At 44.3% G+C, this 72,089-nt stretch overlaps 1 protein-coding gene across 1 annotated transcript; it reads right to left on the minus strand.

The window, feature by feature from the left end:
• Nucleotides 1–20,241: 20,241 nt before the first annotated feature.
• Nucleotides 20,242–32,389, minus strand: FAM110C (family with sequence similarity 110 member C). Its single transcript, XM_033143013.1, has 2 exons — nucleotides 30,762–32,389; nucleotides 20,242–20,668 (listed from the first exon to the last, which is right to left on the minus strand). Exon 1 carries the CDS (start codon nucleotides 31,869–31,871, stop codon nucleotides 30,786–30,788), a length of 1,086 nt encoding a protein of 361 aa, XP_032998904.1. The 5' UTR covers nucleotides 31,872–32,389; the 3' UTR covers nucleotides 20,242–20,668; nucleotides 30,762–30,785.
• Between the last annotated feature and the right edge of the window lie 39,700 nt (nucleotides 32,390–72,089).

Consider the following 72,089-nt stretch of genomic DNA (forward strand, 5'->3'; position numbering starts at 1 on the left):
CCCCTTTGGGTTTGCTTCACCATTGGTTGTGTGAGGCAGAAGATGACATAGAGTCATCTGAATAGAAAGAAATCCAGCAGGAAGGCTTTACACTGTTTGGTGTGAATCCTACTTTATGATCCTGATTGGTTCTGGCAGGATGGAAAACAAAAACCGTATCAAATCTTTTTTTTCTTGACAGGATAGACTGGCTTCCGATTGTGTGTGTGTGTGTGTGTGTGTGTGTGTGTGTGTGTGTTTGCGTGTGTGTGTGTGACAATACATTTCATGTGCACCAATCTCCTTGCTCCACCAAGAGACCCACCGGGCCGCCTCAGGTGTAACAATGACCTATTTAAATTGCAGCATTAAAATGGATGAGGGCGCTTTTCTTTTTTATCTCCCCAGGTTTTTGACTTCTAAAAGAAGCGCAAGGAACATGCTAATTCCAGCAATGTTTGATCAAATTTTGGCAGTGATGAGGATTTAAAGGAGAAACCGAGCACTTCCAAACCACTGACAGAGCAACGCTTTAATGTTTTGACCTTCACAATGTATTAAAAAGCGGGGGGGGGGGGGGAGTGAATGACTAAAGGTGCTACAGTCCTTTTTGATTTAATTGAAACAGCAGGGGAAGGGCCTGGTCTCTCCCCCCCCCCCAAATAATAATACTCTGCTTATCAGCAAGCACTCTGAAAACACGAAACACACTAAGGGTTATAACTGGAGCATATTGGGAAAAGAGAGCAGAGGTGAGGAGATAGCCAACACATATTACACTTTAAATGGCACCCAAAACCTAACCAGTTATAGCGAGGATTTTGAATAATGCCTTTTGAATAGCATTCATTTCGAGAGTAGCAACTGTTGACCTTTCTGCAAGTGAAATAGGAGCCTGTGTCCATTGACGTGGATAGGAAAAGAAAAAAGTCTGCAGCCTTGAAACTGGGGTGTGTGTGTGTGTGTGTGTGTGTGAAGGGAAATGCCCACCACATCAAGGGTCTTTGGTGATGGTGACACTGTGGGCTTCCTTTTTCATAGACTCATATAGGGTAGTTGTAGACTTGGAAGGGACCCTGAGGTAAGGTTACCAATTTTCTTTCAATGAATCCGGGGACACTTTTCAACTTCAATGGATTTTGTCAGGGGACTGATTTGTAAATCCTGTGGCACCACTGACCATCATTCAAGGCAGCCCAGGGTGTCATGGCACACTGGTTGAAAACCACTGACTTAAAGTCTTCCCTGTTGTGCTCAGACATTTTTGTTTACCCTCTGTTCAAGTTGAAGGAGGCAGTTGTTGGGAAGATAATGCCAACCCTCAACAGGTACCCTTTGGGCATTCCTTCCCCCATCAGCCAGTCTAGGAGTTGCAGAATACCCCCCCCCCCCACCTCCATGCAAGTCTACGGAGAGAGGATTTCTGTTTAAAGGTAATCTGCTGCAGTCCCCCTTAAATTGTCTTCACTAATATGCAGTTAGGTTTCAGAAACAGATCTTTCCCAGAATGATCTAGAGATACTTGAGATTGGATTTGGGACAATCTGCAGGCACAGCAGATGCTTCTCCCCCTGAGCTATAGCCCTCCCCCAAATAGGAACATCAAGCTTTCTCATCAACACAGGTGAACTCTGTGTGTAGACTGGAGCTACCACACCACCTCCCAGGTGCAGAGCTTGGGCAGGGCTTCCGAGAAACAACAGAAGACAACATACGACTTGTGGGCATTTGATATAGTGCAAGAGAGTCTTCCAGTCCTGCCAATGTCCCAGGCAGGTGCACATAAGGAAAAGTAGATATCTCAAAGAAGGCATCTTGTTATTATTTTCAAACAGTGCACTTGGCTTTGTGGGTTTATATCTTTATATCAGTTGCTCGAGGCCCGTGCAAGGCTACCGTTTTAATGTCTCCACAGCTGCTGGCAACCTAGGAAGACGTTTCTGAAATGTGATTGCACTTTTCAGGTGGGTTGAGAGAGAAAGAATAAGCAACCAACAGCAAGGCAACCCGAGGCACACAGTAATTCTTTTGAAATGTTCTGCCAATTATTTTGAATTGCTTAATACAAAATTCCTCCTATTGACTGGAAGAGTCTAGTCTGTACAAGCTAAACCACTGGTAGGATATGTGATTTTTTTTTAATGCCTGGGAAATTATACCACTTACTGTTCTTTATTGTATGCATACACAAGCAGGTAGATTAGACATAGATGTGCTTCCCAAATGATGCTTTACATTGTTGTGGGATGGAGCTGTCTAGCAGAATATCAGCATTTCTAGACTTTTGGTGAGTCAAGATGAATAGGAGGAGTCGTGATTACCAATTCACATGCATCTTATTTTAACTTGTGGCATGTTTTGTACGTTTTTATTTTCTCACAAAGAATCAATCCGCTTCGCCATTGGAAAAAGGGCTGAAATAACACATGCACTGAATAATCTGAAATGTACGTTGAATCTAAGTTATGGCACTGGTGCTACATATTTAACTGATAGTAGAATCATAGAACTTGGCGAGATCACTGGTATACTTACTTTATTGCCAACCTATGCCATATGACTGTGTTCGTTTCATGCATAAGAAATTGGACTATTTGATAGTCACAGCAGATAGCTATCTTATGTCAAAAATACAGTCTAGCACTTCAGGGGCAAAATTATCATCCCTTCTCCAATTGTAATGTGCATGTGGGTTTTGGAAATGTCAGCAAAAGAGCATTGGTTTCATTAAAATTATAGCCTTGGGCTAATTTATATTTCTTGCTTATATTTTACATGTCATCACCTTGGCTCCAGAAATTAAATAAGCAGTTATGCTTTGCTCTTGCGATAACCCAGTCATCATTTTAAACTATTTATAGGTCACTTTCTCAATCTGCTCACTTCCTCTGGGGCCTTCAGTGTTTGAAACAATTAAAGACGTTTGGGGTGCCAGGACAGCTTTGTACTAGATGGCCAAGAAAATTCTCTCCTGGGAGGCTTGGTGGATGGTGTGCTGATGCCTCTATTTGCAATTCACACAAATTTGAGTCTTTTTTTGCTAGATCTTGTGTGTATGTTTTACTGGAGACTGGATTGTCCGTATCTCTAGCATAACTGCCTCAATTGTAAGGTTACGATTTGTGCATCATCAAAAAAGAGGGGGCATATTAGCATAAGATTTGCATGTGCTGATTTATATGTATTGATGCAAATCTAGAAATAACTGCTATACTTTATTTTATTTTATTTACAATAATTTTTTTTCAATTATATCAAATTACAGCCAATTAAGCACCTACACACAAATTACATAAATCAGTGCTCTGCCGGGCTCCGACTCCCCTCCCTCTCGTCAGCAGGTTTTCTAGTCCATTCTCATCGCGCAGTTTTTACCACTTCAATCTATTGAACTATGTCAAAGGTTTATTCCCATCCTACTAGTGTTTTCAAACTTCCTCGATTCAATCTTAAATAATCCACAAATTTACTCCAATCTCTTTGAAACCTTGAGTCATCCTGGTTTCTGAACCTGCCGGTCAGTTTTGCAAGTTCAGCATATTCCACCATCTTCGTCTGCCACTCATCAATCGTTGGTAATTCCTGTAATTTCCACTTTTGGGCAAGAAGAATTCTTGCAGCAGTTGTTGCATACATGAGCAATCTTTGATCCTTCTTAACTATCTCTTCTCCCATCAAACCCAACAAAAAGGCCTCAGGCTTTTTGGGAAAGGTATATTTAAACATCTTCTTTAGTTCGTTATATATTGACTCCCAAAACGCCTTAAGCTTATTGCATGTCCACCACTGCTATACTTTAAGCAGAATTTCTTTGTATTTGACCAGAGAAGAGCAGACTGTGACTGCTTGGTCTGTTGGCAGGCAACGTCAAGACTCTTGACCTCCCTTCGGACGGATCTTTATTTTTAAACTCGACTTGGACCAGGCAGGCCTTTGCACTTTCATATAGAAGACAGTGCTCATCCTAGCATAGGGTTTGCCTCATCTGATGAACTAACAGGACTGTTTTCTGGCAACTTCACACATTGCATTGCTTATGGATAAGCTTAAAGTATTTTACATAGAATCATAGAGTGACATAGATGACCATCCAACTTCTGCTTAAAATCCTCCAAGGAAGGAGAGTCCACAATCTCCCAAGGGCAGAAGAAGAAGAAGAAGAAAGAAGAAGAAGAGGAGGAGGAGGAGGAGAAGTTTGGATTTGATATCCTGGTTTTCACTACCCGAAGGAGTCTCAAAGCGGCTAACATTCTCCTTTCCCTTCCTCCCCCACAAGAAACACTCTGTGAGGTGAGTGGGGCTGAGAGACTTCAAAGAAGTGTGACTAGCCCAAGGTCACCCAGCAGCTGCATGTGGAGGAGTGGAGACACGAACCCGGTTCCCCAGATTACGAGTCTACCACTCTTAACCACTACACCACACTGGCTTTCTGTTCCACTTCAAACAGTTCTTAACTGTCAGAAAGTTCTTCCTGATGTTTAGTTGGAATCTCCTTTCTTGCAACTTGAAGACGTTGGTATGGGTCCTACCCTCCGGAGCAGGAGAAAACAGGCTTGCTTCATCCTCCATGTGACAGCCCTTGATATATTTGAAGAAGGCTGTCAAATCTCCTCTCACTCTCCTCTTTATCAGGCTAAACATAGCCAATTCCCTCAACCATTCCTCATAAGGCTTGGTTTCCAGACCCTTGATCATCTTGGCTTCCCTCCTCTGCACACGTTCCGGTTTATCAATATTCTTCCTAAATTCTGGTGCCCAGGCATCTACAGCAAACACTCGGAAGCACATTTGTGAGAAACAGTTGTGTATGAAAATACGCCTGTATTGTAGAAATTTAAAGCGCTGCAAAGCTGCAGCTCTCTAGCAAAACCAGATTTGCTCCTGCAAAATGTTGGAAAGAGTTCTTGCTAAATGGCTTCTTGAATCTCTTGACCAGAGCCTGAAGCATCTATAAACATTTCTGCTAGTGACATCAGGATGCTGTCTTTGCCAAAGGCCTTTATCAGGGGTTGCAAAGAAGTCATCATGAGTTAACCTGCAGGTGTGAAGAAATTCTTTGGATTCCACCCCCACCCCGCTGAGTTTGTTGGTGGGAAGCATCCCTCTTTCTTTTGAGTCTTTCATACAATCATAGATTTGCAGAGTTGGACGAAACCCCGGGGGTCATCTAGTCCAACCCCCTGCAATGCAGGAATCTTAACTAAAACATCATTGACTGGTGGCCATCCAACCACTGCTTAAAAACCTCCAATGAAGGAGGTTTCTGAGTTATTAAATCATCAAAGCATTTGTTCCATTAAGTCAGCTCATCTACAGCTTTTTTAAAACTTTATGCAGAACGCGTCTTATCTGATGTTTCCTTGTAAGGATGGAGCCGCTAGCATGCCTCAAGTAAGCGGTATTCAAAAAAAAAAAAATGAATATACTGCTTACAATGCTTGGCCTCAAAAAGTCACTGCACATAAGAGAAGAAAGAGATATTCTTCCAGGAAACTACATTCTTCAGAGGGTGATTAATATTCCATAGCTCAGTTTATTTCTGCCAGGCTGTGCTTTAGTGGGAAGTCCCAGAATGTCCCGCTTTTCCTTAGGATGTCCCTATTTTCATCCGCGAAACGTTGGAGGGTATGCCAATGCATATTCCTAAAACTAAGCAAGGGCTACAGATCTTGCTACAGATCTTTGTAACCTGCTACGGGAGGCTTTTTTATTTTTTATTTTTTGCTGAAGAGTAGAACAAAAATGCTATAAATAATTAGACATTAATTAATTTTTTAAAATTGCAGTCTATACGATTAATCTTGTTCTCATTCTTTGGGTGTGTATTTTTTTTTAATGTCTTGATGTAATTATATTTCCCACTTCCTCCGTTATCTGCTGTCGTGGTCCTTTCCTCCCCACCACCTCCTGAAAGATTTGTTGCTGTGTTGCACAGAGCTCACCCTTGGGATCCATCCCTATGCCTTTGAAGATGTCCTGTTTCTATTTATCAGACTCTCTGCAGTGTTGTCCCCGGAGATTACATTCCACTCTGTCTTTTGACTTCCTTCCCTGATGAAATTCAGGGACTGTTACTTGTCTCTTTTTATGATCTCACTATTAGTAAATCTGACTCAATAAAATGTGTTTCATCGGTGCTCATAAATTCCCATCCCCTTTTGCTATGCCCTCTGTGCTTCTCACAGCAACCAGAAGCATTTTAAAATGCAATATGGCAACTCGTCCGTTTTCAGCGAAACCTTTAAATTAATGTTTGCCGAACTTACAATAACTAAAGTACGCAGTGCAGTGGTGCTATGCAAGTGGGATGTTGGAGCTGAAGTCCAGGTCCACTCATCAGAATGAGCAGAAGCCCATTATATACAACCAAGTTGGATTGCCACATTTTGAAGGAATCGAAGAAGAAGAAGAAGAAGAAGAAGAAGAAGAAGAAGAAGAAGAAGAAGAAGAGTAGTTTGGATTTGATATCCCGCTTTTCACTACCCGAAGGAGTCTCAAAGCTGCTAACATTCTCCTCCCTTTTCCTCCCCCACAACAAACACTCTGTGAGGAGAGTGGGGCTGAGAGACTTCAAAGAAGTGTGACTAGCCCAAGGTCACCCAGCAGCTGCATGTGGAGGAGCGGAGACGCGAACCCGGTTCCCCAGATTACGAGACTACCGCTCTTAACCACTACACCACACTGGCTTACCATATTACCATCTCAAGAGATGGGGGCATCTAAGATCATTTGATGTCGGTGAAATACTGATTACCATTTAAAGACACACACCCCAAGAGAATGTTAAGTCTAAAATGACCTACTGCTCCACTGAGAGCATAACTTCAATTGAATGCATCTTTTACAACTATGCTGAGAAAAATACATATTGTTGCACACCAAATTTCTTACCCAGGGTTTGGTTTCCTTGGAGTGAGGGACAGTGGAGGTTATGGCTTATTAACACATAGATGCAACCTGAGCCTATGATGGTGGGGTTCACAGTCTTAGCACCCTAAAACGGTCTTGCTTTTCCCATAGCCAAAGCCTTGGATTCAAACAGAACTCAAACATAGCTGTCAAACATTGTTCTGACTCTCCAGCTTGCTGCTTTAACTTCTAGGTCACATCACTGCAAAACTCTACTCCAAACTCTGGCTTTGTCTGTTGAGGGAGGGGGCCCCACCTGGCCCCACCCATTTGCCATACCCCTTAATCCCCCTTCACCTCACCAGGAAGCCAATTGGGCTATTTCCGGGAATTAGAAGGCTTGATTAGATTTTCACACTTTCTGGATCCAGGGATTAGAGGTGCCTGTCATACAGTTTAACACTCCAGGCTCAATACTATGTATGCTTTCAATCTATTCCCCAAACTGTGGGCAGTTATCCTTCCTACAAAGGTAGGAAATCCCAGTTAATACTGCCTCCCAGCATCCTGTGCTCCTATTTGCTCCCTCAGTCAAGGTTTGGGGTAGGACCATACTTTCTGGGAAATTGTGGTACTCCAGAAATTTTGATGATTTAAATCCAAATATCCTCAGTGTGTGGGTTAGGCTCATATTGGAGTTTGTGGCAATTTCAAATATAAATTATCCTAATAAATAAGACAAATAATATATTTTCTTTTTATGTATTCTTACATTTCCGTAGGGTGAGCCGTGCTCAGTATTGATGGTTTTAAGTGTTAGAAAAATATCACAGATATTCGGATAAGAGAATGAAACATTTTTTAGTCAGAAGGTGGGTGTTGATGTGAAGACTCCAGACCTCCCAAAGAGAGAGATCTGACATAATGTATTACAATTCCTCAAGTGCTGTTTTGTAAATATGTAGGCGCCAATAGGTATCATGACTGAACTGAGGGCTGGGGGACGTGTTGCAGTGTGTAGTAAACAGACAGTTAATTGTTAAAAGGTTGTGGGGGGGATAAGGAGTAGATCAACGTAAATAGTAATAATAATAACAAGAACAGAATGGGGAAAGAAATCACCCCATTGGCCATGGTTGCAGTGGAACGTCCTATCAGCAAGCAACATTATCAAGAGCTGCACCTTCTGCTTCTTTTCATAGCTTTTAGAGAAGTAGCATTAAAGAAAAATGTGTGCTAAATTAACAGAGGGAGTTGTTTTGGGACTACAACTCCCATAATCCCTAGCTAACAGGACCAGGGATGATGGGAATTGTAGTCTCAAAACATCTGGAGGGCCGAGTTTGCCTATGCCTGGCGCAAAATGCACATTGAACACATTTTAAAATAGAAATTCACAACGCAGAAAGGTACAGAGGAAGGTTTTCCATTTAGGAAGGAATGGATTGAACTCTTATAATGGTGCCCCCAATGAGGGCCCTTATCTCTGCCCCCTTTTCCCTTACCTATTGGGGCACAGTAGGAGCGGTGAGAGTTTGTGGTAGAACCCACAGCAGAGCTTCCTACAGGTGAAACTTAAAAAATTAGAATATCGTTGAAAAGTCCATTTATGTAAGCAATTGTTTTCATTAGCTACTGGAGTTTAATATATGAGATAGACTCATGACATGCAAAGCGAGTTATGTCAAGCTTTTATTTGTTATAATTGTGGTGATTATGGCGTCCAGCTGATGGAAATCCCAAAGTTGAGATTTTTAATTTGGGGTTCTCATCAGCTGTACGCCATAATCATCACAATTATAACAAATAAAGGCTTGACATATCTCGCTTTGCATGTCGTGAGTCTACCTCATATATTAGTTTCACCTTTTAAGTTGAATTACGGAAAGAAATGAACCTTTCCACGATATTTTAATTTTTTCGAGTTTCACCTGTACATGCAGCCTCAAGCATGTGCACAGCATCCAGGCACAGTAAAAGCTATGGGAACTATATCCCACATGCTTTTCGGCTTATTTGGAATTGATGCTGCCATGAGCATTCTCTAGAATAACAGGAACCACGCATAACTTGTAAAAATGTCACGAGTGTAGCTACTTTCCTCTGCCATATCCTGGGGTATGCAATTAATATGCAAAATACAAGAATTTTGGGTCCCAAAATGTGTTCCTTTTATCCACAAGCCATGATTGCATGCCAGATGGGATAAGCTGGCCAGTAAAAGAAACAATGTGTTATTTTAAGAAACAGCCATATTTAGTCCTGCAATAAGTGGCTGCAATTCCCAGTGGGAACTACATTTCTTTTCCTCTGGATGACAGATCTGGATTACGTTTCAAGTCCTTTTGTAATTACTTCTGAGTAATTTGGACAGTGTGTGCAGCCCCTGTGCGTATCCTGCTCAGTGGGAGATGATTAACCTCTTTTCTTCTTTTCTGATGGAAAGAGGATGAAACGAGTTCAAAAGAACGATTCCCCCTCCATTCTGTTCATAAATTCATTATAAAGGAAGTCTCAGGCTTGAGCTGAGACATTGGTGGAGGAATGAATAATGTTCTCTGCTGCAGCATTTAAACTTTAAAAAATAAAAGCTGGATTCAGTCAAATGCCGCAGACAATTACACAGGGACCAAGAGTACCAATGGCTATTAGATGGGTTGGCTACACTGAACAAGGGCAATTTAAATCTTAAAGCCTCCCAGAAGAAGGTAAGGCAGAGAAGAGAAACAGATGGTAGTTCTTATTAAGAGCTGATGGTTGCGAGCCATTGTTGCCTATAGCACGAATACTCATTCCACGATTGTCTGAGGTCCATTAACATTTTCTTCATTGCCTCCATAGCACTCTTGATGCCACATCCACATTCACTGCAAATTTTCCAGCACATTGTCTGTTGCAACATTGTGGGATCGGTTTCAGTTGATTTGGCACCGTTGACACAGACAAGGCGCATGCGATGACTCCACCACCAACATGCTCCCTCATCCGTTATTCCTCTTGGCATACTAAAGATTGCTTAGGGGTATCACCAGGTGGAGTCACTGCCAGTCAACGTTGCTGACATCGATGGGTGGAGAATGTTGATGGGCGGGTGGATCAATGGCCTGACATGCTATGTTACGGTAGATCACCCTCGTTGTTGATAAACTTGGTTAGCTGCAGTTCAATTTTAGTATTAATTTCATAGGTTGGAACACTCTGAAAGGCTACATCACACTTTATAGTTTTTAGAGTACACCTAAAAATAATAATGTAAAGATGATATGAGTGCTCACTAGAAGGACAGATCCTGAAGTTGAGGCTCCAGTACTTTGGCCACCTCATGAGAAGAGAAGACTCCCTAGAAAAGACCCTGATGTTGGGAAAGATGGAAGGCACAAGGAGAAGGGGACGACAGAGGATGAGATGGTTGGACAGTGTTCTCAAAGCTACTAACATGAGTTTGGCCAAACTGCGAGAGGCAGTGAAGGATAGGCGTGCCTGGCGTGCTCTGGTCCATGGGGTAACGAAGAGTTGGACATGACTGAATGACTGAACAACAACAAAGATTTGTGTTCATTCATCAGATTGTCTGCTGCAGCTCTCTGGCAAAGTGTACACTCAGTGATATGTCCAGTGATGATGATGATTATTATTATTATTAACCTTTTGAAAAATGACGTTCACAAACATTTCAACCATGTACATGTGACTTGAAATGAGTAACTGCTCTGCTTGAATTAGCTTGTAAGCTCTGTTGCGTAATGAAAACTTATGAGTAACTCTGATATGGTGGGTGATGGCAAGGAGAAGGTGATGAATGTCAGCAACCCTATAGGTTGGCAACAAATAATCACAGAATAAAATGAGGCTGAATGGACAAAATTAGGTGGCACCATTTCCCTCAGCCTGCCAAGTCTCTCACCGCTTAGGTATATAGGGAACTCACTGTTCAAGCTACCTGCCACTCCCTGACGTTTACTTCCAGATTAATAACTCCATGTCAGAACAATAAAACAACTTCAGTGGAGTGGATTAATCATTCACCAAGCCCTGCATTTGGTCTCCAGCAGCAGCCATAAGTTCATAACAGAAGAAGAAGAAGAGTTTGGATTTGATATCCCGCTTTATCACTACCCTAAGGAGTCTCAAAGCGGCTAACATTCTCCTTTCCCTTCCTCCCCCACAACAAACACTCTGTGAGGTGAGTGGGGCTGAGAGACTTCAGAGAAGTGTGACTGGCCCAAGGTCACCCAGCAGCTGCATGTGGAGGAGCGGAGACACGAACCCGGTTCCCCAGATTAGAAGTCTACCACTCCTAACCACTACACCACACTGGCTCTAACAGAGTATTTTATTCCCTATCATTTAACACTGACCTTCCTTCATTTTAAACTTGAGATACATTAGCTTGAACTCGTTTTTGTTGACCTGTCAACCCTACTAGCCCATGTGACACCAAAGACTGACCTTCAGGAAAAATGCAGTTGATAAATGCCGGTGCTTTTTATCTTGGGGTTCCAGGTCAACCCCAGACAGATAACGACGACCCATTTCACATTGCCGACAGAATAAAGACTGAAATGCATTCTGTGGCTTGCTGTTACAAATGGAAGCAAAAAGAGCTGCTTCTGTTCTGTCAAACAGAAACTGTTGGATGCAACAGCTGTTGCCTTCATGCTCTGCTTGTGGGTTTCCAAGAAACATCTGGATGACCACTCTTTGAAGCGTGATACTAGACCACATGTAATTTTGGTCTAATCCAATAGGACTCCTCCTTTGTTTCAAACCCTAAACCCTTCATAGGATCTGCATAATGAAGGAAGACATGGCTTCACCTGGAGCATCCCCCCCCCCCAGAGAGTCTATGCAATAATCTGCAGCCAGCTCCTGCTGGTTGGAAGCTTGCAAGTTGTGTGCACAGTTTTCTTAATATATATATTTTAACGCACTCTTGCCCACTTGAAGATTTATTCCCTCTCCCTGCCACCAGGGTTAGGGGCAGGCTAACCACAAGACTTCAGGTTGTTCATGTTAATCTTGCAACCCTAATGACAATGCGCTCGCAAATGTGCACATGAGCATGCCCCCACACATAGCAACAGTATAAACACAATCCCCCCCGAAAAACCCAAATTTGGTTCTGTGTGTGTATGCATAAAATTTACAAATAATATATGCAGAATTTAAAAATAACAACAACACAGCAACATATGAACATAAATACCAGTCAGAACCTTATTCCTTTTTCTTCCCAGATAAATTTGTACAAGCCTTTAGTAGCCAATATTCACATCTTCACATCTGGGTTCCTGTAATGCCTGTTTGGATTACGGGTCATTAATTTTCACCCAGTGCTTTCATGGCAAATGCCAGCATCTAGTCATAAAGTTGGACTTTGTACTTACTCCCTGATAAAATTACATCCATGTGCACTCAACCTTTTTCACAGCGAAGGAACTAGTTGTGGATAAATATATGGCAGTTATAATAAAAATGTGTGCAACTGTCATGAATCTAAGCTGATTGTCTTCCGTTATTCCATACAGTAAAAAGTAAGGGGATGGTTTGTGACCTTGCAGCCTCGTCTTTCATTTTTTAGTTTTCAAGCCTTTGAGAAGACTTGTGTCCTAAAGATAAATGTTAGTATTACATTTTTAGTATTATATTTTTATCCCATCTTTCCTCCAATGATCTCAAGGTGGTGTACATGGTTGTCCCTTTCCCCATTTTATCCTTACAACAACCCTCATCTCGCTTCAGGCAGAGGGAACCAGTGTCTGTCCACAGACAGCTTTCCGGGTCATGTGGCCAGCATGACTAAACTGCTTCTGGTGCAAAAGAACACCGTGATGGAAACCAGAGTGCACGGAAATGCCGTTTACCTTCCCGTTGTAGCGGTACCTATTTATCTACTTGCACTGGCGTGCTTTTGAACTGCTAGGTTGGCAGGAGCTGGGAAAGAGCAATGGGAGCTCACCCCATCGTGGGGATTTGAACCGCTGACCTTCTGATCGGCAAACCCAAGCGGCTCGGTGGTTTTGACCACAGCGTCACCCGCGTCCTTCCCATACAGTAGAGCCGGCTAAGACATGGTGACTGGCCCAAGGTTGCCCACAAACGTCATGGCTGAGTTGAGATTCACCCTGGTCCTGGTTCAATGTTCTAACCACTACACCACACTGTCAAACTATACCAAGCAAAATCCCCATAACAAAACAGGCACTTTCTACTCTGACCTCTTCTCATCTTCTTATCCCCCCAGGAGGAAATTACTTGCACAATGCATGCACTGTGAATTTGTCACCTCTGCACTAACTAACCAAATGAGGAATGGGCTTCACAACAAATGAGGATGTCATGAGGAGAAAGGAGGTGAGTCAACAGTTCAGGGCTACAGTTTACATGATAAACGTTAGTGAAGGAGCTTTGCTAATTAGTCTGTTTGCTCTTATCTCAAACCTTCCCACTGACTTCCCTCTGCAAACTCTGTCTGCACACTCTCCCAGCTTCTTTCTAATCCTCCATGAAATTTACTATTCTCTACCAACTTGTAGTTTCTCCTGACACCTTTTTATCCCTTACTCATCCTTGTTTGCTATCAAAGCTGCTTAGGAGATTACAAGTGCAGATAGGAATGTTTTCTCTTTGCTGCATGCAGTGGATCTTGAAGGCATGCACTGTCAGGAGTATACATGCTGGAACTCACCATGAAGTTGTTATGGTAAGTTGCCGGGGGACTCAGGGCAGCCCTGAACAGAGGACGGTTTGACAACAGCCGTGTTCACTGCCTGTGGAGGTGCCAAAAACTATGGCAAGCTCCCTAGCTGGTTTGGGGTTCTGGTGCAGGCCAAATGAATGCACCCTTGGCTCCCTCATTCTCTTAAGATTCAGGCGGATGGCTAGAACAGCTTGGAAGGGCCCTCGCACAATGTGTGTGTGTGTGTGTGTGTGTGTGTGCAACAGTAGGAGCCTGGCTGGAAAGCTTAAAGTCCGCGGCTACTACAAGGGAGAGGGACTGAAGAAAAGAAGATACGAATTGGCCTTGCCGCGTAGTGTGACCAATCGCAGCTAGGAGCTAGGTGGACTCATCGATCTGAAGAAAAGTGTAGACTCCCACATGCTGGTCAGCTTCCATTTTGACTTGAAATGTTCGTTTTGGGCTTCTCTGAAGTATGTAAAGGCAAGAATCAGGCAGGGAGAATGCAGGCCTGCAACAGCGCCCAGCTGAGAGGTGTCGGAACTGCGCTCTGGTTTGCCCTGGCTAAAAAAAAGCTCTGCATCTGTTAAAAATCACCAAGTCTTTCAATGCGCCTAGTTGGGAGCAGGGGCTAGGGACATAGGAAGCAGCTTTATATAGCATTAGGTCATTGGTCTGCCTTGCTCAGTATTGTCTATGCTGATTGGCTGCAGTTCTCCAGATAGGAGTCATTCCATACCTAACAGGTGCTGAATTGAGACCTTGTGCCTGCCAGGCATGTGCCCCACAGACCTATGGTTCCACTCCGTACATTCATTCTACAAACCATTTTGGTGAACAGCTGTGCAATGTGGTTTAAGCAATTAAATGGAGTTTATCACGGGAGTATGAGCTTTGTAGGAAGAAGAAGAAGAAGAGTTTGGATTTGATATCCCGTTTTTCACTACCCGAAGGAGTCTCAAAGCGGCTAACATTCTCCTTTCCCTTCCTCCCCCACAACAAACAATCTGTGAGGTGAGTGGGGCTGAGAGACTTCAAAGAAGTGTGACTAGCCCAAGGTCACCCAGCAGCTGCATGTGGAGGAGTGGCGACGCGAACCCGGTTCCCCAGATAACGAGTCTACCGCTCTTAACCACTACACCACACTGGCTCTCAAGGAAGCTGTGGTCAATTACATCTCCCCGGTGAATATGCCTGGATGATATCTGTGTTTTCCATACATGGATCAAATTGCCTACTTACATTATTACTTGCACGCAGAAAACCGTCTCCCATGAATATGCAGAAAAAAACATACTGTGTAAAGCTGCCCATATTCTCATAGAGTTTAAAGAGGAAGGAAGCCCTCTCCATCATTAGCTTGTCACATAAATAAAGAACTGCACAACACACTGTGAAGTGGATTACATTTGTGGATTAGCAGCCTTAACAGTATAGCTTTTATCCTTGTTTAATGACCTCTTGCCATGTTAGCAGCCTTTTGTGTGGATCAGGAACCAACCGTGATGTCAATGAAGTGATGATGCAACTTTTTATAATGGAAAAATATATTTGTTTCACAAAGCAAAAAGTAAAACAACAACACACACCTTTTAGGTTTCCCCTAAGCACTGAGGAGATTTGAAAGAAATGCATATTTTCCAAATTCATTATATACATTATATACACCCACAATGAGACAAATGATACTATCAGAACATCTAAAGGGGGGGGGGAGAGACTTCAGATATTGAAGTCAGAATATCTCTATCTAGTGACTCACTAGTACATTTTCCTTAGATACATACTATTACTTACATACATTTTTAAATTAGAAATTAAAGTGCTAGCTTAGTTCCCCAGCACTGGAATAAATTACAGCAGGATACATTTCATCTTTGCTCCCATGCAGACATATTTACACATACAGACTTCCTATTTAACAAGATTCCCAATCATTTCAATGGCAGGAGAGGATCTGCATACATAAAGTAATTTATGTGCAGAGCAGTTCCCTGCATTGAAATGTATGTGGACCAGATAGGAGCTTCTGCATTAAGACCAGATCAAAGACTTGAGGCAGTGGGGTGCATCATTAACAGAAACCCCCTCGCCCAGTGCCTCTGATGACAGAAGACGCACAAAATTGCTCACTAGGTGCTTATTTCACTTTCTGTAACAAGGTTAGCTTTTCTTTGGTGCAATATGGCAAGCATTTGGAAGAGCTTATTTGCTTCATCAAGAAGAGGTGAAGACATCAAGAAGAGGTGAAGACATCAAGAAGAGGTGGCAAGAATACACAGAGGAATTATACCAGAAAGATATGGAGGTCTCATACACCCCAGGAAATGTGGTTGCTGACCTTGAGCCAGACATCCTGGAGAGTGAAGTCAAATGGGCCTTAGAAAGCCTCGCTAACAACAAAGCCAGTGGAAGTGATGATATTCCAGCTGAACTATTTAAAATTTTAAAAGAGGATGCTGTTAAGGTGCTGCACTCAATATGCCAGCAAGTTTGGAAAACTCAGCAGTGGCCAGAGGATTGGAGAAGATCAGTCTACATCCCAATCCCAAAGAAGGGCAATGCCAAAGAATGCTCCAACTACCGCACAATTGCACTCATTTCACACGCTAGCAAGGTTATGCTTAAAATTCTACAAGGCAGGCTTAAGCAGTATGTGGACCGAGAACTCCCAGAAGTGCAAGCTGGATTTCGAAGGGGCAGAGGAACCAGAGACCAAATTGCAAACATGCGCTGGATTATGGAGAAAGCCAGAGAGTTCCAGAAAAACATCTACTTCTGCTTCATTGATTATGCAAAAGCATTTGACTGTGTCGACCACAGCAAACTATGGCAAGTTCTTAAAGAAATGGGAGTGCCGGATCACCTCATTTGCCTCCTGAGAAATCTCTATGTGGGACAAGAAGCTACAGTTAGAACTGGATATGGAACAACTGATTGGTTCAAAATTGGGAAAGGAGTACGACAAGGCTGTATATTGTCTCCCTGCTTATTTAACTTATATGCAGAATACATCATGCGAAAGGCTGGACTGGATGAATCCCCAACTGGAATTAAGATTGCCGGAAAAAATATCAACAACCTCAGATATGCTGATGATACTACCTTGATGGCAGAAAGTGAGGAAGAATTGAAGAACCTTTTAATGAGGGTGAAAGAAGAGAGCGCAAAATATGGTCTGAAGCTCAACATCAAAAAAACTAAGATCATGGCCACTGGTCCCATCACCTCCTGGCAAATAGAAGGGGAAGAAATGGAGGCAGTGAGAGATTTCACTTTCTTGGGTTCCATGATCACTGCAGATGGTGACAGCAGTCACGAAATCAGAAGACGCCTGCTTTTTGGGAGAAAAGCAATGACAAACCTAGACAGCATCTTAAAAAGCAAAGACATCACCTTGCCGACAAAAGTCCGTATAGTTAAAGCTATGGTTTTCCCAGTAGTAATGTACGGAAGTGAGAGCTGGACCATAAAGAAGGCTGATCGCCGTAGAATTGATGCTTTTGAATTATGGTGCTGGAGGAGACTCTTGAGAGTCCCGTGGACTGCAAGAAGATCAAACCTATCCATTCTCAAAGAAATCAGCCCTGAGTACTCACTAGAAGGACAGATCCTGAAGTTGAGGCTCCAGTACTTTGGCCACCTCATGAGAAGAGAAGAATCCCTAGAAAAGACCCTGATGTTGGGAAAGATGGAGGGCACAAGGAGAAGGGGACGACAGAGGATGAGATGGTTGGACAGTGTTCTTGAAGCTACTAACATGAGTTTGGCCAAACTGCGAGAGGCAGTGAAGGATAGGCGTGCCTGGCGTACTCTGGTCCATGGGGTCACGAAGAGTCGGACACGACTGAACGACTGAACAACAACAATTTGCTTCATGGACTGACTCAAGTAGAGAAGCAAAAGAAATTTCACTTTACTCCACTTCTTGCAGTACTTGCCCAAGAACTAGTGCTATAAAAACCAGAACAAAACAAAGACGACGACAACAACAACAACACTTAACTAAGTTTTTCAGCTTTCAACAAGGGCCCTAACCACCATTATACCAAACACCACATATTAACATTGATGTAAGAGAATGTAGGGTGGAATCCTAGGCACCCTAGGGGCAGGGTTGTCCTCGCCCCCCTCAATATTTGTTGGTGTGGAGCTGAGTCCCCCCAACATTGAGGGGGCGGAGGAGGCCGAGTGTGGAGATGAGCACAGCGAAGCATCAGTGGTCAGCTCCTCCTGAGCGCAAGAGAGGAGCCGCCACCGGCTATTGAAGTCGCACGGTCCTGGGCTCTGGGCTCAGCCTCCTCCCAATGAATTGCACACCGTGCGTGTGATGTCACAGGGACATGTGACGCTGGGTTCCCTCATTATTGGGATGAATATTGGGTGGAATTCAGCATTGAGCTAATTTGGGAGTGTGTATGCAGATGAAGCTTACTTCTGCAACCGGACTCCCCCCACTTTCCTCTCCCTACGCACCCACTAAACTTGTTTCCCTCATCCCTCCAGAGCAGATGTAGGGGCTACGCCAGGGAGGAGGGGGCAGGGCAGTTCAGCTGAGCGAGGGAACTGCGTTCCGTGTGCGCGACAACTTCATTGAATTTCGCCAATCTGATGTTTCTTCATTAGGTGAAGAATTCATTGGGGAATCTCTGACTGAAGCATGCAGAAGCACAGGTGCTGGAATAGTATATATGTTTTAAAATAATCCCAATAATAATTCATTTTTAAACAGAAGACGAACCCTATAGGGTCTGAGCAAAGGCATACCTTGTCCATCTGTTCTCCAGAGGTGACAACCAAATGCCTCTCTAGGAAGCCCCAAAGAACGACCTGAAAGCAATAGCCCTCTCCTCTTGTTGTTCCCCCTTGCAACTAATTCCTTGTTACCTCTGATCCTGGAGCTATCATATACCCATCACCATTGAGGATCTCTTGGGAACAAGGGACACCGACATATTTTATGAAGCTGAGATATTTGGGAATCAGTTATATTTTGGCATCTAAATCAGGGCTGTAGAACTACAGCTCCCATCGTGATCACCTGTGACCATTGGCCGTGCAGCTTGGGGCTGCTGGGAGTTTGGAGTCCAACAACATATGGAGGACTATAGATTTGCCACCCCAGTTCCAAAATAAAATGATGGTTGGATCTCAGAACCCTATTCCTAAGTGGCCTCAATAGTGTACCTCACTAACATGAATTAGAAACCCAAGACCAACAGCAAGCCCACTCCTACTTTCTCAGACTAAGCCCCACTGAGTACAACAGTACTTGCTCTCAAGTACTTGAGTATAGGATTGCAGCCACACCCTTTTACTAAAATGGTAGAATTATGGGTCAGTGTTATCCAGGCATAACAATGTATATTGATCTCATAACAGGAACTGTTCTCTGTACTTCCAGTTGGACGATGCCAGCCTTGGAATGACTGATGGGCACAATCTGAGGAGCGGTCAAACACTTCCCCCTTTCTTTGTTAATAAAGCTAACCTGAAACTTTATGGCACATCAACGTGTCAATTAATCCAGCAATTTTGACTGCAGCATTTGGTTACTTAGCATGCCTCTCTTTTTTTTTCTTTAAGAATACAGGAATACAGTATCTGTTATCCATAATATCAGTCTTCCTTCCACTCCCAGATTCCACTTGCAGATTCATGTTATGGCTGTGCTAGTGTGTGTGAGAGAGAGGGGAGGGGAGGGAGAGAATGAGTGAAATAAAAGGGGAAGGCATGTTTGCACCTGCTTGCTATTGCAGAAACGACAGCCATTCCCAAGTGGCAAAGGAGCAAACCCTGTTTGGAAATCCACTCAAAAGTGGTCTTCTCACAGATGTGGCAAGCACCGTAGACAGTTATGTGCCTCCAGGCCTGTCTAGATCATCCATTTTACCTTGCAGTCTAGCCAAGTTGTGTGTGTTTTTTAAAGCAATGTCATTCCCTACCAAGGAGAACAGTTCCCTGTACTGTTTGGTAACGTACCATAATATGGCTCGATACTGTACACAAGTGGAAAGTGCTACCATACACACAGGAAGGGTAGTGGTGGTGGAGCTGTCGACTTACTTGTCCGGCTACATCCGGTATGCCACATTGTCTCCCTCTGGGGATTTTCTCTCAGCCTTTGGGACAGGGGATACGAGGAAACCACAGTTAAAAGAGAGGATGGGAAAAGAGAGAACCTGGCTTGTAGGGTCAGCAGGGAAAGCACAAGCTTTCTACGCAGAAGGTCTCCTTCAATCCGCAGCATCTCTAGGCAGAGTTGGGAATGGTTCCTGCCTGAAATCCTGAGAAGCTGCTGAGCTAAGGGGACCAGTGGTTTGACTCAGTGTAAGGCAACTTCTAATGCAACCCTGTCCACTGCATTTTTCTGGTACCCAGATTAGGTTTTCCTGGAGAAAACTCTTTTAAAAAAACCACACACCTACGAACACTGGATTCCAGGTGTTGCATGAAAAATAAGCAGTATGTGGGAGATCCCTCACGTGAAGAAAGAATGGATAACCCATATACACTTGAGAGACATGGTTTAGGAAAGCAGTTTCCTGTTACAAATGAAGGTGGAGGCTTTGTCACCAGAATCCCAACTTCAGGGAAACTTCACACCAAAGGTCATTCCCATGTAGGAAATCAACGTGAATATTGGGCAGCTGCACATATGCCTGTTTTGCCAGATGTGTGCATGGTGTGTTTATTCGTTAGGAAGCCACCGCTCAGTGCAGTTTCCCACAGCATGGCACACATGGCATTATGTTCCTCACACCTAACAGTGCACATGCAATTTGCTACTACAGAAGTGATACTAATCTAGGACATTGCCTTCTGTGAAAAGACACCCAGAGGTTACCAACGCTGGGTTTCTGCTTTGCTAGAAGATGGAGCGTCAGATAAATTCCGTATGCAGACCAGCATCTCTGTTCCCCTTCAGTATGTTGGTATTATGGGGCAACGACTTCTGATCCTTCGCCCTTTAGCTATGGCTGTTCCTTCTTTTCCAGGTGCTGGTATTGATTCCCATTTCAATTTGCGGTTCAGTCGTCTCATGGGACTCACTTGTGCAGGTGAGGAACCATGATAAAAAAAGGTTGCCACAGGTCCGTATTCCAGCATTTTGCTACAAGTCCATGTTCTCAGCCTCCATCTCAGTGGAATTCCTCCATTCTAAGAAAAGAAAGGAAAATGTTATTGAAATACTATGAAACACTTCATGCTGCCATTGAGCTATTTTTTTTTTATCCAGCCCATATAATGAGTACTGGAGTAGTATTTTAAAGCTTGACTGCATTGGTGGTTTACTATATAAGAAGATCTCTGCTGGATCAGACCAAGAGCTTCTCTTGTCCAGCATTCTTATCTTGCAACGGCCAACCAGATGCCTATGGAAAAACCCACAAGTAAGATCTGAGTGCAACAGCAGTCTCTTCACTTGTAAATCCAAGCAATTGTTATTCAGGCACATACTGCCACAGATACTGAAGGCAAAAAAAACCAAAACCACACACTTGAGGGCATGAAGTGAGGCTGGTGAGTGGTGTGCCAAGGGCCAGATAGAGGCCTGGATGGCTGCATTTGGTTCCTTGGCCTCGAGACTCCCCACTCCTGAATTATTTCACTGTACGGCACTGCCTGTTGTAACGAAACATGCCTCCTTTAAAAACGACGGCACGTACCTAAAGGCTTAAATGATAGAAACGGCTCCTTAACTAGCAACTCCTTGAGCTAAATTAGAATTCCAGCACTTCATCCAGGTCTGTTTTATTTATTCATGCAGTGTTTTACAAGTCATACTAGAACCCCATGAAAAATTAAGCTGCGGATATAAAAGATTCATGGCTTAAGCTCCTGACCCATTAAAAACTCAGAGATTTGTACTAGAGCAGTTCTCTCGGGGCACCTTAGCATACAGTCGAGTAACTACATGCATGGCCTGCTCAATTGCTCCTCTCTTTTCTTTGTCCGCTGAGGGACGGTGACATTCGTTGGAGGCCACGTAAGCAGCTCACCAGTCAACACTTCTTGAGTCTTGGCCACTGAGCTTTCATAAGCCCGCGGCCTACAAAACTCTCCTGCCCCCAAAGCTGAAGAGGGGCCCATTTGCTCACAGCTTGCTTTGCCTCCTTTTGCCCCTGCGTTAGCCCTCGGTTTTATTTTTATTTTAAGCAAATGTTTAGGCGACAAACGTAGCACAGCCCGGTTAAGCACAGCTCTGAAAAAGCAGCGGGAACCAAGTGAAACTCCGTAGGCACTTCCTAGCAATTGTCTGGGGATAATTGCTGTCAACTAGAACTCAGCCTTATAGGCCCTGATAGAAAAGCTCCCCTAACTGCTAGTTATTTGTTCTCTTGCAAATAGAGGCTTAGCATCCGCGTGGGTGGGATGTGCCTGGATTTTCAGCAATTATGGGTTGCATTCTCAGCAGGTGCAGCAAGGCAACCTCCCTCGGTTTAAATCACCAGCGCTTCGCTCAAAGACCCGAATCTTTTGTCGTTAACGTTAAACTCATGCCAATATGTGCTGTGTTTCTCAGGTTACTAGAACGATTCTGATTTTGTTGTGAAAATCATTCTTCCCTGGCAAGACTCCTGGGCAGTTAAGAGAACGGGCAGGAATTTAACAGGCGCAGCCTCTCTCAGCGCTGCGTAGAGGGGGAAAGGTGGCAAATCCAGCGAGATTTACTGGATGACTACTTGACCCAGTGGTATTTTACTGTGACGCGCATATATTTACATGGTAAGCTAATCGGCTGTGAGATATATTTTTCAAGTGGAAACTATTTTTCATATATCAGGAACTAAATCAGAAATCATGGGAAGCAGGAGAGTGGTAAAATTCTCCTCACCACCTGGCGAAATTAATGTGCAAGTGCCAAAATTTTAACCACTGGTGCCGGAACTGCGTGCTCTTGAGTACCCCCAGGGGGGAAAAACACACTGGTTGCATTTTTGTACAAGGCAGCTTCAAAGACTGTTTGTGCAGACATCACATTAGAGAGATCTTAAATGTAGTTAAAAGATTGGTAGCAGGCAGCAACTCCCTCTCGCTCTTCCTTTGGCAGCATTACTGATAGTGTGGTCGCCATGGAGTGGAGTAGCTTGGGGAGCAGGTGGCGCTGTGGTCTCAACCACTGAGCCTCTTGGGCTTGCCGATCGGAAGGTCGACGGTTCGAATCCCCGAGACGGGGTGAGCTCCCATTGCTCTGTCTCAGCTCCTGCCAACCTAGCAGTTCGAAAGCACGCCAGTGCAAGTAGATAAATAGGTACCACTGTGACGGGAAGGTAAACGGTGTTTCCGTGCACTGTGGTTTCCGTCATGGTGTTCCATTATGCCAGAAGCGGTTTAGTCCTGCTGGCCACATGACCCAGAAAGCTGTCTGTGGACAAACACCGGATCTCTCAGCCTTAAAGCGAAATGAGCACTGCAACTCCATAGTCATCTTTGACTGGACTTAACCAGTGGAACAGCACTAACTGTGGATAATGGTAAGCATTAGCTCTATTGCAAGCCAGTTCCAACTCTGGTTGAAAGCTAGAATTCTCTGGATTTCAGTCAGGGGCCTTTCCCAGCCCTACCTGAGGATATCTGGAATCGAACCTAGAAGCTCCTGTGGGTAGACAACCAGCTCTGCCACTGACCTATGACTTTTTCTTCTCTGCCACCCACTGTGCATTTTGCCTGTGCTTCAGAGGGTGGTGTTCTCCTCATTCCCTATATAAAGGAGGGTGAGCCTGGTTTATCAGAGCACTTAAAAGCAATCACCTCATTTTAGGGCTTTGATCTGTTAATTAAAAAGAAATATTATATGACTCTTACCAGTTGGGCTGCTGGAAATCTTAGCAAACTAATTACAGTGCACATCCAGAACAAAGTTTGCAAAGAGCCACGGGTGTTTAACTCTACAAACCCTTAATCAGTTCCACAGACATTACTGGACATGAACGCACGAGGACAAACTCAACGTGCAGGCTTTGCCATCTAGATTGCAAGTAGGGTATCCTTCTGCCCCAGGGTGTTTTTGTTTTTTTAATATGCACTCTGTCCCAAGCCACAGTTACGATTCTTTCTGCTAGCTGCCTTTCTTTAGAAGTGCAGGGCCTGATAAAACTGCTAACAGGTACAGGCATCTCTGTTTGCTCTCTGGACAAGGGCCAATATTTGCAGGAAGTCAAGGATGTGTTGTTTCATGGCAGGAAGTTCCCAGCCTTGCAAAACTAGGCCTGGATTACAGAGCCGCAGGTGTACGACTCTCAAACGGCTCATCCTCTGACTAATCAATTGTGTAAATAACGTGGTGATGAATTATATCTGGGCATTTTGTAGTTTAGATTAACAGAGATTACCTGGTCTAAAAGGGTGTGTGTGTGTGTGTTGCCTCCATGCTCTTAAAATACCTGAATGCTTTTAGTTTAATGAAAGCTTGTCTGTGTTAGCGAGTATCACAAAAAAAACCCAAACCTTTTGCAGGCACATAACAGTACATTTTACCACATTTATGCGAGCACAAAATGTGCAATTAGTTTCCAAGAATGTCCAACAGAGAGCCTTATTTGAACATTGTATGTCCTGGCTCTCAGATGGTCTTTACTATCATCCTCCTTCAGAGCCTTTATAAGTGCTTGCAAATTAGTAATTAGTGGTGCCCATTACAGCGGGTGTTGAAGCTTATGGGGTGACCACAAAGCTTATTGGATGACTGTGGACTGGTCAGTCCACCTCAGAGGATCCTTGTGAGGCGAATAAAATAGGTAAAGGGGGAGGGAAGCACAAACACTGCCCTGAACACTTTGAGGAGTGGACAGGATATAAAAATGCTAATAAAATTAATGTCTCTTGGAAGTTTACAAGTGGGACATTGGGATAACACCATTGCCCATTTCAGGTTCAGGAAGGGAGAAGGCTGTTTGTGTTATAATCTCTTAGGCTTTTTTTAAACCAAAAAAAACAAGTTTTTGGATTGTCCACCCATTTTAGAGATATGAACATGTTTTCTCGAAAGTCTTCTACAGGCTCAATGCCTTGATAATGTGGCGCATATGATGCTTGATTAACTATTTTGAAGAGTCTGCTCTGCACAGTTGGCTGTTTCCCAGTTGTGGCACAAATAGTTTTTTTATCTGCAATTGCTGGATGCCGCAAGTGGATGGTATTGATGAGCGACAGTGGACTTGTAAGGGTATGAAATAGGGGTGTGCGTGAGAGAGAGAGAGAGAGAGAGAGAGAGAGAGAGAGAGAGAGGTTGTGTTATATGTCTTAATATGCACATAAGCAGCAATTCTTGCCAACAGATTGCGGGTGGGATGGAGGCCCCACTCCACATACATTGTACTGGATCCTGAAAATCCTGTTGGTGGCTCATGGCTCTGAGTAAGCCATGACAGCAAGAGCCAGAGTTTGGTTTCCCCTCCACCCCCACCCTCTGAAATCCTGCCTAAATTTGCATCTTTAGTTATATATTAGTATGCACGTATTTTATGCAAACTGGTGTCCCAAATTTCTGAAGTAGCAAGTACCAGCAGGTTAAATGTATGATACCAGAACAGCCGCCATGCACCAAATAACAAGGAATTGTAGAGAATACCAGGACAGAAGCAGGATGGTCATACAATCTAGACTAAGGGGAATTTAAGAAGCATAGACTCTGTAGCATTCTCAGGTGAATAGCCAATCCCATCCTGCTTGCTTGCCCCACAGGGATCTACAATACCAGTGGAAGACATTTTGCCGCCTGAAGTAGAACCCACACGGTGCATCCTCTGTTTATTTTAAACAACTCTTGCTCCATCATTCACACACTGATTCCCGCCTTCATTGATACCTGAATCAGGCTGCTTCTCCCTGATGTATGGGCTGGGCCAATCCAAATTCTCAAAGTATCTGTTCTATCTACTCTCCTTAGGCATCTCTATCTGTCTCACTTGCAAGTTAAGTCCAACTAAATTCAGTGGGACTTACTCTTGGGCAGCAATGCTAAGGATCAGGACTGGGCCGTGATATTTTCTGCAACACAGACCAGACCAGCATTTAATTATAGAACCTTCTGTTTATTGACATGGGGAAGGCCTTTCATAAGAGCATAGGGAGAACTCCCTTCTGGGTCAGGTAAAAGGCACATCTAGAAGCCTATGGAAAACTCACAGGCAGGATTGGAGAGCAAGCACATTCTCCCCACTCGTGATTCTGAGCCGCTGGCATATTGCCTCTGACAGTGGAGGGACAAATTACTTAACATAATTTCGTAGGAGAAAAATTAATTCATAGTAAATCACATCTATTTTGCACCTGGTAGTGGTCTGGCATTGCAGGAGTCTGGCATTGCAGGAGCGGGGACAGGGCTAGCCAGGTGTTGTGTTTTTAAATAAATGCTTGACCTTAGTTAATCATGGAGAAATCTTCAGCTGCGTGCAGAAATGATTAGGATATACATGTGAGGTATTTCTGGTGAGGCTTCCCCACCTCTCGTAAAAAAACTTGTATTAGATTTATGAGAGAAAAAGCTATTATTACAGTTATTCATTTCCCCCAGGAACGGAGATAAAGAGATTTGTTGTTTTTGCTATGCTTAAAATAAAACCTTAATGGGAATCTGACCTCGGGCATTTCGGTTCTGCTACCTTAAAGAAAAAAAATACCGATGAACGTTTAACTATTTAGCATTCTGTACGGAAGTTATTAAGTGTTTTCTGCTTTGAACCCCACCCTACCCCACCCAAAGTTAACACCGTGGGAATCCTCTGCGTTGGAACATCAAGACCAGTGCCAGATTTATAATAATTATTATTATTATTATTATTATTATTATTATTATTATTATTATTATTTATTTATTTATTTATACCCTGCCCATCTGGCTGGGTCTCCCCGGCCACTCCAACAAATATTAAAATACAATACAAAGTCACAGATTAAAAACTTCCCTAAACAGGGCTGCCTTCAGGTATTTTCTAAATGACAGGTAGTTGTTTATCTCTCTAACCCCTGATGGGAGGGCGTTCCACAGGGCGGGTGCCACTACCGAGAAGGCCCTCTGCCTGGTTCCCTGTAGCTTTGCTTCTCGCAGTGAGGGAACCGCCAGAAGGATTTACGTACAAGATAAACAAGCTATAGCTTAGGGCCCCACTCTCTTGCCCCCCCCCAAATATACTTCTTCTTAATTGTATTTCACTACAGTGGTGCCCCGCTAGACGAAAATAATTCGTTCTGCGAATCTTTTCGTCTAGCGGTTTTTTCGTCTAGCGAAGCGGCAATGCAAACCGCGGTTTTCGCTAGATGAAAAAAAAAAATTCGTCTTGCGAGGCAGCCCCATAGACAATTTCGTCTTGCGGGGCAGCCTTCCGCTAGACGAATGCTTTCATCTAGCGAGTTTTTCGTCTAGCGAGGCATTCGTCTAGCGGGGCACCACTGTATTAATATACTTCTTCTTAATTGTATTTCAGTTCAACAATTACTTTGATAAAATACATATTTTGTTATGTGCAAATGGCTTTAGATACCTATTATGTCCATAAATTACCATATAGCATATATTCAACACAAAAAACAGCGACAACTTGTTGTTGACAAAGGACAGCTGGACATATAAAGGGCCCCATTACCTTCAGTAGCTTAGGGCCTCATCAAACCTAAATCCGACCCTGATCAAGAGTCACATCCTAGTGTACAGTCACAGCCATAACCCTAACTGACTGCGTTGAGAAAGAATATGGAGAGAGACTCAGTTTCCCCTCTGCTGATCAGGGGAATTCCTTAGCGTTTGGATCCTCAAGCCCAAATGGATCTAGACTGCTTTCCATTCAAATTACCTCAAGGGGATTAAATCAACGCATTTCCATTGCAGATTGCACATTTTGAAAATTAACGTCAGCAGACATAAAGGTAAACGTAAAGGGGCCCCTGACCATTAGGTCCAGTCGTGTCCGACTCTGGGGTTGCGGCGCTCATCTCGCTCTATAGGCCAAGGGAGCCGGCGTTTGTCCACAGACAGTTTTTTCGGGTCATGTGGCCAGCATGACAAAGCCGCTTCTGGCGAACCAGAGCAGCGCATGGAAACGCCGTTTACCTTCCCGCCGGAGCGGTCCCTATTTATCTACTTGCACTTTGATGTACTTTCGAACTGCTAGGTTGGCAGGAGCTGGGACCGAGCAACGGCAGCTCAACCCGTCACGGAGATTCGAACCGCCGACCTTCTGATCGGCAAGCCCTAGACTCTGTGGTTTAACCCACAGCGCCACCTGGGTTTTCACATTTTGAAAATTAACGTCAGCAGACATAGATAGCTGCAAAAGCTGTCTGCGATAGTAGAAGACGGGAAGGGAGGGAGGGAGGGAGGGAAGGCCAACGGATAAGGACTGGGCCCTTGGGAGGTTCTTAATTTGAAAGGGAGCTGCTAGGTGCCTGCTGGTCAGCGTTTTCTAAACAGTGCTGAGCTCTGTTCTGTGAGAATCAGGCTGTAATTAAACAATTGAGACTACACTTAATCGTGGCTCTGTGCTTGACTGTGGTTCTTTTAAATGCACCTTTTTAATCCAGATGCTATAAGTAGAGAAACCCTGTAATTTGCAAGGTGTAGGTGCAGTGGGTAAAATAGAGTAAGGAGACTTCAACTGTATACCTTCCCTTGCCAGGTCCATATGAGCTGCCCCTATGACTCTCTCGATGGCTGTGCACACACCATAGTTTTAAAAACGTATTTGATGCATGCGACTGTCTCCAGAAAAATAATAATTTGGGAACTGTAATTTGTTGAGGGTGCTTTAAGCACATTACTTCCCCCAAAGAATCCCGAGAACTAGTTTGTTAATGCTGTTGGGAACTGTAGCTGTGTGAGGGGTAAAGTACAGTTCCTAGGATTCTTAAGGGGAAGTTATATGCTTTAAATGTGCTACAAACGTGTGGGGTGCATGCCACCTATGTCTTGAAAGCGAATTATATGGAGATTCTAGATTCAGGTAGGCAACCGTGTTGGTCTGACGCAGTCAAATAAAATTTTGTTAAAAAATTTGTCCAGTAGCACCTTAGATACCAACTAAGATTGTTCTGGGTATAAGCTTTTGTGTATCTGAAAAAATGTGTATGCACACGTAAGCTTATAACCAGAACAATCTTAGTTGGTATCTAAGGTGCTACTGGACAATTTTTATTTTTTATTTTTTATTTATATGGTGATTGTTATATGTACTGTATTTTTAGTAACTGAAAAATAAGTAAACATTGCAAATTCTTCAGCTGGGAATTCCTCCATACAATGACTGCAACACAGACAAATGGGCCTCATTAAATCTGGAAAAGTGCAGGAGGACGGGCACCCAGTCCCTATCGGCCTAAAAACAACAACATGCAAGCATTCTGCCAGCTGTGCACAAGAGACACCAATGAGGTCCTTGTAGGTTATGGTCAGCTTCTGGACAGATCGTGGTGGCTTTGTTTAGCAGTTGACTATTCCAGCATACTAAAGGCTGCTGTGTCCCAGCCTTAGGATGCTTGCAGACATACCTGTCTACAAGAACACCTGGCCAGTTTATTTATCAAATGGTTTTCCAGTGTTTGTTTGTTTGTTTAACTTGAAACATTGCTCAGGATAGGGAAGGGTGTCGTTTTGTGGCTGTCACGTGGGACACCAAAGAGCACTCTGCACAGCCAGCTGTTTCTGGAAACAGGAAGAGCTGCTTGCTCCCAGCACATTCCTGCTTAGAAGAGAGCAAAGCAGTTGCTAGTTCTTGCAAAGCTCCTCCTGTGCATTGGTGCCCCTGCGAACACCCTAGAATGGATGAACTGGAGCAAAGGGGTGTAATCTGATGACCACTGAGTGCTTAATCTCTGTTCATTCCAGCAGGACTTGTAGTAAGCTTATCTGGATACTGGATTTTGCCCCTTGGTCAGGTGCCTGAAGACACATGTCCCTTGCCTTGATATAGCACTTGCTAGACACAGGGTCGGTTTTCACGCTCAGTGTCCCATTAGCACATCCAAAATCACATATGGAAACAGTGGTGCAACACACAGATAGAGATGGCAACAATTTCTGTATTCTCTGTACAGTATTCTGCATTTTACTTGCCACTGGGATTACTGGAATCACTGTCATTAGCTGTGCATACAAATGTTTTCTCACAAGGATAGATCACAGTTGCACAGACAGAGACGAAAAGGTCTAGTGCGATCCAGCCTTCTTTAAAATCAACACAAGCCAGGCCCAAGTCTGTGTGGAACTTTCCACAACTACAGGGCTTTTGCATGTTAAAGGGGTTTTTCTTTTAATCTCTCCTGTGAGTATACCTTCACCATAAGCACACTGTTTGCAAAGGAACCTCCTTGCAAGAAAGCATGGCTAGATTCACAAGCGAACGTCACCATCCCATCCATGTTTAGTGGGAAGTGAGTCCCACCAGGTTTAGCGGGATAAAAAATTGTAGTACGGAGGATTGCAAGCCTAATTGCTCAAAATTTGCTTTCTACGCAGCTGCAGCCATATTGCCCAGCTGCTATCACTTTGAGCAAAATGATTTAAATGAAATCAAGCAGCAAGAGAAATTCCACTTCAGAAAATGGGGGTGCCAGGAGACAGGTGGTACAAGCTATTACGGGGATATGACAAGAGCCGTGTAACTCAGCAAACCAGGTGAAATGAAGAAGAGGAAGGGAGACTGGCAAATATTTAATTTAGCATGGTTTGCTTGCATGTGCAAAGGGAGCCCAGACAGGGAGATGAGGCAGGGGACCAAAACGGACAGCTCCTAAACAGCAAGGGGTCCAGTTTGCTTATCTTGATTAGATATAATTAAGTCCTGGGTGGATTTCTAGCAGGAACATAGCAGGAACTTTGGTAAACAAGCTACTTGCCAGGCAGCAGACTGCAGACGTGACTTGTGACTTTTGACTTCCTTCTGAGGGTTTGATCCCACTCTAGCAAAGTAACATGACTTTTAAAAACTCAACTTAAAAGCCCTAGGATTCTATGTCATGAGAAGAAGAGAAAAACAACAACAACATTTCTGAAAAGCAGCTCAGGTGTACATACTGACGACATTGATCTGCATAGAATTTGAAACTCCAAATACAGCCATTGTGCCCAGTCGGCACATCATCTATAACTTTCCTCCCTGTCTTTGTAGATTAGGTCCTCCGTTCATTATGCCCCTTAGTATGGTTCCCCCCCCATGCAAGAGGTGAAGGGAAGAGGTCACTGTGTAAAGAAACACTCCAGATACATAAGATAATATAAGATGGGCATTGTTAGGTTTTACATACCCATTATCCTTACCTGGCTATGATGTTTTCAGAGGTACTATAACATGGTCTTAGCCTCCTTGGCTTTCTTACATGTGTACAGCCATTTGATTATCCGAGCATTGCGTTCAATTACCGACGTGCCAGTAGGGACCTGTTCTGTGAGCTCTTCTTCCAGGAGCCCATCGTCGCCGCTGTGCCTCGTGAAGTCGCTTTCCGATGTTGCCACACTGATGCTGCGGATGCGGAAGGAGAAGTTGTCAGAAGCCACCGAAAAGTTCTCTTGGCCAAGGTCCTCTATTACCTCAGTGTCCAGGCCACAGTACTTGAAGAACGTGTCAAACTCAGAGAAAGATTTCGAATACCGAGAACTAATGTCCGACTGGGACCGGTGCAGACCTTTCCGCCTCACCTCCTTGATCTCATGAGGGGCTACCGTCAAATCTGAGGCGTTTTCACATCTGCTGGTGAGGATGGCTGCTGGGCCTGTGTTTGGGGGCGCATTGTGTCCTGCCAGATCAGAGTTTTGGCTTGTGCCTTTGACCAAAATGGACCCTTCTGTTTCAGGGTCAGCGATATCTTCCTTCAGAATGGCCTTGGCTGCCTCAGAAGCCGACTGTTTTTCCTTGAAAGGACTCGGGAACAGCCTTCGGACCAGACTCCCACGAGCACTCTCGTGGCTTTGACCTCTCACAAACTCACATTTCTGGCGATAGATCACCAAAGAGTCCGGCCTAATCTGCCTCTTGGCGCTGCTGCGCCTCACGATCGGAAGGTCACCACGCTCAAGCGGAAGGGGGCCGGGATCCATGGCGTTGTTCAAGTTGGATGTGGCACGCTTCTCCTCAGGCAGGTGATTGTTGGCTTTCTTGCTCTCCACGGAGGTGCTCTCACTGCTGCTGCTCTCAGAAGCTGAGCTGAGTGCTGTGACCGGATCCTGCTTAGTGCCGATTACCTGCTGGCTTTTGACATACTTGGCCTTGTCTGCTGCCAGTCTTTCCACGGCACTTTTCCGGCCCGGGTTGCCCGCCTCCATCTGCTTGCGAAGGTATTCCGGGCCCTTGTTGAGCAGCCGCACTGTCAGCGAGGAATGGAAGCCAGAGATGGCATGCATTCTCACCGCGTGAGAGATTTCTGTTGGCATAGCAGGCAGCTCTCAGGTGTCCCACGAGCTCACTCACAGTTCAGGAAAAAAAGAAAAGCTGATTTCACAATCCCTGTCTCCCCGCTTTAAGTCCCAAGCCTTCATGGATAACAAATTCAGGGATCCTTCCCCAAAACAGCTAGCCCCTGCTGCTAGCTTGCTCTGTTTTTATTACTGTTATTTATCCTTGAAAGAAGAAAACTCCTCTCTGCTTTAGAAAAAGCCCAACTGTCTGCGCTTGCTGCAGACACTCTGACTGCACGCACCTCCACACAGCTGCTTCCTTGCACATTCACCTTTCGGCTGAGCCAACCCCTGCGAGCCAGACACAGCCAATCCTGTCTGAGCACCGAGGCCTCTCTGACATCACCCAGAGAGGGAGATGGCTCATTGACGTTAGAGGAGTGGCTCAGACCATCAACACTCCATTTGCCTCTAGCAAGGACAAGCCTTAATGAAAGTGTTTGTTTAGCATATGCTTTCAGCTGCCTCCTCCTACAGCAGCCAGGGAAGTCTCTCTCTGTGAATGAAAATACCGGAGGAGTCCTCCTGCAGCAAAAGGCTGAGGGACAGAGGTGCCTGGGAGAGAAATTAACTGGGTTTATAAAGGCCATGGGATTGCTTCTATTACTGTACAGTGGTACCTCGGGTTACAGACGCTTCAGGTTACAGGCTCCACTAACCCAGAAATAGTACCTCGGGTTAAGAACTTTGCTTCAGGAGGAGAAAATAAATCGCAAGGCGGCAGCACAGTAGCAGCGGGAGGCCCCATTAGCTAAAGTGGTACCTCAAATTAAGAACAGTTTCAGGTTAAGAACGGACCTCCAGAACGAATTAAGTTCTTAACCCGAGGTACCACTGTACCTGTTTTGTTATTTTGGAATATTTCCTGCAGCAACTCCAGAACTAGCCCTATTAAATATCTTCTGGGGTAACAACAACAGACACACACATAACAAGGAGCCAATAAGTCATTTACTCAAAGCAGCTAGAAATATCGGAGAACTATTAGGGGAAGTGAAACAGAAGAAGCAAAGGGTGCATTTTCTTTTACACTTTTTAACCAGAGATTAAAACCAAGCAACCTTTCTCATGCACATCATTTGCAATATCACTGAATTGCAGTCCTTCCTTCACCCAATGAATACCCTTCATTCTTTGCTTTAAAAAGCTATCAGGCAGCTCAACAGCTGCTGTGGCTTGCCCTGGGGATATGTAAAGCGATTGGTATCTGGAGATTTCCTACCTTGAAGTCAGAGGTGCTGTCAAGCTTGGTTCATTAATATATGTCAGGTGCTTAGGGACTCATCCTTACACAAGTTATTATTAAGGCATTTGACTGGAAGAAACAATTGTGACATTTGGAAACTGGCTGGTCAAATACTGTCAATGGGCCACCTATCATTTGACTCTATTCCAATATGGCCAAGAAGTCAAGAAAACCATCTTGGGTAAGTGCAACCTCCATGTTGTTGTTTTATTGTAGCAGGCCTTAGATCAGTGTTACCCAAATTTGGGTCTCTAGCTCCTTTTGGACTACAACTCCCATCAGGCCTAGATAGCAGGACCAGTGGTCAGGGATGATGGGAATTGTAGTCCAAAACCAGTCAGAGACCCAAGTATGGAAAACACTGCTTTAGAAGCAGGTACCACACCCACCGCTGCCACGCAGTCCCTGGAAAGTCCTCCCCATGCCATGAGGGAATGTGGCCCTTGAGATAACAGGCTTCCCACCTCTGTTCAGTTTTCAAAGGAAATACGTATTTTCTCTCCCCCCCATAAACAAACTTTATTAATTGATTCAACTTCATATGTCACAATAATAAACGAATTTTTGTTACAATACATTGCGCCATGTCTCTTATTATACAATGCTTTTGTACATTTATGCCAAAAATATTACACCTCAGAGAGTGAAAACGAAGTAAAACAAAACAAAACAAGAAAGAACAATATTTTTTTTAAAAAAACCCTCAAAATTACCAAAAAGGACAAATTGTATCCAATGTCATAAATAAACTAGTTAGTCTTCCTGTCAATCCCCACTTTATATACCCATCATACAAATAAATGTAATCCTTTTTGTTATACTTTTCTTTCTATATTTCCTAATACATTCTTATATCAGTGTGTACCCTTAGTTCTATTACCGAACTCGTTCTATCTGCAGCATCACTCAAATGCTTTGTTCCAGTCTTCCCAGCATGACTGATTGCAACTTACGTTCTTTCTTCTGCTCATTACCTCCATCTTGGCTGTGACATCCTATTCAGACACAATTTTCTGCCACACCAACCCCTGTCCCAGGTGTTTTCAGTAGATCAGATGCTTCGGGACAGACATTCTCCACGTTTACACAAGACAAGTTCTAGATGTAGACAGGATGCTCTGTTTTCTGCTAGCCAACTTCTTGGACCTTCTTCTGCACTGAGAGGCTTCAACCTGCACGTGATAACAAGCTTCTCCTAATTGAATTAACTCTCGAGATTAAGTAATGCTGTGGATAACAAGGGTAAAATGGCTCAGCTCTTCACTATAATTATATCAATTCCAAAGCTGTAAGAAACAAATGAGCTTAAATCCCAGCATTCAAGGTTCATTAGGTTTAGTTTACGCAGAGCAGAATCACACATGTGATCAGTTCTTATAGTGCATGCAAATGTTCCGGACAAGAGCCCAGTGTTTCTTGCTGGAGTGTGTGTGGTGTTCATAAAACTTATGGTCTGAGTTCCATTTAAACACACACACACACACACACACACACACACACACACACACACACCGTCCTTATGAGGTCATTTCTGCCTCAGGAATCTGTTAGGGTATTTCTGCTTTTGCAAACAGCTGATGTCACTGGAGAGATGTTCAGACCACCGACAAAAGGATAAGAAAAGGCCGCTCTAGGTTGTGTCAATTGATACGCAAAGCAATCCAACTGAGCTGCTTTTTCCCCCTCTCTCCCCCATTGTGAAGCATAGACTAGAGAGGGAGGAGAAAGAATCGGCAAAGGATTATCAAAGTTCACCCAAAGTGCAACCCAGACAGGCTTGGAGCTGTCTGCATATAATCCTTGGTCAAACAGTTAAACTGTAAGGCTTGGCGTACAATTTTCATTTCCTTGATTGAGAAAGAGGCACCAGTTGCTAACTGAGTGGGGAAGGCTGAGTTGCCAATCTGAGCAAAGTTAACAGTTTGCTCTTTGCTTGTATCCAGAATTCCACTGTCAGTGAAGTTCTGCCTAATCACACACTTGTGAACCAGCCATGGTGGCCTCTGCTCTTTCTTAACGCCAGCCTTGATCAAGGAAAGGCCTACTGTTGACTTCAAAGGGTTTTGGATAGGTGAGTGCTTATGACCTCATTTCAGAGAAAGGAAGGCTGAGAGAGAAATGATGTTGGGACTGAGAGGGATGCCTGGAGATGCTATCTGTGAAAAGCTCGCAGGTGGTAGGACTGAGAATCTGCTGAAAAAAGCCTGACAGTGAGTTGAAAGGAAGGGCAGACCCATATAATACATGCAACACACGTCAGTCTCTCCTAGCATTGTCACCGCACCATACATTTAAAGCCCATGACTTCTCCTAAATAATACTGGGAACTGTAGTTTGTTAAAGGTGCTGGGTTAAGTCAGAGTCATTTGCATAAAATGTACATTGGACACGCTTTAAATCAACAACTTTTGCTTCCAAATATGGCAACCCTATCATATGGTTGAATACAAGGGAGAATGATGATTGAGGCAAAAGACACACTGAAAAGCCCAGGTTTGGAAGAGAGATAGCACCATGTCCATGTTCAGGGAGTGAATTCCATGGACAGGGAATAATAGAATCATAGAACTTAAAGAGTTGGAAGGGACCCTAAGGGTAATCTAGTCCAACCCCTTGCAACGCACGCAGGAATCTTTTGCCCAACGTGGGGCTCGAACCCACAACCTTGAGATTAAGAGTCTCATGCTCTAGCGACCGAGCTATCTATTTTATACTAATTGTAACAAGGGGAGAACTGGTGCGATTTATTTTGCACTAAGAATAACAAGGGGGAACTGTTGTAGTCATTTAAAGGAGAAGGAGTTGCTCACCTGGCTCAGGGTGGTAGAGCAGGAAGAACAGTGGGAAGAGGTGTAGAGGCCACCTGGTGACTTTCCTGGCATCTTTTTGTAAATGGACTTCCCCCCCCTTTCGATGGATGTGAGTGGGGGACCTTTATGGCTCCATGAGCCAGATCCTTATCAGGATCTGCCTCTCAGGCAATTTTGAGAGGTGGGCAGTGGGGGTTGCAGTTTACCCCTCACAGAAATATAATTCTCAGGACCCTTAACAAACCAATAGCTCCCAGGATTCCTTTAGAAAGGCCATGTGCAGTGTGGTGACAATCCTGGAATAGACAAACAGTCCGAACTGTATAAGGCAACTTCAAAAAGATATTTTTGTTTGTCCTGTACATTTTGTATTTGATAAAATCTTATTTGTTCATTTATTTATTTTTTATAAAAACCCAGCCCTTGGAGATTTCATGCGCTGTTAGCTTCCCTTTGATTCTTATCTTTCCAGTCCCTCTCTCGCTGCTCTTTGCAGGCAATGGATTCTTCCCCCTTTGCTTGTTATATCCTGCCCAGCCTACTGCGATATTATCTAACCCCGCTCTCTCCCTTTCACAGACAACGGATCTATAAGGATGCCTGATTACTGAAACCGATTGCCCACAGGCAGCAAGGAACAAAAATAGCCCAGCACAGCATCGTGACTAAGCTGCCATGCTGCATTTGACGGGCAGGTCTTTTAAGACATTTCATCCTCCTTGTGTTATCAGATGCGGGGCTGAGTTCTGCAGACCAGTTCAAAAATATCTTTTTGCGTGTTTAGACCTTTAACCTCCCCCTTAAATAAATTCAGACGAGACTCAAATTTTGGTTTGGTTTTTGGCAGAATTTAGGCCACAACTTTATTGATTACATCAAGTGAGTGGTTGCATAGGCTCGGGTTCGACTAGGGCTGACCCAGGGCACCAGCATAGGTCAGCCTAGGGCAAACACCTGAAACAGCGGAAAGCCAGGGACAGGCTAGTCCACCACCCAGATGTCCCCCTGGACTCAGACACGGGCACAACCCCTCTCAGGGTTGACCAAACCATTGAGTCCCTGGATTCCTTTAACGGAATACCCTTTGCATAGGGATGGCGAGAGCGTTCCCCCATCCCTATCACCTGAACCAGAGCCTATCCGCAACCTTACAAGTTGTGATGATTTGCTAAGCAGCAGGCGAAACCCAAATGGCAACAGCCAATCAGCCAAGTGGGGAAAATTCCTGCCGTGCCCCTGTCCCAACAACAGACGACACATGATGGCATAGCAAGGTCAAGTGCAAGCCCTAAATATAGGGAGGTGGGCGGGTGTTCCGATGCACTGGCCTAAAGAGGAAGCTCTGGGTCACATGCATGGGCATATATAGGTCTCTTGATTCATTTGGCTAGCATCCCATTGGCTTGATTAAACCCAGCATCAAGGGACCTACCAATAGGGTGTTGTGGCTATCCAATTGTACCCACCCACAACACAGGGTTTGGTTGCCAGGTCTCACCGCAACACAAGCCCTCTTTGAGGGAGGACACGATATGTTACAATAGATCCTGTTCCCTCCCCGCCCTCTAGCCTTACACTCTCCTATCTGCCTTAGTTAACCAGTTGTGTGGTAGACATGGCAAGGCGGGAGAGAAGGCCTTTCCTTTTCTTCCCTTCTCACTATCTTCCTCTTGGAGGTGGTTTACCTAGAGATGAACCCCAGCAGCTCATGTGCCACCTTGACACACTCTTTTAACCTAATCTACCTCACAAGATTGTAGTGAGGATAAAATAGGTAGAGAGGAGGTGGAGGAGGATAAATAATCAATAATCCGTTATTTGGAGGGGGGAGCCATTCACCACAATGAATGGTGTTGCCCCAGCACAACTTGTGGCAGCCAATGGGTTATGCCTTGTGTGAAACAAAATACCACCTCTTTCCATATGAACCTACCTGGACCCTGAGATCATCTTCTGAGGCCTTCCTTCGTGTGCCTCCTCCTTGAGAGGTGCAGAGGGTGGCAACACGAGAACGGGCCTTCTCTGCAGTGGCTCCCCATCTGTGTAATGCTCTTCGCAGGGAAGTTCACCTGGCTCCTTCGTTACACACCTTTAGGCACCAGGCAAAAACGTTCCTTTTTTAACCAAGCCTTTGGTTGATCTGTTTGACATCCTATATACCCTTCTAAAATGTAGCTCTTTTCGGTGTGTGTGTGTTATTGTTGTGATCTTTTCTGTGATCACCCTGAGACCTCTGGGTATAGGGAGGTATATGAACTCAATTAATAACAAACAAACAAACTCAACACGAGAACGTTCTATTCGGCAATATCCTTGTAGCAAGCGTAGCTGCTCTTAAGTTATCTGATATGAGGGATCAAGGAAGAGCACACTTTTGACGACAGTCCTGTGAAGCATGGATTCTTGAGTCCTGTAAGGCCAGGTCTGGGCTTCATGGACCGTTGCTGCTAAGCCATATGAGCTCCAGAAGTGCCGATTCTGTTTGCTAAGTTCTTGCAAGGTTCAGTGATTTCACGGTAGATCATTAAGCCTGTTTCCCCCTAAGGTGCTGACACCAAAACCTCTTTTCTCCTCTGATTTTCAGTTATGCTGGCATTTGCTGAGCCTTCTGTGACTCACTTGACATTTGCCCAGACTTGCCAAGCAGGAGCAAAGTCACCTCAAAGATCAAAGCATTTCAAATCTAGAGTGAATGAATGACTATCCAAATGGGCGACATTACAAGGAGCTGTCTTAGGCGTTTCATCTGCACAAGTGTTTTTCCTTGTTACCCCGGTGTAAATATTATATGTTTAAAATGATATACAGGCTGCAATCCAAAACAACATTTACTGGGGAATAAGCCAGCCCCATCAAATGTAGCAGGACTTACTTCTGAGTAAACATGCATAGGACTGCACTGTTAAAATGCATTGACTTCAGAGCTGAGGGATCTCCATGAACCTATGATTCTGTTGTTTGACAGTGGAGCAGATTCCCACAAGAGGTGGCAGTCTCTCTTTCCTTGGAGGTTTATAAGCAGAGGTTGGATGGCCATCTGTCATGTATGATCTAGTTGAGATTCCTGAATTGCAGGACTAGATGACACTTGAGGTCCCTTCCAACTCTACAGTTCTGTGATTCTCTTATTTGCCCTGCACGGTGATTGCAAATCGTGACACATAAGTGAAAAATACATGTCAATCAATAAAATCAATCAAAGTTGTTGTTGTTGTTTAGTCGTTTAGTCGTGTCCGACTTTTCGTGACCCCATGGACCAGGCACTCCTGTCTTCCACTGCCTCCCGCAGTTTGGTCCAACTCACGTTGGTGGCTTCAAGAACACTGTCAAACTATCTTGTCCTCTGTTGTCCCCTTCTCCTTGTGCCCTCCATCTTTCCCACCATCAGGGTCTTTTCCAGGGAGCCTTCTCTTTTCATGAGGTGGCCAAAGTACTGGAGCCTCAGCTTCAGGATCTGTCCTTCTAGTGAGCACTCAGGGCTGATTTCATTCAGAATGGATCGGTTTGATCATCTTGCAGTCCATGGGACTCTCAAGAGTCTCCTCCAGCACCAGAATTCAAAAGCATCAATTCTTCGGCGATCAGCCTTCTTTATGGTCCAGCTCTCACTTCCGTACATTACTACTGGGAAAACCATAGCTTTAACTATATGGACCTTTGTCGGCAAGGTGATGTCTTTGCTTTTTAAGATGCTGTCTAGGTTTGTCATTGCTTTTCTCCCAAGAAGCAGGCGTCTTCTAATTTCGTGACTGCTGTCACCATCTGCAGTGATCATGGAACCCAAGAAAGTGAAATCTCTCACTGCCTCCATTTCTTCCCCTTCTATTTGCCAGGAGGTGATGGGACCAGTGGCCATGATCTTAGTTGTTTTGACGTTGAGCTTCAGACCATATTTTTCGCTCTCCTCTTTCACCCTCATTAAAAGGTTCTTTAATTCCTCCTCACTTTCTGCCATCAAGGTTGTGTCATCAGCATATCTAAGGTTGATCAATCAAAGTAGCCTGGGTAAACACTGCACTTCTGACATGCTTCTGTCTGATGTGTGAGTGTGCATGCACTCACTAGCCATCACTCTTGAGAAATCACTCTTGTTTATGTGGTGAAGGTGAAATGTCTGCATACCCTTGCAACACGTGGAAGCCAAAATCTGGGATGCCATCTTCCTGCACTCCATCTTCCCATTTTTTATCACGAGAGCACATCAGCCATTTTGTTGCTGTGATGTCGTGTGATTCCATGCTGCAGTCCCCCCCAAAGTGCTTCTTATAGTCATGGCGCCCAAAAACATGTGTTTTGGGGTGCTGCGTGAGCAGTGCTTTTTTCTAGAAAAAGAGGTGCAGGAACTCCCACTTTTTTGGGATGGACAGCCCTGAGCTGTTGAGCTTTTCTTAGGCTAACTCCCAGGACTCCATGGGTCTCTGTGCAGGCACAACATTACAGGCCCAGCACTCTGCAAGCCAGTGCAAGGATGAGATGCAACTTTGTCGTGTCTCTGGGGCTCTCTTTTGCTTTGGTAGGCCCTGGGCCTTGCAATTGGTGGTGGCAACAGCAGATAATATAAAATTTTATTATTATTATTATTATTTATTTGTACCCAGCCACTCTGGGCAACTCCCAAACGAATGTTAAAACAATACAGCATTAAATATTAAAAACTTCCCTAAACAGGGCTGCCTTCAGAAGTCTCTTAAAAATAAGATAGCTGCTTATTTCCTTGAAATCCGATGGAAGGGTGTTCCACAGGGTGGGCGCCACTACCGAAAAGGCCCTCTGTCTGGTTCCCTGTAACCTCACCTCTCGCAATGAGGGAACCGCCAGAAGGCCCTCGGTGCTGGATCTCAGTGTCCGGGCTGAACGATGGGGGTGGAAACGCACCTTCAGGTATACAGGACTGAGGCTGTTTAGGGCTTTAAAGGTCAACACCAACACTTTGAATTGTGCTCGGAAACGTACTGGGAGCCAATGTAGATCTCTCAGGACCGGTGTTATGTGGCCCTGGCAGCCACTCCCAGTCACCAGTCTAGCTGTTGCATTCTGGATTAGTTGTAGTTTCCGGGTCACCTTCAAAGGTAGCCCCACGTAGAGCACATTGCAGTAGTCCAAGCGGGAGATAACCAGAGCATGTTCCACTCTGGCGAGACAGCTTAGTTTCCCACTGCATCTCCAACTTAGTGGTGCTCTGGGGCACTATGGATTATCAGAGAATTCTGACAGAAATGGGAACGGAAATTGACAACATTGGCTTATTCATAGCATGTCCAGAATGGAAATCGATCTAGCAGCGAATCGGATTAGTATTCACTGCTGTGGTTTTCAGTCCACGAACAATACGTAATAGAGGCCTCCATCATTTGCATTGCATTTCCTTTGCATTGAAGTGAGGATTTTGCATTAATATGGGTGGTGTGGAATAACATTATATAATTATATAATTACCTATGTGCGATTCTATTAACAGTGGGCAGCAAGATGAATGACATCATTTACAGACTGTAGCAGCATGGAAAGAGCACTGTGCGCCGCAAACATGGGTCAGAGCGGAAACTGATTTCTTCCTACATCCCTGATTGTTGGTAAAACTTCTGACCATTTACCAGGTAACACCCAAGAGCTGTGGTGATTGGTAAAGGAACAGGTTTCCTTCCTTCTCAGTTGTCAGTTGTTGGTGGGGGCCTTGAAGTTCAGCACACATTATCACACAGAGAGCAATTGGCTGAAAACACTCTGCTGGGGCTAAAAGTATTGTGGTGTGGCTGTTCGTGCTTGAGGCTGATGGAATACTCATCCAACAAAGCCCTTACATGATGAAATAGACAGAACAAGTCCTTCTCAGGTTGCTCCTTGAGTGCTCATGGCAGTGCAACGGAAAAGCAGTACAAATACAAAAAAAAAAAAGGCTAGCAAACATTTGCATCCGTCACCACAGTGGTGCGGAATTAACTAGACCTTGGAGCATGGCAGGAATGTTAGCATGCATTTGCTTATCATCTCGCAGGAGCTTAAGTGACCTCTCCTCTCCTTTATTTGTGAATGCAGCATGGGAATTATCAGCTTGGCATATTGTTTTGACTTTGAGACACAGCAGCATACCAAGGCTGCAAGTCCCACCTGCCTTGCTTCACTTTCACACATTTGTGGTGTGTTGGTCTTGCACTGAAACAAGACAAGCAGATCCTTCATGCCAGATGTCCACACATATCATGTGGCAAACCGCAAGTGAAATGTGAGAACTTCAGAACATTATTACCAAGACTTTGTGGCTCTGGGTCGGTCTCTGTCATGTTTCCTTGCTGTCGTTATTTAGAAAGGGTTGTGAAGGCAGATAGATCTACCACAAGGCTGTAAAAAGGGTGGCGTGAGAAGTAGAAGAAGGGTTTGGATTTGATATCCCGCTTTATCACTACCCGAAGGAGTCTCAAAGCGGCTAACATTCTCCTTTCCCATCCTTTCCCATCCAGCTGCATTCTCCTTTCCCATCCAGCTGCATATGGAGGAGTGGGGACGCGAACCCGGTTCACCAGATTATGAGTTCACTGCTCTTAACCGCTACACCATGCTGGCTCTAACATATCATTCTAACATATCAACCACTAGCAATATACACATCTGCCAAAACATTTGCCATGGTAAAACATTGCTAGAACACGGCTACCTGATGAAAATGGTGCCACGTTTAGCTGCTAGATTTTAATGGGTGCTTTTCACTTGAATGTTGCAAACCGAGTGAAATGCAAGTATATTGCAATGATTCACCGACACTTCCCCTGAGGAAGGTGAGATTTTTCCATTGCACTTTTCTTCCACCCCTTCAGTATACCTGAAGGAGCATCTTCACCCCCCATCACTTAGCCTGGACGCTGAGGTCCTCCTCCTAGGGTCTTCTGCTGGTTCCCTCACTGTGAGAAGTGAAGTTACAGGGAATCAGGCAGAGGGCCTTCTCAGTAGTGGCGCCTGCCCTGTGAAATGCCCTCCCTTCAATTTTCAAGGAGATAAAGAATGACACAACTTTTAGAAGACATTTGAAGGCAGCCCAGTATTGGGAGGTTTTTAATGCTTAATGTTTTTATTATATTTTTAGATATGTCGTAAGCCGCCCAGAGTGGCTGGGGAAACCCAGCCGGATAGGTGGGGCATAAATATTATTATTATTATTAGTAGTAGTAGTAGTAGTAGTAGTAGTGGTAGTTCTGCACTCTTCCCACCCATCCTTTATTAGCGTCTGTGATAGACTAGGAGCACAATCCTAGGCACACTTACTTGGGAGCAAGCCCAATACAGCGGGACTTCCTTCAGAGCAAACATTGTTTCCTTTTATTCTAAGATCTTGTTTCTATCCCATCTTTCTATGCCACAGATACGCTTGCGCAGGATTGCACTGAAAGTGCCCTTTCGTAACAGTGGCTGTGCAGATTACGGTCCGATGAGAACTAGTAGACCCGATATCCTACAGTCATCCGCTTAATTCTTTCCAGGTGGGATTCTGGCACACTCAGGGCTGTTCATACATTTATAAGGGGAGCAGATGGCAGAGGTGCGCACACCCACTGAGAACAGCTGGCAGCTGTCACAGCAGCAAAATACTGTCCCATTTGATAATGAACTTCCAGAATAATTCACCTCCTGATGGGAGACCTTGCACTGCACTCTGGCTGTATAAACAAGGAGCATTTTAAGTGAGAATCTTGCCATCATGAAGGGGAGAGATATTTTCTCCCAAAATAAAAAAATGATTTAAGTTTATTTTAATGTTAGTAGTTGGTGAAAAAGCAATGTAAAACTAGAGGTTTTTTTTTTAATGTATGGAGCTTGAAATACATTTAACAGACAAGAAGCATTTATGCGTCCTGTTTTGTTTTTTAAAAAGAGTGCAACAATAAAAACATATAACAAATGTGCATTCTGGAGACTAGGAGCCTAAGAATGTGCCTACAGAGGACCATCACAATGCACAAAGCACTTTTGCAACTGCCTCTCATTTATTCAAATACTGTAGCAACAGACAGCCTAAAAAAGAGGGATGTTGACTTGTCCAAGGTCAAGGAAGCGAGCTTCATGGCTGGGTAGAGATTAAAAGCTAACTTTCCCCTGTCAAAACCCAGGATCTCATATTTTGTAGCCCATATTGATCTGACGGACATCAACTTGTCTTACATGTGCAACTCCCCATTGATGCGAGGGTTACTTCCAAGGCACCACACGTATATCTGAATTGTGTGTATATTTGAATTGCGTATATTTGAAACACCATTGGAAGAAGAAGAAGAAGTGGAGGAGGAGGAGGAGTTTGGATTTGATATCCCACTTTATCACTACCTGAAGGAGTCTCAAAGCGGCTAACATTCTCCTTTCCCTTCCTCCCCTACAACAAACACTCTGTGAGGTGAGTGGGGCTGAGAGATTTCAAAGAAGTGTGACTAGCCCAAGGTCACCCAGCAGCTGCATGTGGAGGAGAGGAGGCGCGAACCTGGTTCCCCAGATTACGAGTCTACCGCTCTTAACCACTACAACACACTGGCCTGCAAGCGTCTTCTAAACCTCTGCGAACCCTTGAAAACCTCTATGAAAAAACAACAACCAGCAGCACTTACCAGTGGCCAAACTCTGCCAAACTCCACCACAATTACTCCCTCCATAGCTTCTTGCTCAAACTCCCAGATCTCCACAGGGCTCAAGAGTCAGTGCAAGGGCTCCTGGGATTGCTAGATGCTGTTTTTGCACCTTTTTTGGCCTTTCTGGGCTCTTTTAAGGGCTGTTTTTGCCACTGTTATCGTCACCTCTGGGTTCAGCATGATGCGGCTGTACACAACCGCATGTCAGTTGACTTCTGAGCAGACATGCACAGAACCAGTCTTTTAGCTGTTAAGTTACTCCAAGAGGTGATGAGCCTAACATTGCACTCGGTCACATTGCCACCTTTTCTTCATCTCCCGCCCTGGAAATACAGTACAAAGATATTCAAAACAAATGCCTCATGCTTCATGTTGTGGTGGCCACTCATCATAGAACAGATCAGCTCCATTTTATTTTTGTTCCCCCTCTTTTCTTGATGTATCCTGAGGAAATGCAGCTGGCCATACTGTAAGAAAATAAGACATTGTGGATCATTTCCCTAATCCATTTTTTCCCTCCAGCTTATGCAAGTCAATTGATTCAAAGGAAATTCCATCAATATGCAAAGAGAGAGAGAGAGAGAGAGAGCAGATTTTCTTGGTTGACCTACTGAGATAATAACGTACTCAACATATCTCTCAGATCCAACTGAAGTGACAAGTTTCTGTAGCATTAATCCTTCAGGGGATGCGGTTTGGAACGAGATCAGAGCGGAAAAAAGGAGAAAACTTTGCTGTAGGTTAAGGATATGTTTTTATTTAAAAATATGTCAGTCAGGTTAATTCACTCTATCACTTAACCAAATTAAAGGAACACCGAAGATGTTGAACACACATTTTAAACTAGGGTTGCCCTGAATAATTCATGCAGTGCTTGCTGGAAAACAACCAACAGGCATTGCACAGGTCTGAGTCCACGAAAACAGAAAAAGGGAGGGAGGGAGAGAGAAACCACTTAGAAATATTATGTTGTCAAGCGGAAAACTATATGTTTACGCTTTCTAAACCACGGCTATGTGTTTAATCTTCGAACTTTGAAATGCAACATGTAAAAAAAAGCAAAATAATGAAAAATAGCTTTGTGTATCTTTTGAGGCCATGCTGTATGTTGCCTTTTTATGTTTATAAAACTCTTGCAAAAATGCATTTTACGCCATAGGAGGGAACCCAGCAAAGCAAGTTCCCACTTACAATTTGTTTCTAAGCAATGAACATGTTACAATTAGCCGCTCCAGTTGCAGGATACTGGTTTGTGAGGGAAGTAAAATTCTTAAAATACAGCTTGTGTTGTGGTTTCAAACAAACCTGAGGGTGGCTGGCCAAGCATTTTATTACTTCATTATTGTATTACATGTATATTTCACTTTTCCCTCAAAGAGCTCAAGGGGACCTATATAATTCTCCCCCTCCTCACAACAACCTTGGGAGGTAGGTTAGGCTGAAAGACAGTGACTTTGCTATGCGTTACTATTGAGATTTCACACACACAAACAGACACACAGTAGCAGAAGAAAGGGGGGGGGAAACCTGTTGACTATTTCTACTTGGTATTCCCCACTTTCAAAAAAGAATGCACAATGTTAAAATTATGCACCCAGGGAATTCACATTCAGTGCAACCGAATCTGCATGCTTACAAAGATTGGTCTTGTTTACATATTTAATTTATTTTGCATAATTTATACCCTTTTGTATATTTCATTCTGCTTTCCCTAATCACGGGAAGAGGCCTGGAGCTTGACAAGACATGACAGCCTCAACCCACTCAGAGGAATCCTTATTCAGCCTTCTGACTAATTAGATTTTTATCCCTATACTTCCAAGCATATCTTCCTACTCTTAATGGCTAGAATTCTGATTTATTTATTTTTATGGAAACTGGATTGAGCACCCTTTCTACACCCCCTCCAAACAACTTTGTAGCATTCATGGCTGCATTTTAAGAACAACAGACAGACACCAGTATCAGAAAGCTGATTCCTGTCTCCTGCTTCTCATCTAATTTGGCCCACATTGTGTGTTTCCATACCCTCGGTTGCCCTGATGACGAGTGGCTGATTTTTGAATGCCATTTCCACATTTGACATAAGTTACTGAGGCATTTTAGGAAAGGCCTACATTCACAACCCCTTTCACCACAGGACTCAGCTATACAGCTGCAATATTGTAAAGTGCAATATACAAATATGACACTAGATGGTGACACGGAGCTATGCAAAATTCAATGTGTTTTTCAAAACATTTTAAAAGCATTTTTACAGCTTTTTTATATGTGTATACACAGTTCTCTCTGTATGCTGAGTGGTGGAAATGAGGGGAAACAAGCAGAGGAAAATCCACTAATTAATATTATTTATTTGAGAAGCACGCAGAATCAAACTGAATTGCTCATTTTTTTGGAAGAAAATCCCTTGCCTCACGTCTGTTTTAAGAACACAGTCTTTCTACCAGAGGCTGGAAGCAGGGAAACATGGCTACCAGAGAGGAGCCATGACAGACTTTAGAAAATAAGTAAAGCTTCAAATTCAAAGGAGTACCTCCAGAAAAAAAAGCACATATTATCTGACTGGCAAAGGCAAAAGCCAGACAGAATAGAAAAGTCTTCACTAGCTGGTGGAAAACTGTAAAGGGCGATTGGGGGGCGAGCAGCCTAACTTCACAAAGCAAGTCGTTCTGCATTTTGGGTGCTGCACAGAGAAGGCCATCCTTCAATGTGTTGCCCTATTTCTTCTAGGTGGGATGCGATGGCTTTTCTACCAGGGGCAGAAAGCAGGGTGACAAGGAAGGAGGCAGTCCTTCAGGTATCATTGAACCAAGCCGCTTAGGGCTTTAAAGGTAATTACCAATGCTTTAAATTGTGCCTGGAGATCAGTTTGGCAACCAGAGCGGCTGATGCAGGATAAGCATGCTGTGGTCTTTGCCCCCTCATTGTGGCCCAAATGCAGCTTCTCAAATGCTCAATTGTTGCTTTCTTATCTCTGTAGATGATTGTGTGCTTTGTTGTGCTATATGGCGGTGGGGAAAGAAAAAAGAAGAACAGACAGAAACTTTGACTCGCAGATAAAGGGAACAACAGGCTCAGTGGAGTTTTCAGTGTACAGATACATCTCTCCAGTGATAACCTTTGCCCAACTTAAGGAGAACATAGAAGAGATCCCAAGTGAAATTGCTTGACTCTTGGCAGTCATAGAGAAAGCTATTAACAACAGAGGCAGGGCTGAGATGTGGGAAGGGCTACAGCTCGGTGGCAGAGCCTATATTTTGGGTGCATAAGGTGCCAGGTTCGACCCCTGACATCACCAGGTATGGACTCCTGCCTGAAACCCTAAAGAGCTGCTGCCAGTTAGTGTAAACTGCACTGCGCTAAATAGAGACCAATGGTTTGACTCCATAAAGGCAGGATCCTATGTTCTCATGATGAGCAACCACTAGTACATACCCTCAAACATTTCTCCGATGAAAATAGGGACATCCTATTCAATAATAAAAATAATACACCGCCTATCTAACTGGGTTGCCCAGTATAAGAGCAGCTCGCTCTTATACTGGAGTATGATGCCACAAGGAGCTGATGCCATGGTCAGGAGGGCCCTACACTAGGGTTACCAGACATCCCCGTTTCCCAGGTACAGTCCCCGGATTTGCGAATAAGTCCCCAGACAAATTCCATCCCCGGAATGTTCCCGGATTTTATCTAATGTCCCCGGGAAATGCAGCAGCAGCAGTCTCTGCAGCCTGGAGCAGTTGGCAGCCCATATGATGGTGGTGCAGGGGCTCTAAGATGCAGTTTCTGGGCTGCCTCCACCTTCCCTCTGAAAGGCAGTGTGAAGCCTCGCTTCCCAGCTGAGGGATCCCCACCCCCTCCCGCTTGCACGCAAGTAGGAATGGGATAGGGGCTGCTCCGATGGAAAGGGAGGTATTGCGCTGCCCGAGCCTCGCCACTGCCGCCGCTCTCAGCCCTCCTTCTCCGCCTTCCATGCCTGACCCACCGCGCACCGCTTCCCCACCACCACCACCAAAGAACCAAAAACTCAGGGGCTGCCCAGGCTCATGGAGAAAGGAGATAGAAGCATTGGAGGAAGGGAAAACGTGGCGGTTGAGGTCAAGGCGGCGGCTGCCCTTCTATCACCTCCATCGCTACAGCATCAATGTCCCAAACGTGTAGTAATTAATTCAGAAGAAGAAGAAGAGTTTGGATTTGATATCCCGCTTTATCACTACCCTAGAGCCAGTGTGGTGTAGTGGTTAAGAGCGGTAGACTAGTAATCTGGTGAACCGGGTTCGCATCTCCGCTCCTCCACATGCAGCTGCTGGGTGACCTTGGGCTAGTCACACTTCTTTGAAGTCTCTCAGCCCCACTCACGTCACAGAGTGTTTGTTGTGGGGGAGGAAGGGAAATGAGAATGTTAGCCGCTTTGAGACTCCTTCGGGTAGTGAAAAGCGGGATATCAAATCCAAACTCCTCCTCCTCCTCCTCCTCCTCCTCCTCCTCCTCCTCTTCTTCTTCTTCTTCCTAAGGAGAGTGGCTAGCAATCTTCTTTTTCAGAGAAGTGTGACTAGCCCAAGGTCACCCAGCAGCTGCATTTAATTAAAGTGTCCCCGGATTCATTGATTTTTTTTTTTGGTAAGTGTGGTTTGGTCATCCTAGCCATGTGGAATCTGCCCCTGCGATTGTGGATGTCCCACTGCTAGGGTGACATTTGAAAGACCCTTACATGGAATCTCTTTCTGTGTTCTTTCACTTGACTGTCTCAACACACCTCCAGCTAATGATGGTGCTAGCAAATGAGTGGTATGTTTGTGGGATGATCAAAGATCCCTGGCAAGCAGGGAGAGATAAATAATAGAAGGGCTTCCTAGGGTTTTATTTCTGCTCTAAAAACAGCTATACATTTTTTCTGTCCCTTGCATGGCAGGGCTCTCCTGACTTCAGTGGAAGCTGTTTCCATGCAGAGCTATAACTCTTAAGCTGGGGGGAAAAGCCTGATATGAATAGGGCACGTTCAATGATGTGCAGAACTAATATGCGTCTTTCATTTGAACAAAGACAAGCAATGTAAAATTCCCAGGGCAGCACTCTGAATACCCCCTAGGTAGAGATGTAATGGAAGAAATAGGAGTCGGGCAATTACTTTTCACTCTCCTGCTTCCTCAAAGAGGACCTGATGGGAGACATTTAGAAGTATTAATTTCTGACAGCAGGCAGGGAGACAGAGGTCAAAGGGCAAATTCCTTTCACCACGACACTTCAGGTCCATTCAATTTACCTTTGTCATCTCCATCTCAAGTAGTCAATGCACAAGAACGGAAACAAAACACACAACTAGAAAGCAAAACAAGCAGTTGACGTCAGCTCCTGCTCTGAAATAAAATGTGTACAGGCGCGGAAAGTTTCGAATATCAGCAGAAGAATCAAATGTTATACAACAGTAACCATCTTTCCTTGAAATATATGCATTTGCCTTCAGCCCTATTTTCTCTTGCGTGCCAGCATAAATATATTTGGTGCTTTTAAGAGTGCAGTTAGAAATTCACAATATATTGGTTTCTTTTATTTCCATACTGTCAGACTTATTCGCCTTAGGCAACGTACAAAAGCAATACATTCAAATGTTGAAAATGCATTCAGATGTTGAAAAACAGCACATAAAATATTGCAAGGCCAGGGCTCTGTTCTAATAGCAGCGAGATATGGCAGTAAACCATGTCAGGCTGCAGGTAGAATATTCCTTCAAAATAAATAAAAACCCTGCACATAGAAAACTAGATCCTTCTTTCAGTTGTTCACATGTACACATTCTGCGGGGGGGGGCGCTGTGGGTTAAACCACAGAGCCTAGGGCTTGCCGATCAGAAGGTTGGTGGTTCGAATCTCCGCGACGGGGTGAGCTCCCGTTATTCGGTCCCAGCTCCTGCCAACCTAGCAGTTCGAAAGCACACAGTGCAAGTAGATAAATAGGTACCGTTCTGGCAGGAAGGTAAACAGCATTTCCGTGTGCTGCTCTGGTTCACCAGAAGCGGCTTAGTCATGCTGGCCACATGACCCGGAATTTGTACGCTGGCTCCCTCGGCCAGTAAAGCAAGATGAGCACCGCAACCCCAGAGCATAGCTGTCAGCTTTCCCTTTTTTGCGGGAAATTCCCTTATTCCAGCACCATTTCCCATTGCAAAAAAAGGGAAAGTTGACAGCTATGGCCGTTTCCCAATGCAAAAAAAGGAAGCTTGTCAGCTCTGCCAGAGTCGTCCGCGACTGGACCTAATGGTCAGGGGTCCCTTTACCTTTACCTTACACATTCTGTGAGACTGCGTGAAAGGGAAGAGAAAGGCTATGCATGTTCCCTGAATGCCTGAAGCACAGTACTAGGGCGGAGCTGAAACGTCACCTCAGATTTACTAACCTTATTCACAGTGTGTGTATGAAATTTGGGAGGAGTGGGAAGATGCATTATGGCAGTTCATGGGGGGGGGGGTTGTGTGAAAGTTTAAGATCGGTCAGCACCATCTTTCCCCCCCCCTCACAATTCTCCTCTGAACACTGCTACATGATGACATCACATCGTTGTGAAGAGACTTGTGAGGTTGGGTCAGAGGGGCTGCTACCCGCTCTCAGGAGGAACTATAACATCCCCAAACAGGGGATGGTGGGAAAAAAAGGTGAGCCAGTGAAGATGTAATGTATATTTTGCCTCCCACCCCTTCTCCTCCTCCTCCTCCTCCTCCAAATTTGAGCCAAAAGTTCTTCACGGACAATTGCCATCGCTGAGGTGCACATCTTACTGCGGCTGTCCTCATTGCCTGGCCCTGGTCAGCCATTGCTCAATTTCTGCTGTTTTTCTTTTAAAAAATAAATACATTTCTGTTACTGGAGTTGCACTTCTCCAGGGTTCAATTTCCTTGATAGAATCTGCAGGAGTGGACAGGTCCAAGAGGCATCTTGTCTACCACATATGCCTTATAAATGAACCCTAAGTAGGGATGGGTGAAGCTGTCCATTTGCCATTCCTCTCACTTTCTCATTTCCCCAATTTTACATCCAGTTCTCCGTTATTTTCGCATCAGTTTAAAAATCTGTTCTGTTGGCTAGCACAGAGCGCTTTGTTCAAGCCTAATTTTTGGTGTTTGGGACCCTGTAGGCATCAGGAAAGGCCTCTGTGGACTCCTGTGTGCTTGTGAACACCTCACGGACAAGCCCTGCCACAAATACTTCAAGTGTACCAAGCCAAAGTTGTGCTCCGTTCATTTTCCCCTTACAACAGCAACCATGTCACAAGTTGATGAGCTTGCTGCAAAGCCTGTTAAACTCCCTTATGCGCTAACAGTGAAAACAATAAATCCACCAGAAGATTACATTTTAATGGCCTCATATAGATGTGGTGTTTGACTCCCCTTCCGCAGTTTATGGCTCCTATGGCATTTTAAAATAACCGAGGTTTAGTTTCTGATAAGACCATGTTCAATGAGGAGTAAACGAAACATTTTGTACCAAGTGTGCGCTTTGCAAGTTCCATGTGCACTTTAGCAGAGGATAATCCTATTTTGGAACTGCTGTCTGGCCTTTGTCCAGTTTAAAGACGGCAAATCATAAAGAAGAGACCCTGATGTTGTCCAACAAAAGATTTCTTCACTTGTAGATGTTTGTTGTTCTGCTCAGCCATTGATTAGGTTGGTATGATGTTATGTCTAAGTAGGCACACAATTGAAGAGCAGAGTGTTTGTGGAGCGGGACATTCACAGAGAAACCAAAATGCTTGTTTACAAAGCTATTGTACTACCAACCTTACTGTATGCTTGGACATAGACCACTTATAAATGCCATCTCCAACTCCTCGATAGATTCCATCAACAATGTCTCTGAAATTTTTTACACATCACTTAGGAAGACAGGTGAACTAATACCAGTGTACTGGAAGGAGCAAAGATCACCAGTGTTGAAGCAATGATTCTTCAACATCAGCTTCGTTGGACTGGTCAAGTTGTGCGGAAGCCTGATTATTGTCTTCCAAAGCAACTACTCTATTCAGAACTTAGAAATGGAAAGCGTAATGCTTGTGGTCAACAAAAGAGGTTTAAAGACTGTCTCAAGGCAAATTTTTAAAAATGTAGTATAAACACCAACAACTGGGAAACACTTGCCTGCGAGCACTCCAATTGGAGAACAGCCTTTACCAAAGGTGTCATGGGCTTTGAAGACATTCGAACTCAGGATGCAAGGGAGAAATGTGCTAAGAGGAAGGCATGCTTGGTAAATCCACACCGTGATCAACTCCCGCCTGGAAAGCAATGTCCCCACTGTGGAAGGACGTGTGGATCCAGAATTGGCCTCCACAGTCACTTAAAATCATGTTTATGGAAGACAATCTGAGTGAGGAGAAGAAGAAGAAGAAGAAAAAGAAGAAGAAGAAGAAGAAGAAGAAGAAGAAGAAGACAACTGCGGTACGATATATTAGAATCACAGAATTGTAGAGTCGGAAGAGATCCCAAAGTACATCTAGTCCAGCCCATTGCAGTGCAGGAATTTTTGTAAATATGCATCTATGCATACTTTTAGTACACAGGAATAATGTGTGTAAATTTAGTAGGTGTAAATTTTATTGAAATCTGCAACCATTTTGGGTGATGCATTTCCCCTTTTCTTAGCAAGGTTAGGTAGGAGTCCTGTCTTCTTTTGCATTTGGCCATGCTAACTAGATAGCAGTGGCATAGCGTAGAGGGGGAGGGACACAGGGAAGGTTACCCTGGGCACAAAATTCAATTCAGCTGCGCACTTCTGTCGCTGGGCTCCATTGAAAACGGCTTCCCCATGAAAACCAGGAAGTGACTTCTCCAGACAACAGAACGACTCTTCTTTTCTTATCTCGATGGCTGCAATTTCCTGGGTGATGTGGACACCATTAGGCAGTTGAATGCAGAGGCATAGCAAGATCAGGTGGTACCCAGTGTGGTTTTTTTTGTCACCCCCCACATTGCATTTTGGGGAAATGCTGGGGGGGGGGTGCCAGGCTAATCATCGGCCGTATTTGCGCAATCAGCGGGTGGATTTTCACGGCGGCGATCACGCCAATCACGAAAATCTGCCTGCTGGGGGTGCGAGTGCCGCCAAGCTGATCCGCCTGGGGGGGGATTTTGTCACCCCCCTAGGCATGACACTCAGGGCGGACTGCACACACACACACACACACACACACACACTTGTGATGTCCCTGGTTGAATGTGCATGCATACTCCCTCTGTGTGGGTAAATTATAACAAAAGGGGGTGGGGAATTAGATACAAAGAAAATAACCCTCAAAGCACTAAAATCACATGCAACGTAAGATCCAGCAGGAGTCAACAAACATTTACAATGTTTTCCATGCAAATGGGCATTTATTTAAACTAAGGAATTGACATACAATGGAAACAATGAAGGAATGAAGAGTTGGCACCATCATTTCCCTTGCTTCCCAATTACTGGTAGTCCAACAGAAATATAATGAGCACATGTCTGCTTAAACCTATTTTCAGAAAATCCACACTTTGGAATAAGCAGGAGGGACCATATAGCCACAGGCTTCTTCATTTGTAAATAAAATAAAATAAAATAAAATAAAATAAAATAAAATAAAATAAAATAAAAGCATGCCATATTGGAAAAGACTCTTGCTACCTCCAGCTCGTGAGAAAACTTTCATAGAAGAGCAATTTGCCAGATTTTTCAAGACCAATAATCTAAGTTGAGAAAAGACATGTGTGCTCTCACCTGGCTGGTGGTTCAGCACACAGAAAGTCCCCAAGGCTAAGGAGACGCCAACCTCCTTCTCCTTAAAGAAAGCCAGGGAGCTGCAATTTCCCATCATCTGCTTTCATCTCTCATATAGTCTAGTGCGAGGGCAGACAAGGAGCCAGGAGCCCTGCTCAGGGAAACCTCTGCTCTCTTTTACATTTGCTTCGACCAGTAACAGCTTTTTCAATCTGCCCTATGGTTGACTTTCCAAGCCCTTAAAAGGGGGCACAATGCTCTGAGATGCCAAGGTCATTGGTGGCCAAGTTCTGCCAGCTAACAACATCACGGGAAAACTTGGTCGAGACAATTTAACCATGCACAGAATTCAATTTGACTGTAAACATTGCACCTTTTGAAAGCCGTGCGAGACACTGTCTGGGTACCGCTCCATCCACAACCTCCTCCTTTCACACTGAGACACCCTGTTATGTTTGTTTTCCTTTCAAAAGGTTAGACTTAATTGGGGCAAGAGGCATGGCAGTAGTAACCAGACAACATACCATTGTCTGAAGAAGACTTTCAAATGCAGCTTTTGCTTTCTGAAGCCAGACACTTGTGAGGTTCAATTGACTACTCCTAACCTGCCGCAACAAGGGGATAAAGGAGGATAGGCAGGGTCAGGCAAACATACCAGCTAGTTCAGACTAGCATCCCTTCATTCATTCATCTACTCCCACCCACTTAGAATCTAGCCAGCGGGCACAATTAATGAGTCACTCTTAATTAAATGCAACAAGAGATTACACTGCATAGAGCCAGAGTTAGTGAGGACAGGCACACGTGATGGATTTTGTCAAGTGGTGTCAACTGTACTTGGGAATATTATTAATTTAGCAGCAACTAGCCACCATTATAGAGAACCCCCTGCAAGATGATGGTTTCCTAAGTATTTCATTTGGTCTGCATTGTTAAGCAACCTCCTCTGATTCACCCTCTTGACTACTATACAAAATGGAATGTCCTTATCTGTTGGGTTTCACACCTCTCCATGTTTTGTAATAAAGGCTTTGGCTCAAAAAAGGACCAAAATTTGTATTAAAATGCACACAATATTTTGGGGATAAAATGCTTACAAAAGCCACAGCGAGCATTCTTGCATTTTTAGAACCGAATGTGCAGACTGGGGATGTAAACAAGGCAGAACGGACACATGCAAAACTGACATGGGCCAGAAATAGAATGATCCATTGAGTTACCACCAGGTTAGTCTCATACCCTGCTCTGGAATAATTTGAGTATCCAAAGGGTTGATTGATGCAGCCATGTAAGCTCAGATGGCGACATCGCCAAATGCCCTGTATGGAAAAGTTTTGTGGAAGCAATGTACTACACAAAAGTTCTGTCTGTAGTTTAGCGTATGATGGCTGTGTCACCTGCAAGAATCAATTAAGGGATGAACAAGCCTAGGTAGTGTCGATAGCTTTGGTTATTTATTTACTTATTTGGGGGGCGATCGCAACCCAGAGGGGATGAACAGAGCAACGATGCTGCTGTGCATACACATCTACTGGTGCAGCAACTGGTCCCAGATCAGGTGCAATGGTCCCAGATCAGGTGCAATGCTGTCACTCGACAGCAGTGAAGATGCCTTGACATTCAATGGATCCTGGGCTAACGCAGCCCACCCCTCCTCTGCCATTTCAGGCCCTTCTGGTGGCTGTTGCTGGTAGGGATTTCACTTGTGATACTTTTGCCCACCTGTACATTGAGTGGGTAGAAGGGAGAGGTTGGCGAGTGATCCTTGTGCCACTCCATTGGCAGTGGCTGGTAGGAGGTTGGCTTAACTAGCATGGCAGGGCAGACATGCTGCCCAAGCCACAACCACCCCAACCCAGCTGTGTATGGCAGCCTCCAGTATTTCTCCACCTTTTCCTGCCTTTCTAAGACAAAAACCAAACAAACAGGGAACCTGTCAATCCCCTGCTGGACGGCTTTGGTATATCTCCATCCCAACTAAGTCTATCACTCGATTAAATTTGAAACGAGAAAAGTCACCAAAGATCTCATTTCCTTCATGTCTTCTTTGGCTGACAGCCTTATAAATGAAGCAAGAAGAAAAGATTAATTAATGTGGATGAGATCAGAAGCAGACTGTCAAGCAACCAGGAAGAATAGAGCAGTGGGAAACAGGGCATAGGTGCAGAGTTTATATTTTAAGACAGATACATAATGAAAGGAAATTAATCATACTGCCTTAAAAATGCTGCGAGCGTGTAACCAAGCAACTGCGCCACATTCCTTTCAATCTTTTGTCCTTTGTATTCTCACAATATTACTTTTAACCAATAAATCTACATTTCCTTCTCTAATGAGATAGTGTGTCAACCTGTTGCTGAAACCAATGAATGTTAATTTTAAAGCATCTAGTACATACCGTTATGAGTTTGTGGGTGCCAGGCCCATTCTAAACCCTGGACCCAGCAAGTGTTAAAATATAAGCCAAACTAGCTTCCTGAAATCCTGGAGTCAGCAAGTGTTAAAATAGAAGCCAGGCTAGTTTCCTGTGTTCTGGTAATCGACTGGGTGATGGGCCATTAAGAGAGCAAAGGAGAGGGGGCTCAATGCCAGATGACTTACGGGTGGGATCCTTCCTACAGCTTTGAGAGCGTTAGAAGGACCAAATCAGAGTGGGAGGGTGGAGTTTGCTGTGATGTGACCTTTTTTTTTTAAGCACTACAGGAGGGAGAGAGAGAGAGAGAGAGAGAGAGAGAGAGAGAGAGAGAGAGAGAGAGACCAATTTCAGCTTGAATCCAAAGCTGTGGCTATGGGAGAAACAAGACCTTCTTGGGGTATTAATGTTGTGAGCCCATCCATCATAGGCTCAGGTTGTATATATGTGTGAATAAACCATATGCAGTGGAATCTCTACCTGCGACCATAATCCATTCCGGAGGTCCATCCACATGTTGAAACAGGTCGCTGGGAGAGGCACCATTGTGTGGAGGTGCGGGCGGCAATTGTCCGCTTCTACACATGTGCGAACGGCGATCTCCACTTCTGTGCATGTGCGAACGCCGATCGCTGCTCCTGGGTATGCGTGAACGGCGATTGCCACTCCTGCGCATGCACAAACGGCGGCAAATCCGCCGGTTACTTCTGGGTTTGCCGTGGACATGGGCAAAATGGACGCAAGAGGAGGCGGACATAAGAAGTGATTTGACTGTATCAAAGACACCACAGTCTCCGCTGTGCCTTATTCCCAAAGGGAAACACGGAGCCTGGGCAAGTGTGCCTGGAACCCTAGGAATCCTGCACCACTCGGAGATTGAGCTGCAGTGTAACAATGCTGAATAATGCAAACATAATCACTGACTCCATGAACTGGCTTTCACTAACACTATTTTTACTTTCACATGCACTTGTTTACCACTCTCAAGAACAAGCAACGCAGCAGGAGTACGGAAGCTGTTGCCCTTCCGGTGCTGTTGGGCTCCATCTGCTACCAGCCTCAGTGATGATGGGAGTTGAAGTCCAGCAACATCTTCAGGGCCACCAGTTCGTCACCCTTGCATTAAGGTACAGCAGCCCATCACGATCCCTTGCCAAGCAAACAGTGCAGTTGACATACAGGGCAACATATGATTGAGGTGGGGTGGGGAGACTTCAGACTCACAGGATCTGTCCAGTGCTGTCAAGTATCCCGTTTTCCTCGGGATTCTCCCTTATTTTAAGCAGTTTCCCGCTGCTCTCCCTTATTTTTTATTTCCCGTTTTTAATGGAAGCAGCTCCTCCCCTGCTAGCCAGGGACTGGGTGGGAAGACCTTGCCTACTTGGAGAGAAAAACCTCAGCCCTCAAAGCAGGGAGCCGTTTCCCGTGCTTACAGGGGGGTGTATTTCCCCCCCTGCATCTGCCCCTATCCGTTGCCGCCGAGCCCCTCAGCCGGCCAATAGGGTTAGCTGGCGGGCGGAGCCTGGCTGCCTTTGAGCAGCTGCTGCTTGCTGTCCTGTTTTGATGGGATCAGACAAGAAGACGATGGGGCTCCATTGCGTGGAGCACATGGCTGCCCTCCTCTTTGCTCCGTTCCGAGCCCGAGCCTGCTTGGAGTTTACATTGCTGCTCCGCCCACTTTTGCTTCTGGCTCCGCCCACCACTGACATGTGACTGTCCCCGGGATAGGTGAGACTGCTGATCGCTTATTTTCAAATCCGAAACTTGACAGCTATGGATCTGTCTCATCTTTTTACTAGAATCTCAAGGTTTGCAAGCCACTAGAGCCAGTTGCAAAAGACATACTGTGAGACTCAAAGAACAGTGAGCCCAGGAATTTACTTTGAATATAATTTACTTTGAATATAAGAACTAGTACTTCCACACAACACAAAACCACAACAGAATTTGAGGCGAGGATGTGTCATGGAGCTGCTTCTCCCACCTGGACCTCTTCTTCACCTTTGCTTGATTTGCGGGTAGCCTCAGCTTCCCCAGGGGATATGGGGCATGCAAAAAGTGCACCTCCTTTGGGGAAGAGGGGAATGGTGACTCAGGGTTTGCCTAGAGTGCAAAATACCCTTACACTGGCACAGGCTATAATATATTGACCTGTAGTGCACAACAACAACAACAACAACAACAACAACAACTCGGGGGGAATCATATTATTTTCATTGTTTTAAATCAGGCATAGGCAAACTTTGCCCTCCAGATGTTTTGGGACTACAACTCCCATCATCCCTGACCACTGGTCCTGTTAACCAGGGATGATGGGAGTTGTAGTCCGAAAACATCTGGAGGGCTGAGTTTGCCTATGCCTGATTTAAATGCTCAGGATTTCCCAGCTATAAGCTGTTTCTTCCAGGGAACTTTCTCAGTCTTCTAGGGCAGGTAACCCTGAGACAGATGTGAGCATGCACTTTCAGGTGCTTTGACCCCACCCTGTACTAGTGGCGGCTTCGCAGAGCACGCCCACCCTTTCATATGTGTTTCTTTTTTCTTTCTTTTTTAACTTCTCAAGAAGGAACATGTTCGTTCCCCTTGCTGCTTGACTCCACAATCAGGATGGTAAGAGCCCTCAGGCTTCCCCTCCGAACACATGAACCACCTGACGTAGGGAGAATGTAGTTATTTGCTCTTTGAAACCAGGGACAGCCCTCTTTTCCTGCATCTGTTTCAGGGCTGCAGGTCTGTTTTTTCCACTGGACCTATCAGATCGGAGCCATCAGAGCAAAAGGCATTTGGGTGGGTGGGTGGGTGTGGGAGACATTTCTTGCCTCAGTCGTGGGCAGAGCCAAACACCCCCCCCCCCGCTTCTGCACCAGTAGGATCCAAAAGAGCTCGCAGTGTGTTTGCAGAGGAGAGTCGGTGAATGCAGGGGGCATTCCCCTCCTATGTAGCAATACGAACCTTCCCGTAATAATATTCCCGCTATCGTGGGCGGTGTGGGTTTGGAAACATGCATTTTCTGAGATAACATCTAGCACCCAGCAGAGAAAAAGGGAGATGGAAAGGCAGATGTAGAAATCAAAGGAAAAGACCAGCGGGAAAGGGAAGAGATTTCTGCTTGCCAGTGGATATGCAGAAAGCTTTGACAAGCTCCCATTGCGAAACAGCAATTATTAACGCCGGTGGGTAGAAGCGAAGCCCACAAACGCATGTCTGTACTTAAGAAACCTGATGGGATTGTATAAGATGGGTGTGTGAGGCACTGCCTCGCCTCCTGTCCTAGATGTGGCAGGATGCCGAGGAGGGAGCAGGAACTCGGAAGCAAAATATAGGTTAAGGAGGTGAGGGACCCCAGGACCTGGGAGTCTCTGATCCCAAGCCACACACCTCACTGATCCCACTCTGCACTCTACTCAAGTCCTTTTTTGCCTGACTGGAGTGTGTTCCTGAATGACAAGAATGCTTCTTGTCTGCCTGCCTGGATGAAAGACAGAGAGAGGTGGAAATGGGGGGGGGGGGGAGAGTGTGCATAGAAATCTCTGGGTTTTGTATGGCTTGGATGTAAGAGTGACATCCAGTGCCCTGCTCACCAGTGAAATGTGTCCCCCGCCGGGTGGTTGTCCACAAGAGAACGTGGTCTCCAGGAGACCACTAAATGGTCATAGTCAGGCATAGGCAAACTCGCCCCTCCAGATGTTTTGGGACTACCATTCCCATCACCCCTGACCACTGGTCCTGTTAGCTAGGGATGATGGGAGTTGTAGTCCCAAACCATCTGGAGGGCTGAGATTGCCTATGCCAGTGGTCATAGTTCTTCTTTTTGGATGACCTCCCCTTAGGGATCAATCTCAGACTGCAGGTAAAAGTGAGGACATTTGGTACCAGAGAACGAGGAGGAGAAAAACTAAAGTTTAGGGTAGCCACAGCCATTGATTTAAGTGGGTCTACTTTGAGTACGATTTGGCTGGATGCAATGCTTTGTCAGCAACATATAAGATATTTAATCTTTTCTCTCTGATCAGCTGTTGCACTATTAATTTATGTCAAGTTACCGGTACTTTGCAAGGTATTTACAGTATTTCCTTCTCCCTTCCTTTCTTCAACGGGGCTGGTTTAAATCCTCTTGATGGATAGTGGTATGTGACTTGCCTGTATACCAAACATTTGGCTGAAAATTATTCACCTCAGTTGTCATAACCTTGTGGATTCTCACTTCATTAGTTCTAGGGACACTTGGGTGAGAGGGCAGAAATAGCTTGGTTCCTCCTGGCCCTCCTGTGAAAGGTTGTTAAGTCTAGAGCACTGAACTTAGTGAGATAGCTGTGGGAACTGAGATACACTTCATGTCCACTCTAGCAATGGTATGCTTTGACTGCTCTGTGTTTACATCCCACAACAGCAAGTCTTTGTAAAAATAATTAGTCAATATTCACCTTTAAATCTTGGCAAAGAAACATAAATACATCATTGATACGCTGTGTTAACAACCTGTGAGGAGATGCTATGAGGCATGTACTGAACAGGTATTAATTATACACTGATGACATATCCTCCTATAACAGAGAATGTATTTCTATAATGGATGGGCTCCTCTTTCAGAATGGAGGAGACATTTGATTCATTTTGCTTTTGAAGGAGAACCTACCCAATCTGCACTTTTTGAAGCAGTGTGAAAACTGAAACACAGCCAACCTTTGAAATTTGCACTTACCCAATGTTTGTGATGCAAGTCTACAACCAATGTTTACAAAACTGCAAGCAAACAGGTATGCATTGCTAAAAAATAATAATACAATTGACCCTACCTAATTCACACCTAATTCACAGATCCTGAAGTTGAGGCTCCAGTACTTTGGCCACCTCGTGAGAAGAGAAGACTCCCTGGAAAAGACCCTAATGTTGGGAAAGATGGAGGGCACAAGGAGAAGGGGACGCCAGAGGATGAGATGGTTGGACAGTGTTCTCGAAGTGTCTGGCATGAGTTGGGCCAAACTGCGGGAGGCTGTGGAGGATAGGGGTGCCTGGCGTGCTCTGGCCCATGGGGTCACGAAGAGTCGGACCTGACTGAACGACTGAACAACAACAACAATTCACACTTTCTGAAACAATATGAGAACAGAAGCACAGCTATCCTTGGAAATTTGAACTGCTGTGGTGAGCACTGTTATGTGGCCCTTGAAGGCTGATCATGAGGGAATGGGGCCCTCAGGCTTAATAAGGTTTCCTGCTCCTCCTGTAGCACTCTCTTCTGACACTACTCTTCTCCAGTGCCAGTCACATAGGAAGAAGAAATGCTGCGAAATAATGTCTCTCCCACCCCCACCCCCCAAATTCTAGCAAACTATTGATAGATCTTAGATAATTAATAGGGTCTCACTCTACATGTGTCAAGGCAACCAGAAAAAATCAATTTTATCCACGCAAGCATTACTTTTCATCTAATAGGTACAACGTTTGTTTGGCTGGATAACATCATTATGCCAGTGGTTTGGTAGTGTTTGCATTGCTCGGTGTCTATTATTGCTTCTGTAATCTTTGTGTTTTTGTGTATTGCCCAAGTCATTACGTTACCAAAGCCACACTGAGCGTTGGGCAGTGCTATTTTTTACAGGAAAAAGAGGTGCCAGAACTCACCATGAACACCTCCCTTGTTCTCTTATAATGGCAATGGCACCCACCTGACAGGAGCTAGAACTGAGTTTCCAGAATGAATGAGAGAATACTCACAAGCACTCCAAAACCCACTCAAAAGCAATTGGTTCAAAAACCCTGTGCTCCACACGTGAGTAAGTCACACACACACACAAAATCCTCTCCACTTTGGTAATTTTCAAATGCAATCTCTTTTCTCATGAATTGATGGAGAATAATAGTTGAAAGGTTTATGGATCATTCCATTTCAGCATGCAAGAACCCAACTGTGATCGTGGGAAAGCGGACATCAAGAAGAACCCTTAACAAACATGGCATCTCTTTTTGCACTTTGAAGGCTCAGATCACCAAGCTTTCCTTTTCTTGTCTGGAGGGAATCCCCCTTGCAACTGGAAAATCAGCTAAGAGATGGACATCGTTGGAAAATGGATGGTTCATCTCTATGAGGTTAACTGTCGTCTTGCATAAACAAACTTCAAAGCCACCAGGGTGTGGGGGGGGGAGCGTTGAGCGGCTCCATGTGTTCTCTGACAAGAGCTGCGTGTTCTGGCAGCCTTTGTGGCTTCTTGCCCCCCTCAAGGGATTAGCATTGTGTCTACGTGCTTTTTTTTTTTTGCTTTTTGCTTTTTTGAAGGTTAGGCAAGTTCTTGCTATTGCTAAAGCATATCTATATATATATTTGACAGCTAGCTTTTGCAAGCAAGTCTTTCCCAGTCCAACCTTGATTGTGACATGCTGGGTGGCTATTACCCAATTCTGTATTTTTACAGAATCTGGTCATGCGGCACAATCCCACGCATATATATATATATATGCAGAATTAAGCACCACACTGAGTGCGATGGGGGCTTTCTCCTGAGTAAGTGTATGTTTATGATGGCAGTCTAGACTGTTTAGTATATCTGAATGTCTGAGTATATATGCATTGCCCGTCATGACTGAGTCCTGCTTGCAGGTGTTTCCATTTAATCTGATGCTTTGCCTATTGATTCAGAAGTAGGTTTGACTGAGATCAGTTGAATTTGCTGCAAAATAAGTGTGCACAGGACTGCAGCCATAATTTTTCTCTCTCTTTATCTTGCTCTCTCTTCTGCTCACCCAAGAAGACTATAGCAATATGGTCAAAACAATAACAACAAAAATATATTCATTATATTAGGGATGTTTTTATTTCAGGACACAATGATTATTTCCCAGGCTCTCCTGTCAAAGTCAGGACATTTGGAAAGCCAGAGTTTTAATTAACGTGCAATTGATTATCTATCATATGATTTGGTTGCAAGTTGCTGCAACGTTTTTGTGCAGAATTTGGCAGTTTTCCACATGGTGTATGACATTTGTTGTTGTTGTTGTTCAGTCGTTCAGTTGTGTCCGACTCTTCATGACCCCATGGACCAGAGCACGCCAGGCACCCCTACCCTCCACTGGGTGTATGACATAAGGTACTCTAAAGGACATATCTGAATAATGTGAACTATACAAATTGTCAGTTACAAACAATAGGATCATACACCTATGATGATCTGAGGTATGTGTGTGGAAGTGAGCCATTCATATGAATCTCCCCAAGTTGTTAAAAAAAGGGTGGGTGGAACAATCACCACAAGATGTTAAGGCAGTTCTTAAATGCTGAGAAGCTGTGGACACCCACTTTGGTTGTGAAGAAACACCATCCCTGTGTCATAATGCAAGACATTATGGAAGATCTGACATCTACTTTTGTAGGAGTTCCTGGCTGTAACCCTAAATAGCAGGATCTTCAGCCTCTGTTCTGATCTTTGGTCTAAACTAGTTGGTTTTGCTCCTCTGCTGATTTCCTGCTGACCATGGTGAAACCAGCCTCCTTGCCCTTCAGAAGAGTATCGCAATCCATAATTAGTTTTTTAGATGCTTCGTTGCATCACCTCCTGCAGCAGTTCCCACAACAACAGACTGCTAAATTTATGGCAACTCCAGGGCAATAAGCATCATATATTACTATTTTGAGGCCGGGGGGTGAGAAAGACTTGGAAGCTTTTCTCTGTCAGCCGTGAACGTGACAGATAAACTATCACTGAGCTGGAGAGAGTTTCCTGGCATTTTCTGAGCAACTGAACCTGGAATCCCACCAGTGAAATAAAGCAAGCTTTAGAAATGTCGTAACTATTTGGATTGGGAAAGAGTTCTGGTAAAGAGAGTGTCCTAGACCATGTTTTCCCCAGCTGTCTTTATTTTATGATAAATGCAGATCAATTCCCATTAGTATATAATATTCCAGATATGTTGAATCATTGTAATTGTAATATAATTCCTATTTATACTATCAAAATACATTTAAAAAAATTCCATTGCCAACATTAATCTGTTTGTTTGTTTGTTTGTTTGTTTGCTTCCTTTCCTATTTTTCCAGTATTTAAAACACATACATCAATTTACAAATACCGTAAATACAGTAATTACTGCCTTTGCGTGCTGTTCTCTGACTTGTTTAAATCTCCCCTAACGTGTCTTGGGACATGCTGAAAGAATGAGAAGATTATGACGAAATAATCTATATGAATTCACATGGAGCACTGTGGAGCATGACATGTTGCAGAGAGAAAGAACCCAACCAGGAGACGCCATTTGCTTTTTCCATTGTGATAGGAGAAAGTGGCCCTTGAAACAAGTGGTTCCCAAAAGCTTATCTTATGGCAGGGCAGTCCCATTGCATCCTCTGCTAGCTGGGTGCAGCAAGCTTTCCTCGCTTCCTACATTGGATCCTTTTGTCTTCAATAGTCACTTGGTGTGCAGATAGGTAATAATGCTTATTTCCATCTCATGAAAAAAAAGAAGAGGGTATCATTCACCTAGCCAACCCCATCAACAGAAGCCAGAACACAAGTACTGTACTATACTTCCACTTGCACAATGGGGCTTTCCCCTCCTCCTCCTCCTCCTCCTCCTGTCCCCTTACCCCCCCCCCCAACTTTTTTTGACTCAGGGGAGAACAGCGCACAGGAGGAGGAGAGAGGGTTTTCTAAGCTGCAGTGATTGAGCAGATGGAATCATTGGTAGAGTGCATTGCTTTCATGACTCCTATATAGCAAACAGCCAGAACAGGACTGGCTGTTAGTTTGTGTGTTAGTATTTGCACACAGTGAATTACTTGTGTCCTGTTTCCTTAGGTACAGGCCGGAGTCTCCCCACCCTCTCTTCCCCTGGACTAGGAGAGACTCAGCTTCAGGCCCTGAGGAGCCCTGTCAAAGAGTTGTATACACCCTAGTTTAATCACATCCTGCTGGTTGCAAACACCTGCTCGAAACCCAAATCAATAGTTGAGTTCAGCAGACGAGAGAGGCGCAATTCAGTTTTGATGGAAGGTGTGACAGTTACAGGTATATGCCCGTTGGAAATTATTTCCTTTTAGCAGAATGCCTTTCATCCCCACCTCCCCCAGACCTCAGGTTTGTGTAGTCTGATCTGATAAGGTCTGCTGGTTGCCCTCGGAAATTAACAGTTGGATGTATTCAGATTCACCCCTGGGAAGCTTCGTTGCTTTCAAGTACCATGCTGCCTACAGGCACTGCCCATGTCCGCTTAGCCGGTTCTCTTGAAGACTTTGCACTTAAGCAAATTAATTTCATTTCTGTCCGGAGCAGAAAAAGGAGTCTTGGAATAGGTGATGGGCTTGTGTATGATGCTGTCAGAGTAAAAAGTGGTGGGGTAGAGTAAACAGACTGGATAAATGCGTTTCCCAGAGAACAAAATATTTCTAGTTCCCAGAATTTGAAGATCAAACCTTCGGTTGAAAGCTCTCCGCACATCACACGAATCCCCTAAAAGGGGCATTTGTTCACATTTTCTACTTCACAGCAAACTTCACAGTTCCTTATAAATGTTTATGCGTCCTGGAGAGCTATTAACTTTACCTTCCTATCTTTATAAACATTACTAGAGTGAACGTATTTACACTGGTCTACGGTACCAGATTAATGTTGCTGTGTTCCAGTCAATGGGCTTAATGTTACAAGGGAAATCAATTGGACTTAAATGGTGAACTGCTGACAACTGGGCCACGAGAAAGATAAGCTGTGTCTTCTATGCTCCTTACCCTAGCCATTTTTACCCCAGATATTTCCTCCCTATCTGCTGATTAAAAATAATTCAGTGTGGAAACCTGAAGAATGCTGAACCCCAGACTTGGAAGGGTCTGGCCTAATTTTGAATTCAGTCCAATCCCTTTTGAGCTGGGACCCACTGAAAATGGTGCATTTTATTGGTGGGGGATCATGGGGGGATTGCAAGCCCCACTAGCTTCCCCCCCCCTTATCATAAGTCAGCAGTGGAAAGTGTTCAGAACCAAATACCCATGGTAGGTGCAGATATCACTTATCCTTCTCTCTTTCTATGCTTCACTCACCCATAATATATTTATACTCATTGATTTTCTCTCTCTCTCTCTCTCTCTCTCTCTCTCTCTGTCTCTCTCTCATACACACACACACACACACACACACACACACCCATCTTCCCTGTATCCAAACATCATCCATTCATTCTTTCCTTTTATAGGTTTCTAATGCTGTTTTACTGATTTTATGCTGCTATGCGGTTTCGTGCTGCTGTTTGTTAATTTTTTTGCCGGTGCTGCTATTGATTGCTTTCGTATTGTGATTGGTTATATCTGTGTTGCACTGATTTAAATATGTGAACTGGCCAGACGACAGTTGATTGGATGGGATTGAAATGCCTAAATAAACAAAATAATAGCATTCTATTTCACTTTCTCCCTCTCTTTCCTTCTTATCCATTCATCTCTCTCTCTCTCTCTCTCTCTCTCTCTCTCTCTCTTTCTCTCTCTCTCTCTCTCTCTCTCTCACACACACACACACACAATAAGATGCTTTCCAAGCTTGAAGAAAAATTACCATTGATTGATCCCTTAATCCAGGAACAGGGAACCTCTGGCCTCCAGGCCAGTCTTGACCTGCAAGGGAGGCCATTTCCTTCAAACCTTGCCCATGTGGCTATCAGGGTGACATTACCTGACAGGCAGGAAGGTGGGATTCGATCCAGCTGTTGAGTGGAAGGAGTCAGTCCCGCTCAGTTTGGCTGAGCATGCCTGTTCTCCTTCTGATGTCAATAGATGCACACATATAAATCAATGCTTATTTCAGTCTCAAACCTTCAAATAATTTAGCATTTCAGAAACAAATGCATGAAGGTGGCCTTGGACTCTCTTGTTTTCTCCTGCAGGTAGCGTTGATGTGTGAGCTCTGAAAGAATGTGCAGCTTCTGCACAAGTGCTTTAGTTTCATGGAGGGGAATATTTTAGTGTGCATGGAAGAGTGAATGGGCAGCTTGAGAACCTACAGGTAGTAGGAAAGAAGTTCCTAGAGCTCAGTCCTTGACTGACTGATTGATAATCACAAATTGGGTTGACCTATAGCAACCCCAAGTCCTAGGGAAGACCTTCAGGGTAGGGAAGCCCTGACCACACCAAATGGCTGGATCAAAGGTGTCAACAAACAGGTGTAACTTGCAGCAATAGAATTGTCTTGAGCAGCAAGGTTGGGGGACTGGGAAACTGTTACATACATACAGTACATTGAAGGATAAGAATACTGTAGGAAGCAATGGCTGAAGCAATATCATTCAGCTGATGCAGATCTTTGGCACAGGGCAGGAAAACGATTTGTGGAGCAGTTGGAATTTCTAAGTGTATGATAAACAGGCTGAAGGAATGAATGAAAGAGAATGTGCATGGTTTAATGAGCTAGATTCTTGTCAGCAGCATTATAAATCCCCTGGTCAGAACAACCTTGAAATGGGCAGGGAATACAGCTCAGCAAAGCCAGCTGAATAAGAGATCGCCTTTCCTTCTCTGCACATTTGTGGGGAGATTTCTCTTAAAGGGATCACTTCAGCTTGCAGCCTGGCTCTGTAACAACATCTAGTGGTTCCCTTAGAATACTGCCACATTCCAAAGAAGCTGTATCACTTGGGAGAATATCAACAACCACTTCCAATTTTTTTTAAAGACATCCCCACCTTGGATTGATAATCACACACACACACACACACACACACACACACACACACACACACACACACTCTATGGCATCGTAGCACCTGCATTATTCATATGACTAAGAACAATCATGTCTGATTATAAAGTTTCTTATTTGCACATAACACACTTAGAACTAGATTTCACCAGGTTTTTAATCACCATGCTTTTTTTGCCTCGTAACATGCATACTTATGAAGTGCAATAGTAAACTGGTGGTGTTTTAGTTGATTTTGGACTACAACTCCCATCATCCCTAGCTACCAGAACCAGTAGTCAAGGAAGATGGGAGTTGTAGTCCAACAACATCTGGGGAGCCAAGATTGAGAAAGGCTGGCCTGGAGGGTCACATTTGGCCACTGGGCCTGAGGTTCTCCATCCCTGGTCTACAACCTCAGTGCCGTGGCTCTTAGGATTGGCTTTGAAGGAAATGGGACTCTCTCCCAAAGCTTTAATTGTAAGTGCTTTCATTTAAAGACTAAACAATGCCTATCAGCCAAATTCTACTTTTAAAAAATTGGAACAGTTCATATCAGCCCTGGGCAATCACCCTGCATGCTATATTTGGGTGGAACAAATGTTTTAGGGCATTCTCAGAGATGAGCCAAGGCAGATTTGGAGATAGTTTAACTTGTTGCAAATCCAAGAGCCTGTGATTTGTAGTTTTTTTGATCTTGTGACATTGGAGTGGAAGTCATTCAGCTTATACATGATGAGAATAGTAATGAAAAACCGATTTGCAAATTGGAAGTTAAAGTGTTCGCATAAAAGACAGGTTGAGTTAGTTCCCGAGTCAAGAGAAGATGTACTTGCACTACTTCAAAGAACTGCTCTCCTTCTAGAAAGAGAAATAATATATATTGTTTTCTGTTTTTTTATGTAAAAAATAATAAGCAGAGTATCAGCATATTTGCCAGATGCAGAAAATTGTTCTGGATGAGTGGGGAGGAAATGGGGGGGAATAACATAAACCATTAATCGTTAGTGCCTTTCCATTAAATAAAATCTCTAATAGAGCCATCTTACTTTTCTAAGGTGAAAGGGTGAAGCCTGTAGCTTCAGTCTCACAAATTAACTCAAATAATATAGTCATGTAGTGTATAGAATTGTACTACCCGAATGTAAATTGAATTCCTCGTTGCATGTTCAGACTGGCTCCCTATGGCTACTGTTTATGACACTCAATATGAGTATAGACTCAGTGAAGCATCATATGCAAGGCCCCAAACTATTTATGGTTCCCAGCAGACAAAAATGTTCCCCACTAGACTGCATCGGTAGACAGTGAGCTCTTCTTCACTGGAGGTATTTAAGCAGATGTTTGACAGTCCTGTTATGGATGCTGTATTTGCATCCTGAACTGCAAATCCCACAATGAACCAGGGCTTAGGCTAGATGAGCTCCAAGATTTCCTGCAGTTCTCTGGATCTATTTTTGGATGGGTTTTTTTTTTAATTGAGGGCTACTACAAACCTGCAAAAAGCAGCACAGGGGTAAAGAAAAACAAATGAGTTAATGTGTCGGGATAACCAGTCGCTGGAGAGCCTGCTCCCACTGGTTATGAGGGTTCTTGAAGCTCGTGAGGAGTTTTAGGAGTTGCAGAAGGTCTGAAGAGGATAGCGATAGGCAGCAAGGAAAAGGAAAAGGTGTGGCCGAAGAAGCAGAAAGGAGGCCAAAATAAAAGAGACTGCAGTCGGTTGTTAATGCGAGCAAGCTCTCCGTCTCTCTGTCGCTCTGTGTTCTGTCGACGGGCTAACAGAGGCAGGGGCTATTTATTTAGAACTTGTACAGCGTCACCAACTCAACATAAACCAATCACAACATAACAATAATAATAATTAGTCTTTCCGGGCGGGAAACCAGCCTTGCAGCTGTTACCAAGAGGCTTCCTGGCACGCTTTTGGGAGGCGCGGAGGGATCCAGGCTCCAACTCCGGCCGGATCTTCTTCTCCTTCTGCGCGTCTGTGCGGAAGGATCAGCAAAGCGGCTATCGCGCGGGAGGAACCAAAAACGTATTCCCACATTAATGGAATAACTGCAAACAAAAATAAGCAAATTCATGGTGTCCTATATGCACATGGTGATCTGCAAGGGATTCTGATGTTGCCAACCTTCATGTCATGTTTGAAGAATCTTTGTAAGCGTTGCCTGGTGCCTGAAGCCAGCTCCCCGTAGAGCACATCCTTGGGGATCCTGCCATCTTCCATTTGTAGACGTGACCGAGCCAGCGTAGACGTCACTGAGACAGGAGTGCGAACATGCTGGGCAGTGACCAGAAGAGGACTGTCTGATGGGGAGGAGCGCAGAGAGAAGAAACGACATGGTGCATCTGCAGCAGCACAACTGAACGCCTTCATCTGCCCCAGCTGCAACAAAACATGTCTCTACCATATTGGTCTCTAGAGCCACAGCAGGCACTGTAACCTTCCAACAGTTTGACTCCCCGCCTCCCAAAAGGTGCACTCCTCCATTGTCTCCTGAGAAAGTCGGATTCAATCAGCAACAACTTGCATGCATATAAAATTATGGCAAATGGTTATAAGCCATAAGAATGGCTATGCAGGCCAGAATCGGAGAAAGGTAGCTAAGCTTAAGTCAATGGAACCATTTAGGTTGTGACTGTTTTAAGTCCCATTGACTTCTGCATCCTAATCATAGTTAGCTTTGTCTGGAGCAGGGCAAAACCATCTTTGCTCTTTGATTTTGCTTGCTCAGTAAGAGACAGCTCAATCTGCTCTGTAAGTGATCTGTAGGACTTGTTCTTGTTGCCAACGAGGAACCCATCATTAGAGGCCATATGGGAGCATGCTATGAGGCTGCTTAAAAGAAATGCCCCTTTGAGCATCTGATTGTGAATTAAAAAAATACAATGAGATATTTTAGCAAGTAATTGTGCAATTCTATGCATCTTTTTCTGAAAAGCAAGCCCCATTAAACTCAACGAGACATACTTTTCAGTAGGCATGCATGAGATTGTGCTGATTTTAAGTTAATAAATAGCTGCTAGTTCCTAAGGCCTTGCTGCATAAGCATAGGAGTGGTTTTAACTCATGGCAATTCAACATGAAAAATCATGGCATTTCAGCAACACTGTAGTGTTGCCCCTGGCAGTGTGACAGGTAGGTACAGCAGTCCAGATGTTTAGGCTAGGAACACAAAGCACATTAATCCTCAGCGATTCCACTGCAGGGCTTTGTTCCACAGCTGCATTTCACTTTGTGCTCAATCACATATTGATCAATGGCAACAATAGCTTTGAAAGAGAAGGTTTGTTTTGCTAATGCGCATTGAGTCATGAAAATCGGCATGACTTAGAAAACAAATTGGGAAGAAACTTGATTCTCTTATAAATATGTTAGATGATCTCTTGCATAGTTTCAGTGTTTGCTAGTTTCACATGTTTGGCCTGAGAGCTTTCTCTCAGAAAGGCTGCACCCACCTACTTTCCTTCTTCTTATGCACACAAAACAACAGAAGTAGATGTCTGGTATCAGAAACAGGTTCTCTGTAAGACCCCTGCTTACACTGTCCAGGCTACCAGCATGTGGGAGGTAATTCTTGTCAGCATCATTAAACCTAGTTCTTTGTTGTGCTTCAAACATGTTGAATGCTTGTCTTCCAACTATAACAATTTGAATTCTCTGCCACTATTACAGTGGTCGCTGCTATCATTCTGTGCTAGGTCTGTCTATTTTAACCTGACAA

This window comes from Lacerta agilis, chromosome 3, assembly GCF_009819535.1.
Source record: "Lacerta agilis isolate rLacAgi1 chromosome 3, rLacAgi1.pri, whole genome shotgun sequence".
Classification (NCBI taxonomy): Eukaryota; Metazoa; Chordata; class Lepidosauria; order Squamata; family Lacertidae; genus Lacerta; species Lacerta agilis.

Excerpts from the sequence above, each read along its gene's own strand:
- FAM110C (XM_033143013.1), bottom strand. The coding sequence starts at position 31,871 with ATGCCAACAGAAATCTCTCACGCGGTGAGAATGCATGCCATCTCTGGC.